General features: G+C 30.7%; 2 protein-coding genes across 2 annotated transcripts; both read left to right on the top strand.

Moving 5' to 3' along the window:
* Positions 1 to 41695: 41695 nt before the first annotated feature.
* On the top strand, positions 41696 to 47419 carry LOC132947340 (uncharacterized). Its single transcript, XM_061017605.1, has 6 exons — positions 41696 to 42164; positions 44447 to 44978; positions 45560 to 45637; positions 46286 to 46375; positions 46756 to 46886; positions 47070 to 47419. The coding sequence occupies exons 1-5, from the start codon at positions 41704 to 41706 to the stop codon at positions 46864 to 46866; spliced, it is 1272 nt and encodes a 423-aa protein (XP_060873588.1). The 5' UTR covers positions 41696 to 41703; the 3' UTR covers positions 46867 to 46886; positions 47070 to 47419.
* A 4899-nt stretch (positions 47420 to 52318) lies between these two features.
* Positions 52319 to 56504, top strand: LOC132947920 (uncharacterized). Its single transcript, XM_061018179.1, has 4 exons — positions 52319 to 52405; positions 53722 to 54247; positions 55250 to 55757; positions 56391 to 56504. Exons 2-4 carry the CDS (start codon positions 53760 to 53762, stop codon positions 56502 to 56504), a joined length of 1110 nt encoding a protein of 369 aa, XP_060874162.1. The 5' UTR covers positions 52319 to 52405; positions 53722 to 53759.
* Positions 56505 to 72089: the final 15585 nt, after the last annotated feature.

Genomic DNA, 72089 nt, shown 5'->3' with positions numbered 1-72089 from the left:
CTAATAGAAGATTAATGCTACTGAAATCACCATAATATATATAAATAATTGTTTTAATTGTATTTCTCCCCCGTTATTTTCTTCTATGTTTTCATTTTCGTAATATTTCCGCCCCATTTGTAATGTTTAAAAAGTGTCTAGATATAGGTCTATCTTCTGTGGTTACTTCATATTTTCTGTTATAATTTTGTTGCTTAAACTGTTTTTAAGAGTTTGACACTTTAAGTCACATAGTTTAAACTTTAAAATTAATGTGGTTAGTTTATATTATGATAGTAATATTATATTGTTAGATATTACAATATTGATACCTATACCTAGATACAATCAATTTAAGAAAAAATATAATATTCAAATTTAAAAATTTAAATCTTGACAAAATACTGAAAAATTAGAAAAATTTAAAAATTATCTGGAGTTGAGAATTCATAAAAAATTTTATGAGCGTTTGAAGTTCATGTTTTTACAAGATTTGATTTTTCTATACATGATACAATTTTCAAAATATTTTGTTTTGTTTTGAACTGTTTAGGGACATTTTCAGTTTTAAATTTTTTAAATTTTTTTTTCTATAATAAATATTCAACAACATTTTATTTGTTGGGTAAAAAAGCGTACAAATTTAATACAAGGTTCCTGATATATTGTTACAATATCAGTTGAAAAATATTAATAATACATAGGCACAATATTATATAGGGTGGGGGATGGTGACACTTCTCTCCGGGCACCGTGACTTGACCGAAGAAAAATGCCGTTCGAGGCCGAAGTTTTGAAACGCCGTCTGTGCGCGTCGCAACCGACCCCTTAGTCCGCTCGGCCACTCCGTCCCCCATAATATTGTTATATATTCCAGGTACCTGGTAGGCATACAAAATAATTAACTCTAATTTTCACATATTTACCGTACTTCTGATATTAATAATAAAATAACAGTTACAATATTGACACCTAACTAAATTAATCTATAATTTTAGGACCCACGAATTTTTATTTACCCTTTAACTCAGGACGACCCTGGCTATAAATTATAATGTATGTGTAGGTAGGTACATAGCATTAATTATTATTATTGAGTGTTGGCTACAAACATAATTTAAAACGTTTGAAAACATTTTATTCTTATGTTATAATAAATACTATGCTGGCCAAATAATATGTCTGGTAACCAACCAATTTTCACTGTTTGTTTATTATTAATATTTATATTGTTTCAATTTTGTTCAATAACCTATTAAATTATATATTATTAAGTACATCATTTTTTACTTTCACGAATTATATTTATACTTTTCCGATTGCTGTTTTATTTTGTAATTTTTTAGTATTCACTGTTCCAAATTCTTTTTAACTTTCTTTTAGTTTGTAAAGTATTAATTATTCATTTTATTTTCAATATAAAACCATTACCTACATAGTTTTAAATTTAAAGATCTACAAATCAACAATGAACGCAGCTTTCCATGATCAAATGCCTTTTTTTATCAGAACACGGATCCGAAATAGTTGTATGTACAGGTAATGACTTTTGATCAATAATATCGAAAAGTTTTTGGACGGATTTAGAGATTTTGACACCCGGGGAGACAACATTTATCAAATTAAAAGTTTACGAATTCTTTAGTAGTTAAAAATGTATAAAATATTCAACATTTATAGCTAAGGATTGAAAATTTAAAACTAGGATTCTCATAAATAGTTCATATTGTAACCGAAAAATCAAAAAAGTATAAACCTAGTTGTTTTTTACGGACATCTTAAATTAAATTTTAGTATTTTTAGTACCTATTATATAAGTTCAAATTTTGGACGAAATTACATTTTAAAACCAAGAATTACGATTTTAGTTGTACCTAAATGAAAAATGTTATTCGTGAACACAATGACATTTTCAAATGTGATTTTTTTGCCAAAAATGAATTTAACCTACAGTTGAACTAATGCCTTATACCTAGTAAAATAAATTAGGTACAATAATATCATCAAATACACGCTTAATAATATTATTGGCTGACAGTCTGTCTTCGCTCAGAATCGTTTTTCGTATTGGATAGGTACATTGATTTTATATCATACCCCGTCGTATTTACTTATAAAACTAATAAGGTTGTTGAACAGAATAATGACCATGAAACATGCTTGTTTAATTTTTTGACTTGCAACATTGAAATGTCTTATCTCCTAGACAGTTTCTCCTGGGTGTTAACACTTGGATTGCTTCACTTCAAATGATTACTGGGATACAGCCCAGCGATTAATATTATTATTATTTTGCAGTTTGTAGTATTTGTACTCATATACCTGTATTATAATATAGATAGTATAGGTACTGTGGTAATATTATATTTGATTTAAAATATGACTGGACGAGTTATGATCATTTGATCATTGAAAAAAATACAAGTGCATCACACAATTATTCTGGATATTTTTGTAGATTTCCATAATTTAAATCTTTGATACCAATTACAAACTAGTTTATTTTTTAATCTATATATATATAAGATATATGTTATTAATTTGTATCTAGATATCATTCAACACTGGACGTAAGTCATGGACAGCTCAGCCAAGGTTAACTACTAGCTAGGTACCTAAACCAAGTAAGTAAGATAATATTATATAGATTTTGTATATATATTATATTATTTGCACACACCTGTTTAATAAACATAAAGTATTTTTAGTATTTATTGAAATAGTATACAGGGCCGCATTTAGTCATTTAGGGGGGGAGCGCAATAGAGACAACTATTGCCTCAGGCACTAAAATTTTATAGTTGAAAATTTACTCGCTTTTTAATTATTTTAAAAATATTTACTATATTAATAAATAATGATATACCTAGTATGCTGATTGAAATTTGAACAACAAATTTAAAGATATCAACGAGCGAGAATTATTATTACACCTAATAGTATTTCCTTTTCCGAAATTCGTTGTCCTTCAATACACATAGGTTCTTTTAAAAATGCTCTTAACTTTGCACTATAAACCATTTCAATATTATCATTTTAACTTAACTTATTGAAAGGTATGCTAACAACGTAGTAGGCTAATTTATATTGTACTTGCTGAGTATAGAGTTATTACACAAAATGTATTTTCTCGATACGCTCGATAATTAGAGTCTTTATATTTTCCATCAATCTAATATTTTATGCATATTATATTATACCTAATAGTACTAAGCTAATACTTAAATTATTTAAATTTAAATTTAAATATTTATAGACATTATTGTATCTAAAAACATTGTATATAAAACAAATCCTAAAAGCATCAGTCATTACATAAAATATTTAATATAACCAAAACACTTTTATATTTCATTTAAATAATGCATTATTAATAATATCAGATCACCATGATAGTGGCCGACACTTATAAGACCAATTTAAAAAAAAAAAGATTTGTTTTTTCCCGGCACAGAAAAATTATATAGTCAGGCCGAAATGCAATCTTGATACATTTTAGGTACCTATGCATAAGCATACCCTGCAATATATTAAAAAAACTTTTCGCGGCTCATCATCTTCGTATTATTCTTGATTTTTTTCTTCTTTCATAAGTTTTTTTTGCGTTGAACTTTGGACCGTATATATTTCTCAGTACCTTCCTTTCGAAAGTCATTTGGCGTTTTCTGTCTCCTTTGGTCAGTGATTATGTTTCGCTCGTATATGTGATTATTGGTCGTATTTGGCTATGATACAGTAGTGTCTTTGAGTTATGTGACTCTGTGAAAGTAATTTTGATTTAAGAAGTATCATTATCCTATAGTAACACCGATTGCCGCATGCTATTCGATCGTTGATTTCTTCGTGTCTAACCTTGTTGCTATTTATGCTTAGGTACTTAAATACTTCCACTTTCTTGAAACTATAAGCATTTACTGTTATATGGTCTATGTTTGGGCTTCTTCTTGCTACCATTAAATGTTGCCTTTTTTTTCCCATTTACACTTAGCCCCATAGTTGTACTTTCTAATAGTCTGGACAAGTATTTTTGACTTCTATATCGCTCGTCTCCTCCATTACCACAATGTCATCTGCGTACGCCAATATTACTCGTTCCCAACATATTTCCATTTTTCGATAATCCCATACTTTTCTTATTTAATTTTTCTAATGGTTGATTAGTAGAGTGGGTGATAAAGCATTAACTTTTTAGTAGGCCTGATTTTACCTCTTAAGGTTTCAGACATTTCCTGCAGGAGACGAACGATGCATACATTTTTTTTGTTACGTCCTTTTATAAGACGCATGTACTTGTTGTGATTGCCTAGTACTTTCAGTGCTTCTCATAGTTATTCAATGCAGTCATAAGCTTGTTTATAGTCTATTTATAGTCTATAAAGATGAGGTGCCGTTCTTTATAAAATTTAGCCATTATCTGTCTCAGTGTAAAAATATCAATATGGTCCAATGTCGATTTACCTTTTCTAAAACCGCTTTTCCATTTCCCGGCTATTTAATTTATATATTTTCCATAAGTGGTTTGATGTTCCATAGAATAGCATAAATTTTCCACAAAATCTTCGATAATTTCCATATAAAGATTGGGGTCGTGCCGATGGCATCCTAGCAGTCGTGATGTGCGGTTTGTTAACGAAGTGCGGTTCTTTGACGTACGTGTAGTTTGTTTACAACGTGCACGTTGTTGACGTACGTGCGGTTCGCTGACGACGTGCGGGTCGCTGCCGTAACGGGCGGTTCGCTGACGACGTGCGGTTTGCTGACGACGTGCGGTGCGCTGACGACGTGTGGTTCGCTGACGACGTGCGGTTCGCTGACGTAACGTGCGGTTTGCTTACGACGCACGGTGCGCTGCAGCCGACGACGTGCGGTTCGCTGACGACATACGGTTCGCTGCGTAACTGGCGGTTCGCTGACGACGCGCGGATCGCTGACGACGTGCCGTTGCGCTGAGGACGTTCGGTTCGCTGACGACGTATGGTGCCTTGACGACGTGTGGTCGAATGACGACGCTCGGCGCGCTAAAGAAGTGTGGTTCGTTGACGAAATGTGATTCGCACGATAATTCATACATTTTCCATTAGAGGCTATATATTTCCCATTAGGTGCTTAATATTTCACAGACAAGCATACATTTATTATAAAATCATTGATGTCATCCATTATACTGTAAAAGACCTTCTTACAATGTGGACTATGCCTACCGGGGACACCACAATAAAAAAAACGCGCCATGTGTAATACCTCTTGCGTTTGAACAACATGGACGATGTAATGTCTTACGTTTAACAAGCAAATGGTGGTGAGGAAACTTACACATATTTGTCATCATGAATCGTGTTGTACTAATTGTTTCAATAAATAATTACAGAGATTTATTACATATAAAAGTGACCTTAGTTTAAAGTAATTGGGATTTAAAGTTAATATGGGTTTTCAGGAAGTAATTTCACACTTTTCTAACTTTGTGAAGTGCTAGACAAAGAAAATAGATGATAATTCAGTGATTAGAGAGTATTGGTGATTTGGTTGTAGATGGAGATGAAAATTGTTCGCGGTGCATCGTCTCTGTATTATTCAAGTCATGTACATTTATTATAAATATTATAATATTATTTTACTTAAGAATTTCGTTAATTTCTCATTTATTCCATATTTTTTTCTACTTGAGGCTAGATATTTCCCAGAAAAGCATAAATTTCCCATTAGGTGCAAAATAGGGGAAAGTACGAGTGCCCCCATAAGTCGCAGGCATGTAATTAGACTTTTTAGTTGTTCCGTTGTAATTTGAAAATATTATTAGTCGGTATATGAAACTTTTAGAGTATATTATTATTTATTATTATATACACAGTGACATTTTCAAATGTGATTTTGTTGTCGAAAAAAATTTAACCTACTGTTGTACTTATTCCTCACCGACTTCCGGAAAGCTCTTGATAAGGTGGACCATACGACTCTAGATAAAATTCTCGTGTCTAATAATATTCACGCTGGTTCACGATTGATGTTTTTATTATTTAAACTAAAATTAAAATCGTATATATTTCGTTAAGATGAATTAATACCTTAAAAATCTTTACAATAACAAACGTTGAGTAAAAAAAAAAAACGAATTCCGTACCTATACTAGCAGTTTATTGTTGAAATGTATATGAAACCGTTTATGTGCTTTTTCAATGTGTTGTGTTAAATTAACTTATGGTTTTAGTCAAACAGCATTGAGCGTATAATTTAACAGTGTATAAGACGTAATTATAAAGTAATTCTAATATTGAAATTTCGTTTACAATAAAATGCCAAACTGAAGCCAACTTTTTTAAAAAACAAATTATGTTGTATGAAGAAGGCTGGCGTTCAATCATTTTCTGGATAATTCGAAGGAAAAGCGGCAGTGGTATATTTTAAATTAAGAAATATTAATGGGTACATCAATACTTTAAATGTAGTATAAACTCTAATAGAAGATTAATGCTACTGAAATCACCATAATATATATAAATAATTGTTTTAATTGTATTTCTCCCCCGTTATTTTCTTCTATGTTTTCATTTTCGTAATATTTCCGCCCCATTTGTAATGTTTAAAAAAGTGTCTAGATATAGGTCTATCTTCTGTGGTTACTTCATATTTTCTGTTATAATTTTGTTGCTTAAACTGTTTTTAAGAGTTTGACACTTTAAGTCACATAGTTTAAACTTTAAAATTAATGTGGTTAGTTTATATTATGATAGTAATATTATATTGTTAGATATTACAATATTGATACCTATACCTAGATACAATCAATTTAAGAAAAAATATAATATTCAAATTTAAAAATTTAAATCTTGACAAAATACTGAAAAATTAGAAAAATTTAAAAATTATCTGGAGTTGAGAATTCATAAAAAATTTTATGAGCGTTTGAAGTTCATGTTTTTACAAGATTTGATTTTTCTATACATGATACAATTTTCAAAATATTTTGTTTTGTTTTGAACTGTTTAGGGACATTTTCAGTTTTAAATTTTTTAAATTTTTTTTTCTATAATAAATATTCAACAACATTTTATTTGTTGGGTAAAAAAGCGTACAAATTTAATACAAGGTTCCTGATATATTGTTACAATATCAGTTGAAAAATATTAATAATACATAGGCACAATATTATATAGGGTGGGGGATGGTGACACTTCTCTCCGGGCACCGTGACTTGACCGAAGAAAAATGCCGTTCGAGGCCGAAGTTTTGAAACGCCGTCTGTGCGCGTCGCAACCGACCCCTTAGTCCGCTCGGCCACTCCGTCCCCCATAATATTGTTATATATTCCAGGTACCTGGTAGGCATACAAAATAATTAACTCTAATTTTCACATATTTACCGTACTTCTGATATTAATAATAAAATAACAGTTACAATATTGACACCTAACTAAATTAATCTATAATTTTAGGACCCACGAATTTTTATTTACCCTTTAACTCAGGACGACCCTGGCTATAAATTATAATGTATGTGTAGGTAGGTACATAGCATTAATTATTATTATTGAGTGTTGGCTACAAACATAATTTAAAACGTTTGAAAACATTTTATTCTTATGTTATAATAAATACTATGCTGGCCAAATAATATGTCTGGTAACCAACCAATTTTCACTGTTTGTTTATTATTAATATTTATATTGTTTCAATTTTGTTCAATAACCTATTAAATTATATATTATTAAGTACATCATTTTTTACTTTCACGAATTATATTTATACTTTTCCGATTGCTGTTTTATTTTGTAATTTTTTAGTATTCACTGTTCCAAATTCTTTTTAACTTTCTTTTAGTTTGTAAAGTATTAATTATTCATTTTATTTTCAATATAAAACCATTACCTACATAGTTTTAAATTTAAAGATCTACAAATCAACAATGAACGCAGCTTTCCATGATCAAATGCCTTTTTTTATCAGAACACGGATCCGAAATAGTTGTATGTACAGGTAATGACTTTTGATCAATAATATCGAAAAGTTTTTGGACGGATTTAGAGATTTTGACACCCGGGGAGACAACATTTATCAAATTAAAAGTTTACGAATTCTTTAGTAGTTAAAAATGTATAAAATATTCAACATTTATAGCTAAGGATTGAAAATTTAAAACTAGGATTCTCATAAATAGTTCATATTGTAACCGAAAAATCAAAAAAGTATAAACCTAGTTGTTTTTTACGGACATCTTAAATTAAATTTTAGTATTTTTAGTACCTATTATATAAGTTCAAATTTTGGACGAAATTACATTTTAAAACCAAGAATTACGATTTTAGTTGTACCTAAATGAAAAATGTTATTCGTGAACACAATGACATTTTCAAATGTGATTTTTTTGCCAAAAATGAATTTAACCTACAGTTGAACTAATGCCTTATACCTAGTAAAATAAATTAGGTACAATAATATCATCAAATACACGCTTAATAATATTATTGGCTGACAGTCTGTCTTCGCTCAGAATCGTTTTTCGTATTGGATAGGTACATTGATTTTATATCATACCCCGTCGTATTTACTTATAAAACTAATAAGGTTGTTGAACAGAATAATGACCATGAAACATGCTTGTTTAATTTTTTGACTTGCAACATTGAAATGTCTTATCTCCTAGACAGTTTCTCCTGGGTGTTAACACTTGGATTGCTTCACTTCAAATGATTACTGGGATACAGCCCAGCGATTAATATTATTATTATTTTGCAGTTTGTAGTATTTGTACTCATATACCTGTATTATAATATAGATAGTATAGGTACTGTGGTAATATTATATTTGATTTAAAATATGACTGGACGAGTTATGATCATTTGATCATTGAAAAAAATACAAGTGCATCACACAATTATTCTGGATATTTTTGTAGATTTCCATAATTTAAATCTTTGATACCAATTACAAACTAGTTTATTTTTTAATCTATATATATATAAGATATATGTTATTAATTTGTATCTAGATATCATTCAACACTGGACGTAAGTCATGGACAGCTCAGCCAAGGTTAACTACTAGCTAGGTACCTAAACCAAGTAAGTAAGATAATATTATATAGATTTTGTATATATATTATATTATTTGCACACACCTGTTTAATAAACATAAAGTATTTTTAGTATTTATTGAAATAGTATACAGGGCCGCATTTAGTCATTTAGGGGGGGAGCGCAATAGAGACAACTATTGCCTCAGGCACTAAAATTTTATAGTTGAAAATTTACTCGCTTTTTAATTATTTTAAAAATATTTACTATATTAATAAATAATGATATACCTAGTATGCTGATTGAAATTTGAACAACAAATTTAAAGATATCAACGAGCGAGAATTATTATTACACCTAATAGTATTTCCTTTTCCGAAATTCGTTGTCCTTCAATACACATAGGTTCTTTTAAAAATGCTCTTAACTTTGCACTATAAACCATTTCAATATTATCATTTTAACTTAACTTATTGAAAGGTATGCTAACAACGTAGTAGGCTAATTTATATTGTACTTGCTGAGTATAGAGTTATTACACAAAATGTATTTTCTCGATACGCTCGATAATTAGAGTCTTTATATTTTCCATCAATCTAATATTTTATGCATATTATATTATACCTAATAGTACTAAGCTAATACTTAAATTATTTAAATTTAAATTTAAATATTTATAGACATTATTGTATCTAAAAACATTGTATATAAAACAAATCCTAAAAGCATCAGTCATTACATAAAATATTTAATATAACCAAAACACTTTTATATTTCATTTAAATAATGCATTATTAATAATATCAGATCACCATGATAGTGGCCGACACTTATAAGACCAATTTAAAAAAAAAAAGATTTGTTTTTTCCCGGCACAGAAAAATTATATAGTCAGGCCGAAATGCAATCTTGATACATTTTAGGTACCTATGCATAAGCATACCCTGCAATATATTAAAAAAACTTTTCGCGGCTCATCATCTTCGTATTATTCTTGATTTTTTTCTTCTTTCATAAGTTTTTTTTGCGTTGAACTTTGGACCGTATATATTTCTCAGTACCTTCCTTTCGAAAGTCATTTGGCGTTTTCTGTCTCCTTTGGTCAGTGATTATGTTTCGCTCGTATATGTGATTATTGGTCGTATTTGGCTATGATACAGTAGTGTCTTTGAGTTATGTGACTCTGTGAAAGTAATTTTGATTTAAGAAGTATCATTATCCTATAGTAACACCGATTGCCGCATGCTATTCGATCGTTGATTTCTTCGTGTCTAACCTTGTTGCTATTTATGCTTAGGTACTTAAATACTTCCACTTTCTTGAAACTATAAGCATTTACTGTTATATGGTCTATGTTTGGGCTTCTTCTTGCTACCATTAAATGTTACCTTTTTTTTCCCATTTACACTTAGCCCCATAGTTGTACTTTCTAATAGTCTGGACAAGTATTTTTGACTTCTATATCGCTCGTCTCCTCCATTACCACAATGTCATCTGCGTACGCCAATATTACTCGTTCCCAACATATTTCCATTTTTCGATAATCCCATACTTTTCTTATTTAATTTTTCTAATGGTTGATTAGTAGAGTGGGTGATAAAGCATTAACTTTTTAGTAGGCCTGATTTTACCTCTTAAGGTTTCAGACATTTCCTGCAGGAGACGAACGATGCATACATTTTTTTTGTTACGTCCTTTTATAAGACGCATGTACTTGTTGTGATTGCCTAGTACTTTCAGTGCTTCTCATAGTTATTCAATGCAGTCATAAGCTTGTTTATAGTCTATTTATAGTCTATAAAGATGAGGTGCCGTTCTTTATAAAATTTAGCCATTATCTGTCTCAGTGTAAAAATATCAATATGGTCCAATGTCGATTTACCTTTTCTAAAACCGCTTTTCCATTTCCCGGCTATTTAATTTATATATTTTCCATAAGTGGTTTGATGTTCCATAGAATAGCATAAATTTTCCACAAAATCTTCGATAATTTCCATATAAAGATTGGGGTCGTGCCGATGGCATCCTAGCAGTCGTGATGTGCGGTTTGTTAACGAAGTGCGGTTCTTTGACGTACGTGTAGTTTGTTTACAACGTGCACGTTGTTGACGTACGTGCGGTTCGCTGACGACGTGCGGGTCGCTGCCGTAACGGGCGGTTCGCTGACGACGTGCGGTTTGCTGACGACGTGCGGTGCGCTGACGACGTGTGGTTCGCTGACGACGTGCGGTTCGCTGACGTAACGTGCGGTTTGCTTACGACGCACGGTGCGCTGCAGCCGACGACGTGCGGTTCGCTGACGACATACGGTTCGCTGCGTAACTGGCGGTTCGCTGACGACGCGCGGATCGCTGACGACGTGCCGTTGCGCTGAGGACGTTCGGTTCGCTGACGACGTATGGTGCCTTGACGACGTGTGGTTGAATGACGACGCTCGGCGCGCTAAAGAAGTGTGGTTCGTTGACGAAATGTGATTCGCACGATAATTCATACATTTTCCATTAGAGGCTATATATTTCCCATTAGGTGCTTAATATTTCACAGACAAGCATACATTTATTATAAAATCATTGATGTCATCCATTATACTGTAAAAGACCTTCTTACAATGTGGACTATGCCTACCGGGGACACCACAATAAAAAAAACGCGCCATGTGTAATACCTCTTGCGTTTGAACAACATGGACGATGTAATGTCTTACGTTTAACAAGCAAATGGTGGTGAGGAAACTTACACATATTTGTCATCATGAATCGTGTTGTACTAATTGTTTCAATAAATAATTACAGAGATTTATTACATATAAAAGTGACCTTAGTTTAAAGTAATTGGGATTTAAAGTTAATATGGGTTTTCAGGAAGTAATTTCACACTTTTCTAACTTTGTGAAGTGCTAGACAAAGAAAATAGATGATAATTCAGTGATTAGAGAGTATTGGTGATTTGGTTGTAGATGGAGATGAAAATTGTTCGCGGTGCATCGTCTCTGTATTATTCAAGTCATGTACATTTATTATAAATATTATAATATTATTTTACTTAAGAATTTCGTTAATTTCTCATTTATTCCATATTTTTTTCTACTTGAGGCTAGATATTTCCCAGAAAAGCATACATTTCCCATTAGGTGCAAAATAGGGGAAAGTACGAGTGCCCCCATAAGTCGCAGGCATGTAATTAGACTTTTTAGTTGTTCCGTTGTAATTTGAAAATATTATTAGTCGGTATATGAAACTTTTAGAGTATATTATTATTTATTATTATATACACAGTGACATTTTCAAATGTGATTTTGTTGTCGAAAAAAATTTAACCTACTGTTGTACTTATTCCTCACCGACTTCCGGAAAGCTCTTGATAAGGTGGACCATACGACTCTAGATAAAATTCTCGTGTCTAATAATATTCACGCTGGTTCACGATTGATGTTTTTATTATTTAAACTAAAATTAAAATCGTATATATTTCGTTAAGATGAATTGATACCTTAAAAATCTTTACAATAACAAACGTTGAGTAAAAAAAAAAAAACGAATTCCGTACCTATACTAGCAGTTTATTGTTGAAATGTATATGAAACCGTTTATGTGCTTTACAAATTTAATACAAGGTTCCTGATATATTGTTACAATATCAGTTGAAAAATATTAATAATACATAGGCACAATATTATATAGGGTGGGGGATGGTGACACTTCTCTCCGGGCACCGTGACTTGACCGAAGAAAAATGCCGTTCGAGGCCGAAGTTTTGAAACGCCGTCTGTGCGCGTCGCAACCGACCCCTTAGTCCGCTCGGCCACTCCGTCCCCCATAATATTGTTATATAGTCCAGGTACCTGGTAGGCATACAAAATAATTAACTCTAATTTTCACATATTTACCGTACTTCTGATATTAATAATAAAATAACAGTTACAATATTGACACCTAACTAAATTAATCTATAATTTTAGGACCCACGAATTTTTATTTACCCTTTAACTCAGGACGACCCTGGCTATAAATTATAATGTATGTGTAGGTAGGTACATAGCATTAATTATTATTATTGAGTGTTGGCTACAAACATAATTTAAAACATTTGAAAACATTTTATTCTTATGTTATAATATTATAATAAATACTATGCTGGCCAAATAATATGTCTGGTAACCAACCAATTTTCACTGTTTGTTTATTATTAATATTTATATTGTTTCAATTTTGTTCAATAACCTATTAAATTATATATTATTAAGTACATCATTTTTTACTTTCACGAATTATATTTATACTTTTCCGATTGCTGTTTTATTTTGTAATTTTTTAGTATTCACTGTTCCAAATTCTTTTTAACTTTCTTTTAGTTTGTAAAGTATTAATTATTCATTTTATTTTCAATATAAAACCATTACCTACATAGTTTTAAATTTAAAGATCTACAAATCAACAATGAACGCAGCTTTCCATGATCAAATGCCTTTTTTTATCAGAACACGGATCCGAAATAGTTGTATGTACAGGTAATGACTTTTGATCAATAATATCGAAAAGTTTTTGGACGGATTTAGAGATTTTGACACCCGGGGAGACAACATTTATCAAATTAAAAGTTTACGAATTCTTTAGTAGTTAAAAATGTATAAAATATTCAACATTTATAGCTAAGGATTGAAAATTTAAAACTAGGATTCTCATAAATAGTTCATATTGTAACCGAAAAATCAAAAAAGTATAAACCTAGTTGTTTTTTACGGACATCTTAAATTAAATTTTAGTATTTTTAGTACCTATTATATAAGTTCAAATTTTGGACGAAATTACATTTTAAAACCAAGAATTACGATTTTAGTTGTACCTAAATGAAAAATGTTATTCGTGAACACAATGACATTTTCAAATGTGATTTTTTTGCCAAAAATGAATTTAACCTACAGTTGAACTAATGCCTTATACCTAGTAAAATAAATTAGGTACAATAATATCATCAAATACACGCTTAATAATATTATTGGCTGACAGTCTGTCTTCGCTCAGAATCGTTTTTCGTATTGGATAGGTACATTGATTTTATATCATACCCCGTCGTATTTACTTATAAAACTAATAAGGTTGTTGAACAGAATAATGACCATGAAACATGCTTGTTTAATTTTTTGACTTGCAACATTGAAATGTCTTATCTCCTAGACAGTTTCTCCTGGGTGTTAACACTTGGATTGCTTCACTTCAAATGATTACTGGGATACAGCCCAGCGATTAATATTATTATTATTTTGCAGTTTGTAGTATTTGTACTCATATACCTGTATTATAATATAGATAGTATAGGTACTGTGGTAATATTATATTTGATTTAAAATATGACTGGACGAGTTATGATCATTTGATCATTGAAAAAAATACAAGTGCATCACACAATTATTCTGGATATTTTTGTAGATTTCCATAATTTAAATCTTTGATACCAATTACAAACTAGTTTATTTTTTAATCTATATATATATAAGATATATGTTATTAATTTGTATCTAGATATCATTCAACACTGGACGTAAGTCATGGACAGCTCAGCCAAGGTTAACTACTAGCTAGGTACCTAAACCAAGTAAGTAAGATAATATTATATAGATTTTGTATATATATTATATTATTTGCACACACCTGTTTAATAAACATAAAGTATTTTTAGTATTTATTGAAATAGTATACAGGGCCGCATTTAGTCATTTAGGGGGGGAGCGCAATAGAGACAACTATTGCCTCAGGCACTAAAATTTTATAGTTGAAAATTTACTCGCTTTTTAATTATTTTAAAAATATTTACTATATTAATAAATAATGATATACCTAGTATGCTGATTGAAATTTGAACAACAAATTTAAAGATATCAACGAGCGAGAATTATTATTACACCTAATAGTATTTCCTTTTCCGAAATTCGTTGTCCTTCAATACACATAGGTTCTTTTAAAAATGCTCTTAACTTTGCACTATAAACCATTTCAATATTATCATTTTAACTTAACTTATTGAAAGGTATGCTAACAACGTAGTAGGCTAATTTATATTGTACTTGCTGAGTATAGAGTTATTACACAAAATGTATTTTCTCGATACGCTCGATAATTAGAGTCTTTATATTTTCCATCAATCTAATATTTTATGCATATTATATTATACCTAATAGTACTAAGCTAATACTTAAATTATTTAAATTTAAATTTAAATATTTATAGACATTATTGTATCTAAAAACATTGTATATAAAACAAATCCTAAAAGCATCAGTCATTACATAAAATATTTAATATAACCAAAACACTTTTATATTTCATTTAAATAATGCATTATTAATAATATCAGATCACCATGATAGTGGCCGACACTTATAAGACCAATTTAAAAAAAAAAAAGATTTGTTTTTTCCCGGCACAGAAAAATTATATAGTCAGGCCGAAATGCAATCTTGATACATTTTAGGTACCTATGCATAAGCATACCCTGCAATATATTAAAAAAACTTTTCGCGGCTCATCATCTTCGTATTATTCTTGATTTTTTTCTTCTTTCATAAGTTTTTTTTGCGTTGAACTTTGGACCGTATATATTTCTCAGTACCTTCCTTTCGAAAGTCATTTGGCGTTTTCTGTCTCCTTTGGTCAGTGATTATGTTTCGCTCGTATATGTGATTATTGGTCGTATTTGGCTATGATACAGTAGTGTCTTTGAGTTATGTGACTCTGTGAAAGTAATTTTGATTTAAGAAGTATCATTATCCTATAGTAACACCGATTGCCGCATGCTATTCGATCGTTGATTTCTTCGTGTCTAACCTTGTTGCTATTTATGCTTAGGTACTTAAATACTTCCACTTTCTTGAAACTATGGCATTTTATTGTAAACGAAATTTCAATATTAGAATTACTTTATAATTACGTCTTATACACTGTTAAATTATACGCTCAATGCTGTTTGACTAAAACCATAAGTTAATTTAACACAACACATTGAAAAAGCACATAAACGGTTTCATATACATTTCAACAATAAACTGCTAGTATAGGTACGGAATTCGTTTTTTTTTTTTTTACTCAACGTTTGTTATTGTAAAGATTTTTAAGGTATTAATTCATCTTAACGAAATATATACGATTTTAATTTTAGTTTAAATAATAAAAACATCAATCGTGAACCAGCGTGAATATTATTAGACACGAGAATTTTATCTAGAGTCGTATGGTCCACCTTATCAAGAGCTTTCCGGAAGTCGGTGAGGAATAAGTACAACAGTAGGTTAAATTTTTTTCGACAACAAAATCACATTTGAAAATGTCACTGTGTATATAATAATAAATAATAATATACTCTAAAAGTTTCATATACCGACTAATAATATTTTCAAATTACAACGGAACAACTAAAAAGTCTAATTACATGCCTGCGACTTATGGGGGCACTCGTACTTTCCCCTATTTTGCACCTAATGGGAAATTTATGCTTTTCTGGGAAATATCTAGCCTCAAGTAGAAAAAAATATGGAATAAATGAGAAATTAACGAAATTCTTAAGTAAAATAATATTATAATATTTATAATAAATGTACATGACTTGAATAATACAGAGACGATGCACCGCGAACAATTTTCATCTCCATCTACAACCAAATCACCAATACTCTCTAATCACTGAATTATCATCTATTTTCTTTGTCTAGCACTTCACAAAGTTAGAAAAGTGTGAAATTACTTCCTGAAAACCCATATTAACTTTAAATCCCAATTACTTTAAACTAAGGTCACTTTTATATGTAATAAATCTCTGTAATTATTTATTGAAACAATTAGTACAACACGATTCATGATGACAAATATGTGTAAGTTTCCTCACCACCATTTGCTTGTTAAACGTAAGACATTACATCGTCCATGTTGTTCAAACGCAAGAGGTATTACACATGGCGCGTTTTTTTTATTGTGGTGTCCCCGGTAGGCATAGTCCACATTGTAAGAAGGTCTTTTACAGTATAATGGATGACATCAATGATTTTATAATAAATGTATGCTTGTCTGTGAAATATTAAGCACCTAATGGGAAATATATAGCCTCTAATGGAAAATGTATGAATTATCGTGCGAATCACATTTCGTCAACGAACCACACTTCTTTAGCGCGCCGAGCGTCGTCATTCAACCACACGTCGTCAAGGCACCATACGTCGTCAGCGAACCGAACGTCCTCAGCGCAACGGCACGTCGTCAGCGATCCGCGCGTCGTCAGCGAACCGCCAGTTACGCAGCGAACCGTATGTCGTCAGCGAACCGCACGTCGTCGGCTGCAGCGCACCGTGCGTCGTAAGCAAACCGCACGTTACGTCAGCGAACCGCACGTCGTCAGCGAACCACACGTCGTCAGCGCACCGCACGTCGTCAGCAAACCGCACGTCGTCAGCGAACCGCCCGTTACGGCAGCGACCCGCACGTCGTCAGCGAACCGCACGTACGTCAACAACGTGCACGTTGTAAACAAACTACACGTACGTCAAAGAACCGCACTTCGTTAACAAACCGCACATCACGACTGCTAGGATGCCATCGGCACGACCCCAATCTTTATATGGAAATTATCGAAGATTTTGTGGAAAATTTATGCTATTCTATGGAACATCAAACCACTTATGGAAAATATATAAATTAAATAGCCGGGAAATGGAAAAGCGGTTTTAGAAAAGGTAAATCGACATTGGACCATATTGATATTTTTACACTGAGACAGATAATGGCTAAATTTTATAAAGAACGGCACCTCATCTTTATAGACTATAAATAGACTATAAACAAGCTTATGACTGCATTGAATAACTATGAGAAGCACTGAAAGTACTAGGCAATCACAACAAGTACATGCGTCTTATAAAAGGACGTAACAAAAAAAATGTATGCATCGTTCGTCTCCTGCAGGAAATGTCTGAAACCTTAAGAGGTAAAATCAGGCCTACTAAAAAGTTAATGCTTTATCACCCACTCTACTAATCAACCATTAGAAAAATTAAATAAGAAAAGTATGGGATTATCGAAAAATGGAAATATGTTGGGAACGAGTAATATTGGCGTACGCAGATGACATTGTGGTAATGGAGGAGACGAGCGATATAGAAGTCAAAAATACTTGTCCAGACTATTAGAAAGTACAACTATGGGGCTAAGTGTAAATGGGAAAAAAAAGGCAACATTTAATGGTAGCAAGAAGAAGCCCAAACATAGACCATATAACAGTAAATGCTTATAGTTTCAAGAAAGTGGAAGTATTTAAGTACCTAAGCATAAATAGCAACAAGGTTAGACACGAAGAAATCAACGATCGAATAGCATGCGGCAATCGGTGTTACTATAGGATAATGATACTTCTTAAATCAAAATTACTTTCACAGAGTCACATAACTCAAAGACACTACTGTATCATAGCCAAATACGACCAATAATCACATATACGAGCGAAACATAATCACTGACCAAAGGAGACAGAAAACGCCAAATGACTTTCGAAAGGAAGGTACTGAGAAATATATACGGTCCAAAGTTCAACGCAAAAAAAACTTATGAAAGAAGAAAAAAATCAAGAATAATACGAAGATGATGAGCCGCGAAAAGTTTTTTTAATATATTGCAGGGTATGCTTATGCATAGGTACCTAAAATGTATCAAGATTGCATTTCGGCCTGACTATATAATTTTTCTGTGCCGGGAAAAAACAAATCTTTTTTTTTTTAAATTGGTCTTATAAGTGTCGGCCACTATCATGGTGATCTGATATTATTAATAATGCATTATTTAAATGAAATATAAAAGTGTTTTGGTTATATTAAATATTTTATGTAATGACTGATGCTTTTAGGATTTGTTTTATATACAATGTTTTTAGATACAATAATGTCTATAAATATTTAAATTTAAATTTAAATAATTTAAGTATTAGCTTAGTACTATTAGGTATAATATAATATGCATAAAATATTAGATTGATGGAAAATATAAAGACTCTAATTATCGAGCGTATCGAGAAAATACATTTTGTGTAATAACTCTATACTCAGCAAGTACAATATAAATTAGCCTACTACGTTGTTAGCATACCTTTCAATAAGTTAAGTTAAAATGATAATATTGAAATGGTTTATAGTGCAAAGTTAAGAGCATTTTTAAAAGAACCTATGTGTATTGAAGGACAACGAATTTCGGAAAAGGAAATACTATTAGGTGTAATAATAATTCTCGCTCGTTGATATCTTTAAATTTGTTGTTCAAATTTCAATCAGCATACTAGGTATATCATTATTTATTAATATAGTAAATATTTTTAAAATAATTAAAAAGCGAGTAAATTTTCAACTATAAAATTTTAGTGCCTGAGGCAATAGTTGTCTCTATTGCGCTCCCCCCCTAAATGACTAAATGCGGCCCTGTATACTATTTCAATAAATACTAAAAATACTTTATGTTTATTAAACAGGTGTGTGCAAATAATATAATATATATACAAAATCTATATAATATTATCTTACTTACTTGGTTTAGGTACCTAGCTAGTAGTTAACCTTGGCTGAGCTGTCCATGACTTACGTCCAGTGTTGAATGATATCTAGATACAAATTAATAACATATATCTTATATATATATAGATTAAAAAATAAACTAGTTTGTAATTGGTATCAAAGATTTAAATTATGGAAATCTACAAAAATATCCAGAATAATTGTGTGATGCACTTGTATTTTTTTCAATGATCAAATGATCATAACTCGTCCAGTCATATTTTAAATCAAATATAATATTACCACAGTACCTATACTATCTATATTATAATACAGGTATATGAGTACAAATACTACAAACTGCAAAATAATAATAATATTAATCGCTGGGCTGTATCCCAGTAATCATTTGAAGTGAAGCAATCCAAGTGTTAACACCCAGGAGAAACTGTCTAGGAGATAAGACATTTCAATGTTGCAAGTCAAAAAATTAAACAAGCATGTTTCATGGTCATTATTCTGTTCAACAACCTTATTAGTTTTATAAGTAAATACGACGGGGTATGATATAAAATCAATGTACCTATCCAATACGAAAAACGATTCTGAGCGAAGACAGACTGTCAGCCAATAATATTATTAAGCGTGTATTTGATGATATTATTGTACCTAATTTATTTTACTAGGTATAAGGCATTAGTTCAACTGTAGGTTAAATTCATTTTTGGCAAAAAAATCACATTTGAAAATGTCATTGTGTTCACGAATAACATTTTTCATTTAGGTACAACTAAAATCGTAATTCTTGGTTTTAAAATGTAATTTCGTCCAAAATTTGAACTTATATAATAGGTACTAAAAATACTAAAATTTAATTTAAGATGTCCGTAAAAAACAACTAGGTTTATACTTTTTTGATTTTTCGGTTACAATATGAACTATTTATGAGAATCCTAGTTTTAAATTTTCAATCCTTAGCTATAAATGTTGAATATTTTATACATTTTTAACTACTAAAGAATTCGTAAACTTTTAATTTGATAAATGTTGTCTCCCCGGGTGTCAAAATCTCTAAATCCGTCCAAAAACTTTTCGATATTATTGATCAAAAGTCATTACCTGTACATACAACTATTTCGGATCCGTGTTCTGATAAAAAAAGGCATTTGATCATGGAAAGCTGCGTTCATTGTTGATTTGTAGATCTTTAAATTTAAAACTATGTAGGTAATGGTTTTATATTGAAAATAAAATGAATAATTAATACTTTACAAACTAAAAGAAAGTTAAAAAGAATTTGGAACAGTGAATACTAAAAAATTACAAAATAAAACAGCAATCGGAAAAGTATAAATATAATTCGTGAAAGTAAAAAATGATGTACTTAATAATATATAATTTAATAGGTTATTGAACAAAATTGAAACAATATAAATATTAATAATAAACAAACAGTGAAAATTGGTTGGTTACCAGACATATTATTTGGCCAGCATAGTATTTATTATAACATAAGAATAAAATGTTTTCAAACGTTTTAAATTATGTTTGTAGCCAACACTCAATAATAATAATTAATGCTATGTACCTACCTACACATACATTATAATTTATAGCCAGGGTCGTCCTGAGTTAAAGGGTAAATAAAAATTCGTGGGTCCTAAAATTATAGATTAATTTAGTTAGGTGTCAATATTGTAACTGTTATTTTATTATTAATATCAGAAGTACGGTAAATATGTGAAAATTAGAGTTAATTATTTTGTATGCCTACCAGGTACCTGGAATATATAACAATATTATGGGGGACGGAGTGGCCGAGCGGACTAAGGGGTCGGTTGCGACGCGCACAGACGGCGTTTCAAAACTTCGGCCTCGAACGGCATTTTTCTTCGGTCAAGTCACGGTGCCCGGAGAGAAGTGTCACCATCCCCCACCCTATATAATATTGTGCCTATGTATTATTAATATTTTTCAACTGATATTGTAACAATATATCAGGAACCTTGTATTAAATTTGTACGCTTTTTTACCCAACAAATAAAATGTTGTTGAATATTTATTATAGAAAAAAAAATTTAAAAAATTTAAAACTGAAAATGTCCCTAAACAGTTCAAAACAAAACAAAATATTTTGAAAATTGTATCATGTATAGAAAAATCAAATCTTGTAAAAACATGAACTTCAAACGCTCATAAAATTTTTTATGAATTCTCAACTCCAGATAATTTTTAAATTTTTCTAATTTTTCAGTATTTTGTCAAGATTTAAATTTTTAAATTTGAATATTATATTTTTTCTTAAATTGATTGTATCTAGGTATAGGTATCAATATTGTAATATCTAACAATATAATATTACTATCATAATATAAACTAACCACATTAATTTTAAAGTTTAAACTATGTGACTTAAAGTGTCAAACTCTTAAAAACAGTTTAAGCAACAAAATTATAACAGAAAATATGAAGTAACCACAGAAGATAGACCTATATCTAGACACTTTTTTAAACATTACAAATGGGGCGGAAATATTACGAAAATGAAAACATAGAAGAAAATAACGGGGGAGAAATACAATTAAAACAATTATTTATATATATTATGGTGATTTCAGTAGCATTAATCTTCTATTAGAGTTTATACTACATTTAAAGTATTGATGTACCCATTAATATTTCTTAATTTAAAATATACCACTGCCGCTTTTCCTTCGAATTATCCAGAAAATGATTGAACGCCAGCCTTCTTCATACAACATAATTTGTTTTTTAAAAAAGTTGGCTTCAGTTTGGCATTTCATTGTAAACGAAATTTCAATATTAGAATTACTTTATAATTACGTCTTATACACTGTTAAATTATACGCTCAATGCTGTTTGACTAAAACCATAAGTTAATTTAACACAACACATTGAAAAAGCACATAAACGGTTTCATATACATTTCAACAATAAACTGCTAGTATAGGTACGGAATTCGTTTTTTTTTTTTACTTAACGTTTGTTATTGTAAAGATTTTTAAGGTATCAATTCATCTTAACGAAATATATACGATTTTAATTTTAGTTTAAATAATAAAAACAAAACATCAATCGTGAACCAGCGTGAATATTATTAGACACGAGAATTTTATCTAGAGTCGTATGGTCCACCTTATCAAGAGCTTTCCGGAAGTCGGTGAGGAATAAGTACAACAGTAGGTTAAATTTTTTTCGACAACAAAATCACATTTGAAAATGTCACTGTGTATATAATAATAAATAATAATATACTCTAAAAGTTTCATATACCGACTAATAATATTTTCAAATTACAACGGAACAACTAAAAAGTCTAATTACATGCCTGCGACTTATGGGGGCACTCGTACTTTCCCCTATTTTGCACCTAATGGGAAATGTATGCTTTTCTGGGAAATATCTAGCCTCAAGTAGAAAAAAAATATGGAATAAATGAGAAATTAACGAAATTCTTAAGTAAAATAATATTATAATATTTATAATAAATGTACATGACTTGAATAATACAGAGACGATGCACCGCGAACAATTTTCATCTCCATCTACAACCAAATCACCAATACTCTCTAATCACTGAATTATCATCTATTTTCTTTGTCTAGCACTTCACAAAGTTAGAAAAGTGTGAAATTACTTCCTGAAAACCCATATTAACTTTAAATCCCAATTACTTTAAACTAAGGTCACTTTTATATGTAATAAATCTCTGTAATTATTTATTGAAACAATTAGTACAACACGATTCATGATGACAAATATGTGTAAGTTTCCTCACCACCATTTGCTTGTTAAACGTAAGACATTACATCGTCCATGTTGTTCAAACGCAAGAGGTATTACACATGGCGCGTTTTTTTTATTGTGGTGTCCCCGGTAGGCATAGTCCACATTGTAAGAAGGTCTTTTACAGTATAATGGATGACATCAATGATTTTATAATAAATGTATGCTTGTCTGTGAAATATTAAGCACCTAATGGGAAATATATAGCCTCTAATGGAAAATGTATGAATTATCGTGCGAATCACATTTCGTCAACGAACCACACTTCTTTAGCGCGCCGAGCGTCGTCATTCGACCACACGTCGTCAAGGCACCATACGTCGTCAGCGAACCGAACGTCCTCAGCGCAACGGCACGTCGTCAGCGATCCGCGCGTCGTCAGCGAACCGCCAGTTACGCAGCGAACCGTATGTCGTCAGCGAACCGCACGTCGTCGGCTGCAGCGCACCGTGCGTCGTAAGCAAACCGCACGTTACGTCAGCGAACCGCACGTCGTCAGCGAACCACACGTCGTCAGCGCACCGCACGTCGTCAGCAAAACCGCACGTCGTCAGCGAACCGCCCGTTACGGCAGCGACCCGCACGTCGTCAGCGAACCGCACGTACGTCAACAACGTGCACGTTGTAAACAAACTACACGTACGTCAAAGAACCGCACTTCGTTAACAAACCGCACATCACGACTGCTAGGATGCCATCGGCACGACCCCAATCTTTATATGGAAATTATCGAAGATTTTGTGGAAAATTTATGCTATTCTATGGAACATCAAACCACTTATGGAAAATATATAAATTAAATAGCCGGGAAATGGAAAAGCGGTTTTAGAAAAGGTAAATCGACATTGGACCATATTGATATTTTTACACTGAGACAGATAATGGCTAAATTTTATAAAGAACGGCACCTCATCTTTATAGACTATAAATAGACTATAAACAAGCTTATGACTGCATTGAATAACTATGAGAAGCACTGAAAGTACTAGGCAATCACAACAAGTACATGCGTCTTATAAAAGGACGTAACAAAAAAAATGTATGCATCGTTCGTCTCCTGCAGGAAATGTCTGAAACCTTAAGAGGTAAAATCAGGCCTACTAAAAAGTTAATGCTTTATCACCCACTCTACTAATCAACCATTAGAAAAATTAAATAAGAAAAGTATGGGATTATCGAAAAATGGAAATATGTTGGGAACGAGTAATATTGGCGTACGCAGATGACATTGTGGTAATGGAGGAGACGAGCGATATAGAAGTCAAAAATACTTGTCCAGACTATTAGAAAGTACAACTATGGGGCTAAGTGTAAATGGGAAAAAAAAGGCAACATTTAATGGTAGCAAGAAGAAGCCCAAACATAGACCATATAACAGTAAATGCTTATAGTTTCAAGAAAGTGGAAGTATTTAAGTACCTAAGCATAAATAGCAACAAGGTTAGACACGAAGAAATCAACGATCGAATAGCATGCGGCAATCGGTGTTACTATAGGATAATGATACTTCTTAAATCAAAATTACTTTCACAGAGTCACATAACTCAAAGACACTACTGTATCATAGCCAAATACGACCAATAATCACATATACGAGCGAAACATAATCACTGACCAAAGGAGACAGAAAACGCCAAATGACTTTCGAAAGGAAGGTACTGAGAAATATATACGGTCCAAAGTTCAACGCAAAAAAAACTTATGAAAGAAGAAAAAAATCAAGAATAATACGAAGATGATGAGCCGCGAAAAGTTTTTTTAATATATTGCAGGGTATGCTTATGCATAGGTACCTAAAATGTATCAAGATTGCATTTCGGCCTGACTATATAATTTTTCTGTGCCGGGAAAAAACAAATCTTTTTTTTTTTAAATTGGTCTTATAAGTGTCGGCCACTATCATGGTGATCTGATATTATTAATAATGCATTATTTAAATGAAATATAAAAGTGTTTTGGTTATATTAAATATTTTATGTAATGACTGATGCTTTTAGGATTTGTTTTATATACAATGTTTTTAGATACAATAATGTCTATAAATATTTAAATTTAAATTTAAATAATTTAAGTATTAGCTTAGTACTATTAGGTATAATATAATATGCATAAAATATTAGATTGATGGAAAATATAAAGACTCTAATTATCGAGCGTATCGAGAAAATACATTTTGTGTAATAACTCTATACTCAGCAAGTACAATATAAATTAGCCTACTACGTTGTTAGCATACCTTTCAATAAGTTAAGTTAAAATGATAATATTGAAATGGTTTATAGTGCAAAGTTAAGAGCATTTTTAAAAGAACCTATGTGTATTGAAGGACAACGAATTTCGGAAAAGGAAATACTATTAGGTGTAATAATAATTCTCGCTCGTTGATATCTTTAAATTTGTTGTTCAAATTTCAATCAGCATACTAGGTATATCATTATTTATTAATATAGTAAATATTTTTAAAATAATTAAAAAGCGAGTAAATTTTCAACTATAAAATTTTAGTGCCTGAGGCAATAGTTGTCTCTATTGCGCTCCCCCCCTAAATGACTAAATGCGGCCCTGTATACTATTTCAATAAATACTAAAAATACTTTATGTTTATTAAACAGGTGTGTGCAAATAATATAATATATATACAAAATCTATATAATATTATCTTACTTACTTGGTTTAGGTACCTAGCTAGTAGTTAACCTTGGCTGAGCTGTCCATGACTTACGTCCAGTGTTGAATGATATCTAGATACAAATTAATAACATATATCTTATATATATATAGATTAAAAAATAAACTAGTTTGTAATTGGTATCAAAGATTTAAATTATGGAAATCTACAAAAATATCCAGAATAATTGTGTGATGCACTTGTATTTTTTTCAATGATCAAATGATCATAACTCGTCCAGTCATATTTTAAATCAAATATAATATTACCACAGTACCTATACTATCTATATTATAATACAGGTATATGAGTACAAATACTACAAACTGCAAAATAATAATAATATTAATCGCTGGGCTGTATCCCAGTAATCATTTGAAGTGAAGCAATCCAAGTGTTAACACCCAGGAGAAACTGTCTAGGAGATAAGACATTTCAATGTTGCAAGTCAAAAAATTAAACAAGCATGTTTCATGGTCATTATTCTGTTCAACAACCTTATTAGTTTTATAAGTAAATACGACGGGGTATGATATAAAATCAATGTACCTATCCAATACGAAAAACGATTCTGAGCGAAGACAGACTGTCAGCCAATAATATTATTAAGCGTGTATTTGATGATATTATTGTACCTAATTTATTTTACTAGGTATAAGGCATTAGTTCAACTGTAGGTTAAATTCATTTTTGGCAAAAAAATCACATTTGAAAATGTCATTGTGTTCACGAATAACATTTTTCATTTAGGTACAACTAAAATCGTAATTCTTGGTTTTAAAATGTAATTTCGTCCAAAATTTGAACTTATATAATAGGTACTAAAAATACTAAAATTTAATTTAAGATGTCCGTAAAAAACAACTAGGTTTATACTTTTTTGATTTTTCGGTTACAATATGAACTATTTATGAGAATCCTAGTTTTAAATTTTCAATCCTTAGCTATAAATGTTGAATATTTTATACATTTTTAACTACTAAAGAATTCGTAAACTTTTAATTTGATAAATGTTGTCTCCCCGGGTGTCAAAATCTCTAAATCCGTCCAAAAACTTTTCGATATTATTGATCAAAAGTCATTACCTGTACATACAACTATTTCGGATCCGTGTTCTGATAAAAAAAGGCATTTGATCATGGAAAGCTGCGTTCATTGTTGATTTGTAGATCTTTAAATTTAAAACTATGTAGGTAATGGTTTTATATTGAAAATAAAATGAATAATTAATACTTTACAAACTAAAAGAAAGTTAAAAAGAATTTGGAACAGTGAATACTAAAAAATTACAAAATAAAACAGCAATCGGAAAAGTATAAATATAATTCGTGAAAGTAAAAAATGATGTACTTAATAATATATAATTTAATAGGTTATTGAACAAAATTGAAACAATATAAATATTAATAATAAACAAACAGTGAAAATTGGTTGGTTACCAGACATATTATTTGGCCAGCATAGTATTTATTATAATATTATAACATAAGAATAAAATGTTTTCAAACGTTTTAAATTATGTTTGTAGCCAACACTCAATAATAATAATTAATGCTATGTACCTACCTACACATACATTATAATTTATAGCCAGGGTCGTCCTGAGTTAAAGGGTAAATAAAAATTCGTGGGTCCTAAAATTATAGATTAATTTAGTTAGGTGTCAATATTGTAACTGTTATTTTATTATTAATATCAGAAGTACGGTAAATATGTGAAAATTAGAGTTAATTATTTTGTATGCCTACCAGGTACCTGGAATATATAACAATATTATGGGGGACGGAGTGGCCGAGCGGACTAAGGGGTCGGTTGCGACGCGCACAGACGGCGTTTCAAAACTTCGGCCTCGAACGGCATTTTTCTTCGGTCAAGTCACGGTGCCCGGAGAGAAGTGTCACCATCCCCCACCCTATATAATATTGTGCCTATGTATTATTAATATTTTTCAACTGATATTGTAACAATATATCAGGAACCTTGTATTAAATTTGTACGCTTTTTTACCCAACAAATAAAATGTTGTTGAATATTTATTATAGAAAAAAAAATTTAAAAAATTTAAAACTGAAAATGTCCCTAAACAGTTCAAAACAAAACAAAATATTTTGAAAATTGTATCATGTATAGAAAAATCAAATCTTGTAAAAACATGAACTTCAAACGCTCATAAAATTTTTTATGAATTCTCAACTCCAGATAATTTTTAAATTTTTCTAATTTTTCAGTATTTTGTCAAGATTTAAATTTTTAAATTTGAATATTATATTTTTTCTTAAATTGATTGTATCTAGGTATAGGTATCAATATTGTAATATCTAACAATATAATATTACTATCATAATATAAACTAACCACATTAATTTTAAAGTTTAAACTATGTGACTTAAAGTGTCAAACTCTTAAAAACAGTTTAAGCAACAAAATTATAACAGAAAATATGAAGTAACCACAGAAGATAGACCTATATCTAGACACTTTTTTAAACATTACAAATGGGGCGGAAATATTACGAAAATGAAAACATAGAAGAAAATAACGGGGGAGAAATACAATTAAAACAATTATTTATATATATTATGGTGATTTCAGTAGCATTAATCTTCTATTAGAGTTTATACTACATTTAAAGTATTGATGTACCCATTAATATTTCTTAATTTAAAATATACCACTGCCGCTTTTCCTTCGAATTATCCAGAAAATGATTGAACGCCAGCCTTCTTCATACAACATAATTTGTTTTTTAAAAAAGTTGGCTTCAGTTTGGCATTTTATTGTAAACGAAATTTCAATATTAGAATTACTTTATAATTACGTCTTATACACTGTTAAATTATACGCTCAATGCTGTTTGACTAAAACCATAAGTTAATTTAACACAACACATTGAAAAAGCACATAAACGGTTTCATATACATTTCAACAATAAACTGCTAGTATAGGTACGGAATTCGTTTTTTTTTTTACTCAACGTTTGTTATTGTAAAGATTTTTAAGGTATTAATTCATCTTAACGAAATATATACGATTTTAATTTTAGTTTAAATAATAAAAACATCAATCGTGAACCAGCGTGAATATTTTTTTCGACAACAAAATCACATTTGAAAATGTCACTGTGTATATAATAATAAATAATAATATACTCTAAAAGTTTCATATACCGACTAATAATATTTTCAAATTACAACGGAACAACTAAAAAGTCTAATTACATGCCTGCGACTTATGGGGGCACTCGTACTTTCCCCTATTTTGCACCTAATGGGAAATTTATGCTTTTCTGGGAAATATCTAGCCTCAAGTAGAAAAAAATATGGAATAAATGAGAAATTAACGAAATTCTTAAGTAAAATAATATTATAATATTTATAATAAATGTACATGACTTGAATAATACAGAGACGATGCACCGCGAACAATTTTCATCTCCATCTACAACCAAATCACCAATACTCTCTAATCACTGAATTATCATCTATTTTCTTTGTCTAGCACTTCACAAAGTTAGAAAAGTGTGAAATTACTTCCTGAAAACCCATATTAACTTTAAATCCCAATTACTTTAAACTAAGGTCACTTTTATATGTAATAAATCTCTGTAATTATTTATTGAAACAATTAGTACAACACGATTCATGATGACAAATATGTGTAAGTTTCCTCACCACCATTTGCTTGTTAAACGTAAGACATTACATCGTCCATGTTGTTCAAACGCAAGAGGTATTACACATGGCGCGTTTTTTTTATTGTGGTGTCCCCGGTAGGCATAGTCCACATTGTAAGAAGGTCTTTTACAGTATAATGGATGACATCAATGATTTTATAATAAATGTATGCTTGTCTGTGAAATATTAAGCACCTAATGGGAAATATATAGCCTCTAATGGAAAATGTATGAATTATCGTGCGAATCACATTTCGTCAACGAACCACACTTCTTTAGCGCGCCGAGCGTCGTCATTCAACCACACGTCGTCAAGGCACCATACGTCGTCAGCGAACCGAACGTCCTCAGCGCAACGGCACGTCGTCAGCGATCCGCGCGTCGTCAGCGAACCGCCAGTTACGCAGCGAACCGTATGTCGTCAGCGAACCGCACGTCGTCGGCTGCAGCGCACCGTGCGTCGTAAGCAAACCGCACGTTACGTCAGCGAACCGCACGTCGTCAGCGAACCACACGTCGTCAGCGCACCGCACGTCGTCAGCAAACCGCACGTCGTCAGCGAACCGCCCGTTACGGCAGCGACCCGCACGTCGTCAGCGAACCGCACGTACGTCAACAACGTGCACGTTGTAAACAAACTACACGTACGTCAAAGAACCGCACTTCGTTAACAAACCGCACATCACGACTGCTAGGATGCCATCGGCACGACCCCAATCTTTATATGGAAATTATCGAAGATTTTGTGGAAAATTTATGCTATTCTATGGAACATCAAACCACTTATGGAAAATATATAAATTAAATAGCCGGGAAATGGAAAAGCGGTTTTAGAAAAGGTAAATCGACATTGGACCATATTGATATTTTTACACTGAGACAGATAATGGCTAAATTTTATAAAGAACGGCACCTCATCTTTATAGACTATAAATAGACTATAAACAAGCTTATGACTGCATTGAAAAACTATGAGAAGCACTGAAAGTACAAGGCAATCACAACAAGTACATGCGTCTTATAAAAGGACGTAACAACAAAAATGTATGCATCGTTCGTCTCCTGCAGGAAATGTCTGAAACCTTAAGAGGTAAAATCAGGCCTACTAAAATGTTAATGCTTTATCACCCACTCTACTAATCAACCATTAGAAAAATTAAATAAGAAAAGTATGGGATTATCGAAAAATGGAAATATGTTGGGAACGAGTAATATTGGCGTACGCAGATGACATTGTGGTAATGGAGGAGACGAGCGATATAGAAGTCAAAAATACTTGTCCAGACTATTAGAAAGTACAACTATGGGGCTAAGTGTAAATGGGAAAAAAAAGGTAACATTTAATGGTAGCAAGAAGAAGCCCAAACATAGACCATATAACAGTAAATGCTTATAGTTTAAGTTAGACTTTAAGTCACATAGTTTAAACTTTAAAATTAATGTGGTTAGTTTATATTATGATAGTAATATTATATTGTTAGATATTACAATATTGATACCTATACCTAGATACAATCAATTTAAGAAAAAATATAATATTAAAATTTAAAAATTTAAATCTTGACAAAATACTGAAAAATTAGAAAAATTTAAAAATTATCTGGAGTTGAGAATTCATAAAAAATTTTATGAGCGTTTGAAGTTCATGTTTTTACAAGATTGGATTTTTCTATACATGATACAATTTTCAAAATATTTTGTTTTGTTTTGAACTGTTTAGGGACATTTTCAGTTTTAAATTTTTAAATTTTTTTTTCTATAATAAATATTCAACAACATTTTATTTGTTGGGTAAAAAAGCGTACAAATTTAATACAAGGTTCCTGATATATTGTTACAATATCAGTTGAAAAATATTAATAATACATAGGCACAATATTATATAGGGTGGGGGATGGTGACACTTCTCTCCGGGCACCGTGACTTGACCGAAGAAAAATGCCGTTCGAGGCCGAAGTTTTGAAACGCCGTCTGTGCGCGTCGCAACCGACCCCTTAGTCCGCTCGGCCACTCCGTCCCCCATAATATTGTTATATAGTCCAGGTACCTGGTAGGCATACAAAATAATTAACTCTAATTTTCACATATTTACCGTACTTCTGATATTAATAATAAAATAACAGTTACAATATTGACACCTAACTAAATTAATCTATAATTTTAGGACCCACGAATTTTTATTTACCCTTTAACTCAGGACGACCCTGGCTATAAATTATAATGTATGTGTAGGTAGGTACATAGCATTAATTATTATTATTGAGTGTTGGCTACAAACATAATTTAAAACATTTGAAAACATTTTATTCTTATGTTATAATATTATAATAAATACTATGCTGGCCAAATAATATGTCTGGTAACCAACCAATTTTCACTGTTTGTTTATTATTAATATTTATATTGTTTCAATTTTGTTCAATAACCTATTAAATTATATATTATTAAGTACATCATTTTTTACTTTCACGAATTATATTTATACTTTTCCGATTGCTGTTTTATTTTGTAATTTTTTAGTATTCACTGTTCCAAATTCTTTTTAACTTTCTTTTAGTTTGTAAAGTATTAATTATTCATTTTATTTTCAATATAAAACCATTACCTACATAGTTTTAAATTTAAAGATCTACAAATCAACAATGAACGCAGCTTTCCATGATCAAATGCCTTTTTTTATCAGAACACGGATCCGAAATAGTTGTATGTACAGGTAATGACTTTTGATCAATAATATCGAAAAGTTTTTGGACGGATTTAGAGATTTTGACACCCGGGGAGACAACATTTATCAAATTAAAAGTTTACGAATTCTTTAGTAGTTAAAAATGTATAAAATATTCAACATTTATAGCTAAGGATTGAAAATTTAAAACTAGGATTCTCATAAATAGTTCATATTGTAACCGAAAAATCAAAAAAGTATAAACCTAGTTGTTTTTTACGGACATCTTAAATTAAATTTTAGTATTTTTAGTACCTATTATATAAGTTCAAATTTTGGACGAAATTACATTTTAAAACCAAGAATTACGATTTTAGTTGTACCTAAATGAAAAATGTTATTCGTGAACACAATGACATTTTCAAATGTGATTTTTTTGCCAAAAATGAATTTAACCTACAGTTGAACTAATGCCTTATACCTAGTAAAATAAATTAGGTACAATAATATCATCAAATACACGCTTAATAATATTATTGGCTGACAGTCTGTCTTCGCTCAGAATCGTTTTTCGTATTGGATAGGTACATTGATTTTATATCATACCCCGTCGTATTTACTTATAAAACTAATAAGGTTGTTGAACAGAATAATGACCATGAAACATGCTTGTTTAATTTTTTGACTTGCAACATTGAAATGTCTTATCTCCTAGACAGTTTCTCCTGGGTGTTAACACTTGGATTGCTTCACTTCAAATGATTACTGGGATACAGCCCAGCGATTAATATTATTATTATTTTGCAGTTTGTAGTATTTGTACTCATATACCTGTATTATAATATAGATAGTATAGGTACTGTGGTAATATTATATTTGATTTAAAATATGACTGGACGAGTTATGATCATTTGATCATTGAAAAAAATACAAGTGCATCACACAATTATTCTGGATATTTTTGTAGATTTCCATAATTTAAATCTTTGATACCAATTACAAACTAGTTTATTTTTTAATCTATATATATATAAGATATATGTTATTAATTTGTATCTAGATATCATTCAACACTGGACGTAAGTCATGGACAGCTCAGCCAAGGTTAACTACTAGCTAGGTACCTAAACCAAGTAAGTAAGATAATATTATATAGATTTTGTATATATATTATATTATTTGCACACACCTGTTTAATAAACATAAAGTATTTTTAGTATTTATTGAAATAGTATACAGGGCCGCATTTAGTCATTTAGGGGGGGAGCGCAATAGAGACAACTATTGCCTCAGGCACTAAAATTTTATAGTTGAAAATTTACTCGCTTTTTAATTATTTTAAAAATATTTACTATATTAATAAATAATGATATAACTAGTATGCTGATTGAAATTTGAACAACAAATTTAAAGATATCAACGAGCGAGAATTATTATTACACCTAATAGTATTTCCTTTTCCGAAATTCGTTATCCTTCAATACACATAGGTTCTTTAAAAAATGCTCTTAACTTTGCACTATAAACCATTTCAATATTATCATTTTAACTTAACTTATTGAAAGGTATGCTAACAACGTAGTAGGCTAATTTATATTGTACTTGCTGAGTATAGAGTTATTACACAAAATGTATTTTCTCGATACGCTCGATAATTAGAGTCTTTATATTTTCCATCAATCTAATATTTTATGCATATTATATTATACCTAATAGTACTAAGCTAATACTTAAATTATTTAAATTTAAATTTAAATATTTATAGACATTATTGTATCTAAAAACATTGTATATAAAACAAATCCTAAAAGCATCAGTCATTACATAAAATATTTAATATAACCAAAACACTTTTATATTTCATTTAAATAATGCATTATTAATAATATCAGATCACCATGATAGTGGCCGACACTTATAAGACCAATTTAAAAAAAAAAAGATTTGTTTTTTCCCGGCACAGAAAAATTATATAGTCAGGCCGAAATGCAATCTTGATACATTTTAGGTACCTATGCATAAGCATACCCTGCAATATATTAAAAAAACTTTTCGCGGCTCATCATCTTCGTATTATTCTTGATTTTTTTCTTCTTTCATAAGTTTTTTTTGCGTTGAACTTTGGACCGTATATATTTCTCAGTACCTTCCTTTCGAAAGTCATTTGGCGTTTTCTGTCTCCTTTGGTCAGTGATTATGTTTCGCTCGTATATGTGATTATTGGTCGTATTTGGCTATGATACAGTAGTGTCTTTGAGTTATGTGACTCTGTGAAAGTAATTTTGATTTAAGAAGTATCATTATCCTATAGTAACACCGATTGCCGCATGCTATTCGATCGTTGATTTCTTCGTGTCTAACCTTGTTGCTATTTATGCTTAGGTACTTAAATACTTCCACTTTCTTGAAACTATAAGCATTTACTGTTATATGGTCTATGTTTGGGCTTCTTCTTGCTACCATTAAATGTTACCTTTTTTTTCCCATTTACACTTAGCCCCATAGTTGTACTTTCTAATAGTCTGGACAAGTATTTTTGACTTCTATATCGCTCGTCTTCTCCATTACCACAATGTCATCTGCGTACGCCAATATTACTCGTTCCCAACATATTTCCATTTTTCGATAATCCCATACTTTTCTTATTTAATTTTTCTAATGGTTGATTAGTAGAGTGGGTGATAAAGCATTAACTTTTTAGTAGGCCTGATTTTACCTCTTAAGGTTTCAGACATTTCCTGCAGGAGACGAACGATGCATACATTTTTTTTGTTACGTCCTTTTATAAGACGCATGTACTTGTTGTGATTGCCTAGTACTTTCAGTGCTTCTCATAGTTATTCAATGCAGTCATAAGCTTGTTTATAGTCTATTTATAGTCTATAAAGATGAGGTGCCGTTCTTTATAAAATTTAGCCATTATCTGTCTCAGTGTAAAAATATCAATATGGTCCAATGTCGATTTACCTTTTCTAAAACCGCTTTTCCATTTCCCGGCTATTTAATTTATATATTTTCCATAAGTGGTTTGATGTTCCATAGAATAGCATAAATTTTCCACAAAATCTTCGATAATTTCCATATAAAGATTGGGGTCGTGCCGATGGCATCCTAGCAGTCGTGATGTGCGGTTTGTTAACGAAGTGCGGTTCTTTGACGTACGTGTAGTTTGTTTACAACGTGCACGTTGTTGACGTACGTGCGGTTCGCTGACGACGTGCGGGTCGCTGCCGTAACGGGCGGTTCGCTGACGACGTGCGGTTTGCTGACGACGTGCGGTGCGCTGACGACGTGCGGTGCGCTGACGACGTGTGGTTCGCTGACGACGTGCGGTTCGCTGACGTAACGTGCGGTTTGCTTACGACGCACGGTGCGCTGCAGCCGACGACGTGCGGTTCGCTGACGACATACGGTTCGCTGCGTAACTGGCGGTTCGCTGACGACGCGCGGATCGCTGACGACGTGCCGTTGCGCTGAGGACGTTCGGTTCGCTGACGACGTATGGTGCCTTGACGACGTGTGGTTGAATGACGACGCTCGGCGCGCTAAAGAAGTGTGGTTCGTTGACGAAATGTGATTCGCACGATAATTCATACATTTTCCATTAGAGGCTATATATTTCCCATTAGGTGCTTAATATTTCACAGACAAGCATACATTTATTATAAAATCATTGATGTCATCCATTATACTGTAAAAGACCTTCTTACAATGTGGACTATGCCTACCGGGGACACCACAATAAAAAAAACGCGCCATGTGTAATACCTCTTGCGTTTGAACAACATGGACGATGTAATGTCTTACGTTTAACAAGCAAATGGTGGTGAGGAAACTTACACATATTTGTCATCATGAATCGTGTTGTACTAATTGTTTCAATAAATAATTACAGAGATTTATTACATATAAAAGTGACCTTAGTTTAAAATAATCGGGATTTAAAGTTAATATGGGTTTTCAGGAAGTAATTTCACACTTTTCTAACTTTGTGAAGTGCTAGACAAAGAAAATAGATGATAATTCAGTGATTAGAGAGTATTGGTGATTTGGTTGTAGATGGAGATGAAAATTGTTCACGGTGCAAACATAAGTGTCTTATTATTATTTTCAGAAAAAAAATAAAATTTAAAAAAAAATAGATATTAATTTCAATATTCACATACCTGTCGTATAGTATCCATTTCATTAATGGCATCTTTAAGTGCAGACTTGAAAATGATGTTTAAATTGAAATTCCTATTTTTTTTAAAAACTGTAATGTATTTATTTGTTTGGTTTTCTATTGAGGCTCTAACAGCCTATGCCTATCTGACTTGAAGATTTTTCTCAAATTTTAACTATAATATAATATACTATTTTATATTATAATTAATTTAACGATGCCTGCTATTTACAGTAATGCAGAGTATTCTGATATGTTGGCTATTTTTTATGAATGTGGTAAAAGTACCCTAAATGCTTCTCGTAAATATTTACAAAAATATCCAGAACGAAGACAACCTTCACGAGCTATATTTACCAATGTAGCAAATTCATTGCAACAAACATGTAGAATAATAATAATATTTTAATAATTAACATTAATATAAATGTTTCATAAGTTATATTAGTACCTACATACAATCTATTATAAATATTAAATAAAGCGCAGCTTGACATTTTGAAAATACATTAAAATAATTTAACTATTTTTTTCAAAAATAAATATTATGTTATTATTGTTATTGTTATTATTGCTACTATGTAAACAATTTTATAATAAATAATTAACTATTAAAATTAAATTATTTCATTATAAAATGTAAAGAATAATTAATGTGGCTGATTTTGAATCTGGATTATTGATCCGCTATCACTGTTTATTATTTAAAAATGATAATTGATATCATGGTCTTAGATAGATACTTTGATCCAATTGATAAAACATAATAATAATTGATAATGATAATAAAATTTTATATTCAATATAATCTTTATCAATAATATGGGTTATTTTTATAATATAGCTGTTATGACATGTTTTTCCAGTAATTTAGAAAACGAGTACCACAGAATTGATATCTATCCAATTAGTACCATTGACAATAAACTATTGTGCACACAATCTATGGCCTATCTTCAGATAAAAGAACAATATTTAACTACTGGATTTTAATAAATACAACTACCGCGATTAAGCTAACGCAATACCGTAGCGTATCTTATTATTTGAAATAACCGTATTCTGCCAACGGATTATTTAAAATGAAAAGTATAAACGCTAAAATTAATTGTAAAAATAGTATTATACATTTCTGGTAATAAGCACGTCATGAATTATTTATTCAATAATTGCGGGTATCATTGTATTAATATAGTTTATACACCAGTACACAACTTATTATTATAATAAATACAATAAAAAAAATAGTTAGATTTTAACATGCACCTATTTCAAAATGTTCATATAAAATAATTTCAAATTGATTTATATTTTTTGAAATTATAATGTTTCTAACATAAACTAGATCGTATATTACTTAACAAGAATATTGATATTTAAAAAAATGATAAAAAATCAGCCACTTGCCTTAAATAAATGTTTTTACGATATAAATTTTTCTGAAAATCAGATTTACTAATTGGCTATTTTGGATATTTTGGAAATTTTTTTTATCAGTTTTTAAGTTTTTATTTTCAGTATTAAAAAATACAAAATAAAAAATGTATACTAAAAATGTAGCGCAATAGTCTATGAATTATATTTAAAAGAACTTTTTTAAAAATATTAATTAGAACAAAAGTTATTTCATTTGTCAGATCTCAGTGGGACACCCTGTATACACTATCCATATACATGACATATTATTTATATAATATTATACGAGTTTGCGTATAATATGTATTGTTATTTGTTGCAATTCGTTTACATCGAGTACTATGGATATGGACCGAAAAAACTTATCTTTTCGAATTGCTAGTCCAAAGGAAAACGATATAAAAACATTGCTTGCGGCGTACTATACAGCTATAGGCGTTTTGATTGCGGGGCGGGTTCGTTTTTATTATTTGTCGCAGAAAAAAGTATATACCCGGCGCGGGATTCGATTCATACAGAACATCAACAATATAATAACAATAATAATAGTAATAATATGGAATGAGTTACAAATTGTAACTTACAATACAACAACAGCAACAACACCATACGATGACTACGAAAAAAAACGACGTTTTTAGGTCACGTTAAAAGCCTGACCATTGTAGTGCACACGTCGAAAACTAGTTGGTATAGAAATTATATATAGGTAGGTAGGTACTATTTTAATATTATTTATTACGATGCATATTTTGTACTTTGCAAATTATTTGGTATTACTGAGTGTCAAGTGATTCGTTTAAAACTGGGTTACAGACTACAGTTGTACTTTATTTAATAAAATAAAATATAAAATTATTATGTTGTTTTTACCTAGTTTGAACTCTGAAATACCATTTGGTACAATACTCTACCACATTGTATTATAGTTTATTTCTTAGTTTAGGACCTATATCCGTATTGTTTCTGATCATAGCGAGTTTTAGGTTAGATTCTGAGCGAAGCGATGAATGTATTAATTTTACAATGATGTGTGTTTTATTTTGCGTCTGTCATCACCTTTTAGGACAGTAAAAGTGATTGGATTTTCAACAACAGTAACTTTTCTGATATGAAAGTGAATCTAATTTGGAGCTTTGGGGGGTCAAAAGTAAAAATTTCTCAGTGGTTTTCAAACGCGACGTGAAAAACAAAAGAAAAATTAAGGAAAAACGGGAATTAGTACGCAAAATCTGTTTTTGAGAAAATCGATTTTGGTTTTTGGTGCAACTTTAAAACAAATGACCGTAGTAGGTACATGACATTTTGACTGAATGTTTATATTAGCATTTTCTATACACCACAACATTTTCCAAATATTTTGACTTATTTTGAGCTGTTTACGGACATTTTCAGTTTCCATTTTTTTTAGTTTTTTATTCTATAAATTTCAATAAAATTTTATTTGTTGGTTAAAAAAGCTTGAACATTTAATAGAAGGTTATTGTTTCAATGGCAGATGAAAAAAATTAAAAATCCTTAGTCACAGTTTTTATTTATAACTTTATAAGGTTCAAATCTTGACAAAATACGGAAAAATCACGAAAATTAGCAAATTATTTTGAGTTGAGAATTCAAAAAATTTTTTATTTTTTAATCTAAGATTTGAAAATGTGATACAAGATTATCCATAAGTTTGTCTACCTTTATCAAAAAAAAAAAAATATCTAAACAAATTTCAAACAATTCATAATTTTACGACATTTGATATTCACTCGATTTCTCATGTAACGATTTTCTTATTTTGTTGTAATTAAAAAACGTATGACTGTATATAGGTACTTGAAAATTTCACTGAATGTTTATATTAGCATTTTCTATACACGATAAAATTTTGAAAATAATTTGACTCTTTTTCAGCTGTTTACGGACATTGTCAGTTCTCAATTTTCTTAGTTTTTTTTCCTATAAATATCAATTAAATTTTATTTGTTGGGTAAAAAAGCATGAAAATTTAATATAAGGCTCCTGATATATCGTTCTAATAGCAGTTGAAAAATATTAAAAATACATAGGCACAATTTTTTTTATAAGCATTTAAAGTTCAAATTTTGACAAAATGTATCAAATTTATAATTTAATAATTATTTTGTAGTTAAAAATTTATAAAATTTTCAACTTTAGATAGCTAAGGATTGAAAATTGAAAACAAGGCTCTTAGACTCCATGTAAATAGGTTATATATAAATTACTTTATTCACAATAATAACATCAAATATACTTGGTAATATCATAGGCTGACTGACCGTTTTCGCACAGAATCGTTTTTCTTATACAATGATATTATATCATTGAATTCAAATTTAACACCATCTATTACAGTGACCCACTTGTAACCTACTGTACAGCAGAGCGATATCCACTTACCCATCTTTTTAAAATTATAATCAGTGACATGCTCAGGAATTTTAAATTGTGGTGAAAGTACCAAATACACAAACAAGGGGACAATGGGGAGACCGCCTACCCCACGACACGTCATTTATTACAATTGATGCATGTTTTTTATTTTACTATAGGGAAACAAAACCCATTTTTAAAATCGTTGATGTATAAAATAATATATCAAATATAGAACAAATATATTATCAAGGTATTTTTTTTTGTTTTTTATCAACATTAATTTAAGTATAAATAAATATGTTTTCAAATAGTCGTTTATACTTGCGGGATATTCTTTGGATTTTATTTCAGTCATCTAAACGTTAAATCCATATTAATAAAATAAAACACGATACCTATACAACAGCTAAAAATACTCTGAACCTGCGTGCTATACAACAACATTTTTAAATCTGTTTTCGATTGGAAGATGCTAAAATTAAACCTTGAATGTTGCAATTATTAAAAATATAACAAATATAAGCTTAATAGCTAGATTCTTTATTTGTAAAATACAGCCGTACTTATATTATTAAATTAAATATAGGGGGACGGAGTGGCCGAGTGGACTAAGGCGTCGGCTGCGACGCAGCCGACCCGAGTTCGATACCTTGGCCGCGGGCGGCATTTTTCTTCAGGCAAGTCACGGTGTCCGGAGAACAAGTGCCGCCATCCCCCCACCCGGGGCACGGCAGAAACCTACGGGTGCCCCATTAGAAATTCTTCCAAAACACAACACACACGTGTACCAACCTACCCAATTTAAAAACCTACAGTGCCTTCCTCCACACCCAATGGCCTATGTTGCCGCGGGTTACCCAATAAAAAAAAAAAAAATTAAATATAGTAAGCGAGAACATTTTTTACGATTATTAAAAATCATAAAAATTATGGGGGGTGTTGAACCCTTAACCCCTCCACACATATTCTATTATATTTATGTTATTGTGATTATTTTTTATTACATAGAAGTCATAACCTATATACTATACAATTCGCACTTGTAATATAACTTACTATTTTAATTAATAAATATGCTTATATGCTGGGTTGCATGAACAATCACTAAACATTTAATGAATCAATAGTGCGAGCTATAATATTATGATCCTTTCAGCACGATTTAGGGGTCTATGATTGGTCCATTACATTTTAGTGAACCATTAAATTAATACATTTTTTATGCGACCTGGTACTATTATACGGCGTTTATTGTGTCGGTTTTTTTGTGTCTTATGATATGCGCACGCGCATTCTGACCACACACACACACACACACACAACATTCCGTACCCTCGGACGTTCTCTACGTGCGCGCAATTGACTCGACACACTTAATGCTATTCACCCACTCGCGACGGCCGGACGACTTGAGCGTGCACCATGAAACTCCACCGGCCGCTGCACGTCTGCGCGTACCTGTTCGGCGTGTTTCCGGCGGCGCGGACTCCGGGCCCGCCACCCCGACGTTTCCGCGTCCACTGGCCGGGCGTGGCGCTCAAGGCGTTCCACACGGCGCTCTACTGGCTGGTGTCGCTGGTCGTCAGCGTCGTGTCCATCCGGAACCTGAAGAACTACCAGAAGATGGCCAAGAAGCTGCTGGCCACCCGGGTGCTGGACATCGAAGAGCTGTTCGTGTACATGATGTTCGCCGGGATCGCGGCCACCGCCGCGTGCCAGGCCCACATGCTGTGGCCATCCGTCGTCCGTGCCACCAACGAGTGCTTCTTCGACCTGTGTCAGCTGAACCACGTCACCGGTGTCTGGCAGCACTTCTCTGCGTACGCCGTCGTGCTATTCGTCGCCTACGAGTTCGCCATGTACTTCGTCTTAATCACGTACAAGTCAGTGCCCAGTGATTGTCGTCGGCCCGCACACGTCTCACGAACACAGGGTCTTCCAGGAAAACGGGAAAATTAAAAATAATTTTGGCAGAACTACGTATATAGACCCGGTTATATTATAGGTTGGCCACGGTAAAATTTTGTCAACACAATTCAGGGCCTAAAATACATCTGATTTCAGGGGGACACTTATTAATTTAACTGTTACCTTTGGGCTTTTACAGATTTCTAAAGTAAAAAAAACCTGTGGTGGTTGTAATACCCAAAATCCCCAACTTTTTTATATACCACTTACCTTACACATTAATATTGTCATTCAGAGGACACACTAATGATTTTCAAGGAACACAAAGTATGTCAGGGGACACAGTATTTTAGCCCCTGCACAATTATATCTGCCATTTAGTAATCATGGACCAGCGGGGTATAGGTTCACAACGTGTAGTTGCTGTCAAGGGATTTACAAATACGGTTACGTTAAGTCAATATATACGTATGAATGGACACAATCATACGGACATTAATTTCAAAACATGTGATTTTTATCCCTTGGACTCTTAGTGGCGTATAATTTAGTTTCCGTTCTCGAAAAAAAATTTTTTAAATACATTTATTTACTTCTTTGTTAGGTTATTTCATATTTTTCCGGTTTTTTTTTTTTTTTTTGTTGGAAGACCCGGTATTAAGAGGATGGAAGCGTAATACCTATATGTTTTCTCTCCCTAAATCCACTCACAACATAGCGAATTTGCGTTCAGTAGAACCAACCATGTATTGTTAGCAGTTAGCTTTATAGTATTGAGTGAATTGGCCTAATTTCAAACTTAAATTTAAGAACGTTATCTCTGTTCTTATGTTGGATTTTTTACGATATTTCAATTTTTATACGAATTTTGAGTATGTAATATGTTACAACTTGAACAATGATTATTATTTAAGCTTAGTTAAGCTAACAATACAAACAGATTGGATTTGATGAACGCAAATTGTCTATGTTACTTGTGGGTCAGAGGGATACAACATATAGTGCGCTGACTTATTTTTAATAAAACTATTAATATTAAAATAATATAAGTACATAATATATAATATATATATTAACGGTCGGGGCTGCGAATCTAATGTTTATTTGAGTATCGACTAATTCATTTCTGAATTTAAGATAAGTCAGATACAATATATACGATTCAGTACATTTACAGTTCTGAATCAGAATTTTTTTGTTGTATATATTGGCACGTTATAGCAGAAAAGCAATTTTCTTATATTTTAGTGCACTAAATTCACAGTGCGTGATAGGAATTATTATGTTACCTTTGAGTATTGAGTTCGTATTTTGACAATATTTGATTTAAATTTACCTATGTACATTGTACACTCAAAAGAGCTAGTAAGACCTGTAATGCATATACTTCAATACACTTGGTCTGATGAGTTTCGTAAATATTTTTAAAAATCTTTTCATGTTAGAAAATGTGCGTTCTGGTGTGAAGTCAAAACTGGTGATGTAGCTATTGAAATAACATTTAGTGTATCCTTCAAAAGCTGAATTCGGGTAAAAAGTAAAAACGGCAATACGGGTATAGTATTCAAAGTTAGTTATCGTCATCCCTCAATAAAATATAGTTTTTGACATATTTATGCATAGCAAAGTAAATGCCAACAAAATTCGTATTCCCTTGATTATCAATGGTATAAACTATAAGGTATAACAATACAAACATAGTATACAGCCTAGGTATTATTAGGGAAACATGGTAAATTATTACAGTATTCATTTGGTTTCATAAATTAAATTCATTAACTATATAAGAAAAATTTGGGGGAGGGAGATATATTATAATCATTATTTGTAGAATGAATTGCGGTGTAGTTCTTCCCACACTAATATTATATATAAATAAAAAAAAAGGTCATGGGGATCCATCCACCATATCCCTCCACGTGAATATTCCTATGGATGTCACTGAGCACCCTGCAGTAAGGATGACGTGGATTGCCAATATAGAACTGACTTTTTCTTTTTTTATAAAATTATATACATATACTCGGATATGCTATCATGTAAAATTTCTATTATTTGTAATTATTAATATTTTAAAACCTTGTTTATGTTAATATGTAAAATGGTATTATTATAATGTAACACTTATGTTATACTATAAAGTCCATACTTATAATAAAATATATAAATAAATTATAATAATTTCCAGTTCGTTATCGTTATTATTGTGTGGTTGCTATATAATATTATCGTTGTATTTGTTTGTGATATGCTGCAGGTTCCCGTTCCCTTTGGCCAAACTGATCTGTTTGTTCCCGCCGCTGTCCAACATCACGTGCGTCGTCGTCGAGCAGTTCTTTTACTTGATGTGTGTGTCGCTGTATCTTCGGCTACGTGCACTGCATAACGACATCGAGACGCTAGTGCGCAAGGCCGAGCACCCGCGATGGAGATGCTGGGCGTCTGTGGCCACGGGTGGCGGCGGTGGAAGACCCGCGGCCGGCCGGATGGGGATACCAGCGTTCAGCGCGTCCGATATACGCGACCTGCGGGCCGTGCACCGCGCGTGCATGGAACTGTTCGCCCGCATCAACCGTCTGTTCCAGTTGCCGCTGTCACTATGCATGTTCGACTGTGTGTTCCGCATCATCGTATATATGTACGGCATCGCGTTCGACGTGACCATCGTCATATGGGAGAAGAAGAAGCACGTAAACTACGCGAACACCGCCATGTGGTCGGGTTACTGCGTCATTCGGATCATCCGGCTATGGTACCTGTACCTGTGCGAACATTACGTGACCAAAAAGGTATGTTTGGTAGGGTGGCTACTGGCAAGTGGCTACTAGTGGCGTCCCGCGGTAAAAATGTTTTCTGAATTCGGAGCAACATGTTTTAGCACTTTTAGGGTACATGATGGTACATACTCTTATAACTATAATAAACTACTTGTCTGAAATTTGATTTTTGCAAACTGAAATACTCTGAATAATATTCTTCTTTGGAATATGAAATTAAAACTGTGTGAATGTGTGATGTCACTCAAATGAGTAAAAAAACCACCCGGCCCTATGGGGATTCCCACTTAACCGCCCGCTGAACGGGAAAAAGTCGATTTCCGACGCTTAAACCGTTTATTATCGTTAATTATCGTCTATAAATCTGTCTATAATCGACAACTAAACTTTCGGTGACAAAAAGTAATTTCGTTATAGTATATTTGTAATTTGCGTTACGTTACTACCCAACACTGACTACAATAATATGCATACATACACTTTCCAGTTTACTGCAATATTAGTATGGTTTAATATATAATAGTATTATATTATAGTATTTACTATTTGATACAGCATGCAATTAATATGATTTTTTATCTTGCTTTGTTTAGATTTTACCAATTCGTTTGTCACTTAGCTGGCTTTCGTTGGTTCTAAATCCCGTTACAAGCCGGAGACTGATGCCCGAGGTAAAGAAAACACATTTAAACGTCGTGTAAAATAAAAAAGTATGTCTTACAAAATTATGATAGTACTTATATAAAGTAAAGTTTACTTTCAAAAATAATAGTAAAAATGTTTGTGTATAAATTTAATTTGAAACTAAGTGCTTACTCAAAATAATACTTTTAAATTAGATACCTAGACATAAAGTAATATTTATTTAAATATTGTATACCCATATTAATAATTAATTCGTTGAAAAAAAATAGCTTTAATATAATTTGAGGAGAGATGATACTAAGCAACTTGAACAATATTGTAGTTGTGGGTATGCGTACTAATTAAACTCGAGAGAAGAAGAAAAAGTTTCCTATTGAATATTGTCAGATGGCACTGATACGATGATTGTATTTAGAGGTTTCTTGAAAAACTTTAATTATTATATTTAATCAGCCAACGGCATTGAGGCGGATAAACTTATTTTAAGTAAAAGTATACGTGTATTACTGTATTAGATTTATAATAAGTGAACAAATTATAAGTGCGAATGGAAAATTCAATAAAATCATAAATTTAACAAACTCGCATAAATTGTTTTCATTCACTTAGCTTGAATCCGCAATTTATGATGTTAATAATAAATTGATGTTTTTTAAATAAAAATATAATTTCAGATAATTCTATTTCAACATCAACTTGATACCATCAAGTCCAAGTTTGAATTATTTGGCATTTTAAACATCAATATGACGTTATTTTATGCTGTAAGTACTTATGCGTTCATGGGTGCGCGCAGATAGTTTATCGGGGAGGGGCATAATGAAATCAAACACCAAAAAGTCAATTAAAAAAGTTTAGTTAACATTTTCAACATTATATTTGAATTCCAGGGGGGTAAATACCCCGTCTTACTCCCCCCCCCCCCCGGCGCCATGCCAATGATGCGTTTTTGATTGTTGATTATGTTTATCCACTAAATTATATACATATTATACCATTGATTATGAATACTATACATTTCTCACTGCGGTACAAAATACGCTACTCTAAATTTACTGGCGTATATTGTACCGCAGTGACCGATCTATAGTATTCATAATCAATGATTATACATATTAATATTACGATCACGTTTGTTCTGCAGGGATTTGGCACTACATTGGCGTATTTAGCGCTTTTACTGCAGTTTTTCGCGTTTAATCAGATTTCAATGGCATCTATTACCACAAACAATGCAACAAACGCTGACCAATAATTTATTATTATTGATCTGTGGTAACTATACGTTTAAAATCCATACATTTACGTAACTACGTAAAGATTTACATTCAGATTAAGTCTGATTTAATCATGCTTTTCATACAGCACAAATATTTTAAACGAAACACGTGCATAATAATAATATATCATTATTTATCAAACTGCACTTGCGAATAATGTACAAATATTTTTGAATAGGTTCACGACAAAAGGAGAAAATAATGGCAACTCTAGATTAACTAAACAAAAAACAGCTTCAATGGATCATCGTTATAATATTGCATAGTATGATGTACAAATAGAGGGACGCAATTATTTATTAAGCTACCAGCTACTGAATAATACTAAATTGATTGATAATAATATGAAATTTAAACTAATGATAGGAAAAAATATAATATATGAGATGATACAATTAGTTTATCATTATAATTATTACAATTGTTAACAGTTAAGTACAGAAAATGAATGCAAAATAATTATTGTATTAATCAACTATTGTAGTAAATAGTTAGACTCGGAATCATTATTCATATCACAAGATTACAGCGAATAGGTACATGATATAATATAGGTATATAAATTTGTAAGCTTACAATTAAACATATATTAAAAGTTTAATTATTTATTATACAATTTTATAAAGTTGAAATAAATAAATAATTATAATAATTTAATGCTTAAGTATCTATAAATCGGTAAATATAATATGTTATAGGCCTTTTCAATAAAATTATTTTTACATGTTAATATGTTATATACAAGACATATTATTATTTAATTATAGTTTATAAATATTAATTAATATTATTAACAATACAATATGTTAAACTATTGAAACTGGTATCTCCTACTTAAACTATATTGTATAACTTACATCTTTTCAAGTAGGTACCTAAATATCAGTTATCACAATAAAATTGTGAATTGTGTATACAAATTATACCAGTGTAATATTATTTTATAATGATTTTAAGCATATATATATATATATGAATTAAAAATGATTATGAATATGTACAGAATATGTACTTTGTGAGTTATAAAGAATATTAAAATAACTGCTGTTGATTTTATCCAAAAATATAATATTATACCTACTAATTTAATTTTATATTGTATAATATACGTACAGACATACATATTCCAAAAACTGTGCAAAAAAATGTATACCAAAGTTGGGTGTGCTAATTGAAGAAGCTGTCTACTAACTAATATTTCATAGCTATGACAAATCGTTATATTTGAAAACGATTTCGAGTAGAACTTGATTTCTCGACAAATGGTAGATTTTTTTTAAAAAACCTCCATCGCTGATATATAATATATATATATTTTATCGTCATTTCGACATTTTCACAATGCTCAATCGAAATACTGAAAAATTCTTAGCATGACCTACAGAGATTGTATACTAGTTGTGTTCAATTTCCAATGAATTTATGTGCTGCATAAAACATTTTGTGATTTCTTACCACCAGAAAAAAATAAAAAGTATCATTGTAGTATAATAGTATATAATATTATATTACTAACAATTTCTTCGCTTCGTTCTGAATTCAAAAGTATATATTATAATGTATATTGTATAGAAATTTAAACAACAATCTGACGTCTTTCGAAAAATGAAATACAATTTATTTCAGTACTGGTCACGTATATAATATGTGTTTAAAATATATTTGCAATGACAGTCCCCACAATTATAATATAATACCTATTGGCTATTACTTATATATTTAGACTATAAACTTCATCCAACACATAAATAATAGGTTGATTATATAACTTATTCAAAAAGAAATATTGTATTCTGATAAAAATATATCTTAGCTAAATAATGTTTCATCGCACAATTTTTTTTTATCGACGTTGAGTTATGTCGAATAAAAAATTACACTCAATTAAGATAAAATTGATGAATGTTTCATAACATACCTACCTAATATTTATTTAATGTGGATTCTTAAAAATAATTAGATACCATAACCTACTAGTTTTCATAAAATCCGTGTATATTATTGTAACCTAATTATTATGAATAAATAATAAAAACACATGTTAGGTATGCATTATTAAAATATTTAACTGAAAATAACATTTATTAACAGATATATAGTAGATACTGATGCTAGAAAATTAAGAATAATAATTTACAGCAAAAAATTGTGATCTTAATGGTCATAACATTATATTATATTTTGATCGAAATCAAATACATATTAATTTAATAGGTAGCTAATTTATTATTAATTTGTTTTTTGAAATCGTTTTGTTATTATTTAATGCACGAAAGTATAATGCATCTACCTACTATGTACGCTTATGTTGTAAAATATGAGGTACATTGTATCGATCCCAAAATAGTGATGGCGTAATAATAAGTTAATAGGTTTTCTTAACAGATTTAATAAATTACGAACAGGGAAATTATCAAAAAGTACGTATAACAGTCTTATAATACGGTATGTATGTCGTGTATTGCAGTATTACATGTTCTATTATATAGTTTTCTCGTATTATGTGACGTGTAAAAAGTTTGAAACAATAAACTTATCATTAAATATTGCTCATAACAATTCACTTATCCACATAATAGGTACATATATAATATAGCAGACGGTGTCTTATTTATTAATCCATTGTGTTGTGTTTTCATGTTTTAGCGGGTGTATTGCAATTTCCATAGCAACCACGAAAAGTCCTAAATCCAAGGATTAGGTATAATAATACATATATATATATATATATATTATATATAATACCTCTATTATCTATTGTATCCTAGCCTGATTGTATTGCAAATATTAAAATTTACAATACGAAAAAATCGATTTAATTTTTTTAACGTATAGTTTACAACGGAATGCGTATGTAACTGATGTACATAAAAACAAATAAATGAAAACACGTTAGAAATTAATATTAAAGTATTCTCAAATAAAATTGTAAAGTGTTATAGACAATGGTAAATGTGACAATAATTGTAACATCTATTGTATCAATAGTTTCTTTCAACTACACACAATATATTATAATGTATACCTAGCACTTTTTTTGAAAGTAGTTACCGACATATTTTATTTATTTAACAACTTAAAAACGTTTACAGTATGACGTCTGATACAATATATCCTTTGACAGTTGACACATTTTATTTTATTTTAAATATTAAAACGTAAAAGAATGCCGTATATATGATTGTGTCAATTCTTGTCATGTTATTACTTATTATTCACAATTTTTATTCATCGGTTTATGCTTAAAAGCGTTTTTAATCTTGTAGAGTGCATAATATTATTGTTGACGTGTTCCAACGTTCTGCACCTATAATATTACAATAATTTATGTGTGCGACTATATTATTATAATGTATTGAAATGTGAGCATTGTGCAACAATCAATAACAACGAATTACGTCGCATTCCGGAGATCATAATATTATAAAATATATTACATATACTGTACCTTAGGGACAAACATATATATATATATTTTTTTTTTTTATTAGGGTTAAGGCTTCAACTGCTAGGGCATTAGCCTGTGGTACTGTAGGGAGGGTACTGTAGTTTTGTTTTATACGTGATTTGTTTTTGGCAGAATTTTCAATTTGGGCACCCGTAGGTATCTGCCATGCCCGGGTGGGGGATGGCGGCACTTGTTCTCCGGACACCATGACTTGCCCGAAGAAAAATGCCGCCCGCGGCCAAGGAATCGAACTAGGGTCGGCTGCGTCGCAGCCGACACCTTAGTCCACTCGGCCACTCCGTCCCCCAAAACATAAATTCTTTTATGGTTTTTGGTACCTATTTATTAAACTTTTTTGTTTAAATTTGGTACTTTATCATATGTTGGTGTAAATGTTTGAGTCCTGTCACTCCTGTCCAGTGTTGGGAAGTATCTAGATAAGATTTTTTGAAATAAATTATCTTTTAAAGTATCTAGATAATTATGTTACAATTTATCTAATGTTTAGCTTAGATAAAAAATGGGCTTATCTAGATAAATATTATAGTGCCACTAAAAAATTATAAAACCAATGTTACTAAAATTCTAATATAATATGAATTATTCATAAAATTAGAAGAATATATTTCTTGTTATTATTGCCAACGACAATATTATGATAATACGAGAACCTGCATGCGGGCTTGCACTATACATCGTTCTCTACTATAAAAAAATAGCCATAATAATTAATAAGCATATTAAAATTAATTAGGTATAGGTTTATTTCCCCATTCATTTTAAAAATAAATTAAAACTAACTTCGTAGAACTGTATTTCAAAGGCTCAATTCGTTGTTATAATAAATATTATGTCATTATACTGATATAAATATAATATTACAAAAATACTAAAAAAACAATAAAAATAAGTGTAAAAAAATTATATTTATCTAGATATTTATATAGATAAATGTATTGTTGTATTTATCTTTATCTAGGTAAATTACATTTATGTTATCTTTATTTTTATCTAGATAATATTATTTTGTTAAAATTATCTTATCTTATATAGATAATTTTTTAGTTATCTATTCCCAACACTGCTCCTGTCGGACAATACGAAAACTTATCTTTGGCCACAGGTTCACTGTACATTTCAAAAGGGCTATAAGGGCTATAATATTATTGTGCAAAAATAATTATATGGGTAGAAAACCATGAAACTATTATCGAGGCACTTACGGTGTGTATTTTTATAAAAAGAAAAACTAATGAGTTGTCATCGTGTAGTAGGTATAATTCATTAAAATGATAATATCCATTTTAAAATAGCACGACATGGTTGTTTTTTTTTCTTTTCAAATGTGCAAAATGTTGGACAATAGTGGACATCATTGATTATTCAGCGTATAATTATCCGTCCAAATAGCATGATATAATCCATTACGGGTATAGTGTACCTATACAATTATTACTAATGCACTCTAATGAAATAACACTTCGCAACGTATAATTTAACATCCTCAACGCGAAATCGGCGATGACAATATTATATTATTACGACCGCATTCTATAATGTCATTATAGATTCAAGTCATTATTATATTATATAATATTATGTTTGAAAACGTCCCCAAAATTAAGCAAACGAAATATTATTGTCCAGTTTGATGATCACCGCCGTCGTGCCGTGTCTGGACGACGCAGGCCGATCATTTTATAATATAGCCATATAGGTAACGCGTCTTATATGAGTGATATTGCACGTGGTAAACTATATATATAATATTATAATGTATTATCATCACGTAGAGTTTAATGAAAAGCGCACAAAAGAATTCGTTCACTTCCATCACAATGAAACCTTTTGCGGAAAATCGCGCGTTATTTATTCTTTCGCCAGAGATATGACAGGGTTGTGCGATTTTATATTATAGCAATTTTTTACTTTTCACGTTTTGTTGGACATTTTACAGAACTGGTATAATTATACACGTCGACGGGTGTGGCAAGTCAGGCGTTATCCGATTGGGTCTCATTTCGCCTTTTATACCTGTCGGTGTTTCAATTGCGTCCCTAAATCAGGTAAATTAAAAATAAGTCCATAATTTGTATCGGGCCGGGATTAACATATTTGGCATGTGTGACGTGGATATCTATTTAAACACGACCAGTCAAAATTGAATACCTTTAAAACTCTGAGAAATCCATATAAAAATACAGCAATTTATTGATAAACAAATAAGCCATTGAAAAAATTAAATTGTATCCCCTTTCCAATAATATTTTGAAATTATTTCACTTAAACCTATTCTTTTTTTGAAATAAATAAGCACCTTGACCAAATATCTGATAGCTATTATACCAATATTTTAATATTAAATATTATAATGGTTTTTTTGATCATTATTTTTTAACAACACTGGCACAAACAAACTATGTATTTTTAAGTGTATAATTATATATTTGACTGATTTGTCTTCATAGGTACACATTTTTCAATCATAAAATATTCGACTGGTTGTACCTACAATATAATAATATTATGATATATTGTGTAGTGTGTACAATTGTTGGCTTAATTAATTTTAATAATCTCATATCAATATAATTGTATATACTACACAGTCCTTCATAGCTTCATAGTATTTTAATTAGTGTAATTTAACGTTTTCCTTCTTTACAATAGAACGCAATCAGAACATAAAAAAGGGGAAAACAATTTCGTTCATTTGATTTTGAGACGGAATCGACGGTCTCCGGGCAATTCACTCATTTGGTTCTCGTGGTCCAAGTAATTATATGTATAATACCTATAGCACATTATATATAACTCTATATATTATGATATTTCATTGTTATTATTTTTAATATAATTCGATGGTTGGAAGGCCAAGTGATTTAAGCCACAATGTATCCTACAATAATTGTAATATACAATTAACATATCCCACTGTTGAAAATATCAATCCAGGTACAAATTATAACCCTCAACTTTTTTCAACCCGCACCTATTAGTTACATTGTACTTACCATCTCATGGTAAGATACTAAGATATGTCAGAGTAAAGCCGTAGAGGTGCCAAATAAAAAAAAAAAGAAGTGGAAAGATTTTCATTTGATTTAAATAGGTATACCTATCGCGCATTGTATATATTTGATTTAAAAAATGTAACTATTAAATAGTTTTATTCTGGATTTTGTCCGATGGACGAGTCAAAGTCAAGGTTGAGTAAGTCCTGATTGAACCTTGGACACTCGGTTTGGATATGTCTTATTGATAACCGCGTAGGTCTCACACAGGGGTTCTCACGTGAATGTGTCCTAGTCGGAAGTGCTATTCTTGTATTTTTCAACATTGAAACCCACGCTCTAATAGTGATAACCGCAATACATTGCAGGGCCGGGTCATATCATCGTGCCGGGTTATCGTCACCCGATGACCGCCACTGCACCGCTTTATGGGCCACTGCGGGCGTGCGGCTACGCGTTGGGCGTGTTCCCCTACACGGTATCGCGGTCCGCACCGCACAGATTTCGCCTGCACTGGTTCGGCGCGGCGCTGAAGGCCGTGCACGTGATGCTGTTCTGGTCGGCCGCCGCAATCGTTGTCGCGGAGCTGTGCCGGATGTACCCGAGCGGCGCGGACAACCGGAACCGACAGGCGCTCGACAAGAAGCTGGCCACCACGTCGCCGGTGAAGGTCTACGAGCTGTACGTGTACATGACGTTCACCACGTCCGCGACGGCCGCCCTGTGCCAAGTGCACATGTCGCAGCCGTCCGTCGTGGCGCTGGTCGGCGAATGTCTGCTCCGGCCGCGCGTCCACTGTGACGCCGGCCGCGTCTGGCCACCGTTCAAGGCTTTCACCATAGTCGTGTTCGTCGTCTACGAGTTTGGCATTTACCTCGTTCTGTCCACGTCGAGGTAGGAGTCCATTGGTCAGCATATAATATTATGGTTATTATATTGCTATTAGAGCTACGGGAAACGGGATCTATATGTATTAGGATTAAGAATATCATTTTGTTCCTTTAGTCCCGCGAGTACATAATTGGTTATCAGCAGAGTAGGGCATTATTCGAATATATTTTTATTTAAAAAACCATCAAAAAACGATTTTGAAGATTGACCAAATTTCAAAGCGAAGGTGTGACAATCTGTTAAACGTTTTCTAGTGAAGTTTTTAGAATAATTTAAATAATTTACTAATATAGACTATAGTGTAAAAACAAAAAAAACTTTTAACTAATGTTGCCACCTTCGGTAAGTAGAGTACCTACATTACTGCTTACTAGGGCTCCAAATATGTTTCATTCGAATGGGGTTTTTTGGTTTATAAGATTTATTGTTGATATGTTACACCTCACACGTTAGTTTCTTAAAACAGCGTAGATTATAATATATTATACAACATCAACAGTTTTTCATCCCTCTAAATTAATCAATCTCGTAGATATTATTTAAATGTTATATACTGTTAACTGTTAAGTAATAAATACTTTGTAATAGTTTCGTAAAAAACAGATAGCACAGTGCGTGAGTTGTAGACACGATTTGTAGACAATTCATAATAAACGAGATGATAATTTGATTTGTTTCTTATATCATTGTATTATATTATGTGTATATGATTTAAGATTGTTTTATCATTGTTATGTTAAATTATAACAGATATAAGTAAACATAGCCGACTTACAAAAAAAAAAATGTCGTTCGTATATTATATTATGAGTTGCATGCTACTCTAGATATTCTTCCACTGCAAGGACAATTAAGTAATTCATAGATAATATGTTTTCAGGTATAGTGCAGTGGAAAAATATGTAATACCTACCTAGCATATTATGTTACATTTCGTTAAGAATTCAGTTTAAATTTAAAAACTATAAACACATTTCGTTCTGAGTTTTCTCCCGACTGCTGCAGGTTCAATCACCGGTACTTGGTCTGCCTGTTCTCGTTCCTGTCCAGTATCGATTGCATCGTGGTCGAACAGTTTTTCTACGTCACGTGCCTTACGCTGTGCGTCCGGCTGAAACGGATCCACGAGGACGTACAGGACCTGGTCCACAAGGCCGAACACCCGCGGTGGAGGTGTTGGGCGAGCCCTACGGCCGGAAGTCTGACTCACTTGGGCATACCGGCGTTCGGCACATCGGACATCCGGCGGCTGAGGTCCGCACACCTGAGGGCCACGGAGACGTTTTCACGCGTCAACCGCGCGTTTCAACTGCCGCTGCTGCTGAACATGATCGACAGCGTGTGCCGCATCGTGTTCTACACGTCTGAGGTGACGTACCACTTGACCTACGTCATGTGGGACAAACGCACAACGATCACGTACTCGAGCACCGTCCTGTACTCGGGCTATTGGGGTATGCGAATCGTCCGGTTGTGGTACCTACACTCGTGCGAGTATTATATCACGAAAATGGTGAGGTTCGCGCACAACGCCAATATATTTCACTTTATAAAGCATACTAAATACCTACATAAAAAAATAAAAATCATAAATCTTGTATAACGTAAATATCGCCATATTGACTAAATAGATGAGTGTAACGGGACGATTTGATACAATGCTTAAATCCATGTAAATAAAAATGAGCTACGTAGTCGATTTTGCCTAAAAATGCTCGTTTTTCCTTAATTTTTATTTTATTTTGCCCGGCACTTTTGAAAACTACTGGAAAATTTTTACTTTTGACACCCCCCCCCCCCCCCCCCCCCCCCCACCAAAAGTACCTACTAGATTTACTTCCCTATCAGTTGTTGAAGAAAATCGAAGCATTTTTACTGTCCTAAAAGGTGATGACAGACACAACAATTTTTTTTAAAAAAACACACATCACTGTAAAATCAATACATTCATCGTATCCGCTATACCTATAGGTATATAATATTCTAAATCTCTGACGAGTTGACATATTTCAGATACGCCGAGTAACCTAATTACGTTAGAATTTTAGTTTGTACTAAATTTAATTAACTTTTACATATTACATTTATTAAAGATTAATGTGGTTAACCGTGATTTTTAAATATAATTATTTTAAATATTATATAGATTATACCTATACGGATTTCATTGAGCTGGCTTTCATTAACATTAAATCCAGTCACTAGCAGGAGATTAATGCCCGAGGTATTCACTTTTAAGTTTTTAAAGCAAAATAATTAAATTATAATTTATTTTTAAGTTTAATAAAAGTTTAATAAGTTAAACGCAATTACAAGTTCTTACATTATATAAAAATGGTATACATACTTAAAATTAATTACCTCTATTTTAAAGTTCATTCATTGATAATTTCCAAAAAAATTTTAACATGACTGTTGAAATTTTGATAATCGGATTATAATATCATGTAAATAATAATAACATTGAATCGTATGGTAATAATGTTGATGCAGAATTTCTGTATAATATTTTGTCGTTGACTACCTGTAAAAAAGGTACGGGGAAAATAAGACTATGAAATAATTACAAAAATGTATTTGTTAAAAAATTATTATATTATTATTATGATCAGCAATTATAATATATATTCATACGTTAATAATATAACTATACGATTATAATAAATTATATTATTCACACATTGTTTTTCTGTGAACGGATTCTTTTTCTTTTTTTAAATGTATACTCATTTAATCAAATAATCCAATAATTATACAAAACGTTTTTTAGTAATGTTTTTTGTTTATAATAGGAGACCTTTAAAAATATGTTGTTTATTGTGCAGGCATTAATTATTATCCCTTATAAAACAATAATATTTACAGTCAAACATTTATAACCATGTCTATATACGAGTAGTACCATATTTGATTTTCCTTTAAAATCTGATTAAATCAGTATATTTTCCGTAACAAATCAATAATAATAATCATTTTTACCACAAATGCATTACAGATCATTCTATTTCAAAATCAATTAGACGCAATAAGTTCAAAATTCCAAATATATGGAATGATAAATATCAATACAGCTTTCTTCTATGCAGTAAGTAACAAAATATTATAAATTAATAAAAAAATCTTTGATAAATTATTGTTTATATCCTTGTACAAATATAATCTCTATTCGATTGTATTAGTTCAAATTCCAGAATTAAACTGTATTCCTATATATTATTTACAACTATGCAAAAATGTCATAGTCTGTATGTAATAGGTATATATATAATATATATATATACGATACCTATAGGATATAATATTTAATAGTGTAACACTATATGTACTATATATATATATTATATATTTGACTGTTTTTTTTCATAGGGTTTTGGGATGCTGATGGCATATATCATCTTTTTACTGCAGTTTTTCGGGTCTTCTTTGCAGCCATCACTAATATTCAATAATTTCACAGGAACTCCGAGTATTATAGAAATCAAAAATAGTACCAACGTTTCATAAGTGGATAATTTATTGCTTAGTGGAAACTCAAATTTTCAAATGTATAAGAATAGTTCAGAAAAAATATTATTATATATTTATATTATTCATGTTACCATACCTATTTCTTATAATACCTATAGATATTATTGTTATATTTTATAGTTTAAATAATAAACAAAGCTATGAAAATGTAAAGACTTTTCTAGACACACATATTATGATAATTGACCTTCATGTTCACTATATAAATATATAATATACAAATACCTACCTAATAATTTATCAATTATTACAGAAGAAAAGCTGATCCCGTGCACTTTGTTGCCCATTAAAAATGCCAACTCTATATGAATATAAATATGTTTTAATTATATTATATACCAACAGCAATAGCAACCATTTCAAACTAATGGCAACCAATAATTATTATAATAGATTTAAAACCCGTAGCAACCATTTATAAACAACAATTTCCATCGGAAATCTCAAAATCCCTGTTTGAGCACTTCTCGGGGTTGGTCCTCGCTCTTTTTAAATTAGCCTATCTCCTACCCAGAGGTCTAATCTATCTCTGTACCAAATTTCATCAACATCGGTCCAGCCGTTTAGGAATACATAAAGGACACACATACACAGACAGACAGACAAACATTCATTTTTTTACTATATAGATGAAAATAGATCGAATATATTATTACCTACATGGCTACATATACACTATTATATTATTGTATCACCAAGGTCATATATTTGATAAACATGAATAAGATTAAACGATTGTCTTAACTACTGAACATAAAAATCCATATGAATCTTTGATAAGATTTTCAGTATACAAATACGCGTAGAAAGAGCACGGATTCCTTAATACATCAGTTCGTTCAGTCTTCAGTGCCCCGCGATACCTGTATAATCCATACATTTATTTGCACTAAAGGATAATATTATGGTGTGATGCAGAGTTAATATATTTCTACAAATATAAAATAACTTGTTCTGACTTACTGATTCATCATTGCCTGGCCGGAACTGCGAAGCTGTGATTATCAAATTTGGTCAGTAGTTTCGTTTTATTATGTATATAATAGAGAACCACTAAAAAACGATTTTCTGAAATTCGCTTTTTTAAGAGGTCCTCAGACATAAGCCTATCATAGTAGTACAGTTTTATAGTAACTACGAAGTAGCTAAAATTTAAAAATATTAGATTCGGGTAATCGTGTCAATGTTGTTATTTCGATTTCACGAAAAGTTACCTTTGTATGTTAAATAATTCAAAATATTCCATGAAGTGTAAAATAACAGTTTCCATATTTTCATGAAATGGATAAAATCTATGTTCACACGCCCAAGAAGGATACATGTAATATATTTTATGAAAGTATGAAAAATATAGAACAAGATAATTTATCTGAGATTCAAAGAGTTAAGTAGATCTATATGAATCATATTAAAAATTCTGAGACAAGTTTAATTAAATATCACTAACTATTTAATGTTAGATATTCTAATGAGGGATACAATAAGAATTAAATTGTATATAGGTAAGTCAATTTATTGTACTATCCATCGTTGTCTAAAAATATCCTAGAATGATTCATAGGTATTATCACATTGTAAGTAATGTAACTAATTATAAGTTCCCCAATTTGGACTGACATAAAGATATATCAACATGATATACATAGTATTTGGTTGGGTAAGTATGGCATTGCTTTATGAATATACCTACTAGTTTAGTATCTAAAAAACAAAAATTAAACTGGCCAACACGCGCCAGTGTTGCCACCGGTGGAGCTTACACTACATATATCTGGGTTAGAACCTCAATATATATATTTTAGTGCTCCCTTATTACAGGTTACATGAATTGGCCTATTAACCGACGTATTATTATCTATTCAATGAATGGGACACTGTTAAAATGTGGTGCGAAGTCTGGCGACATAACTTCAGCACGCCGCTCTCAATGCGAAGCGAACAGCCAGAGGGCAGGAGTTATTTCGGCGTTACAACACGATAACTGCTACCCATGTTATCGACCCACAGTTCATTATTATACTGAGTTGGAATTTATTTTGACAATTTGGCTCCGTTGTTCGCGAACGAAAAGTGATCTTCATTATTTTGTTAATATTTGATTTAAATTATTTTTTAATATTATTTTATTCAATTATCTGTTCATATATATCACCATAAGCAAAATCTATTTTGCGGGAGACAACTATACTCCATCTGTATTTATAGTGTAATAATATCCAAAATCCCACAGCTGTTAGGGAATAACTCTAGAACTTAGAATTAATAAATTACAAATTACAAAATATAAAATAGTTTCAAGATTTAATTCATTACCTAGTCCTTAATTCAAAGTTTGTGCTAAAGAAGCTATGCGTCATTGCAGTACAAATATATTATTAAATATAAATCACCGGTCGATTTATGGACTTCAAACAAATAGAATTGAAGGACATATTATAGTTACTAAATACTATAATTTTCTACTGTTTAATTCCATGTTTTTTATGATTCAAGGAAATGCAATGTTTTAATTATTAATTGTATGCATCTTTTAATACTATCGATTTTTCATGTGCTCGTGGGGGGGGGGGGGGGGGTGAATAATATAATAGTAGACAGTAGTGTAATAGTATAAGAGGTATAATAGTTGGCATACAATAAGTAATAAGTAATAACAGAAGACACATTTTCGGATGTAATTTTCACCAGTTGTATTTTATTTAGTTTTATTTTATTTGTATTTATTACCACACAAAAACGACCCAATACCTGATAATCTTTTTACAACATAATATAGCATAGTAGGGTGGTGCTTAAAATTAAGCTTTTAAAATATAATTATGGCACCTTGCCAATTTGTTCTATATGATATAAATGAGCTGTAGGAAAAGTTTCAGGAGTAATAATTAAGTTTTAAAGGTCGCTACCAGCAGATAAAATAATGCTACAATTTCGCCAAAAATAGGTATAGTCGATAATTTCTATAGACCTATAAAGATAACGAGAAACACATTATTTCGATAATATGGGCACAATATTATAATCGATAATTTCTATAGACTCATAAAGATAGGAAGAAACATATTTCACTACGGGTGTCTTGGTCACAAATTCATAATTAGTTTACATTGTCATCGTATTCGTGTTTAATGTTTGAAATTGTTATAGCTTTTTATACTTATTTTGTGCTCAATTTATTTTTTTTAACGTTAATCTCGCAGTTACTATAGTTTATTAAACACGTCTATTAAGGCAACTAATATTAATACAGTGGTTTTGACGAGACAAACGACTGAAGTATGGTTGATCGGTCAGATGTCACAAAATTTAATTGAAACTAAATTACCTTCAAAAAAAGAGGTAGAACTAGAGGAGTTTCAACCAAGAGATGATTATAAAGAATTATTGAACCTATGTATTATTATAGGTTATATCTACTGTATAAATAAAATAAAATATATATCAAAATATTATATAGTATTCAATCACAATATGAAAATGTATCAAAGTAATGAAGTAAATCAGTCAAATAATGAAGATGTTTTATAAAAATAGCTCTATAAAACGAGCGGTACATTAATACAAACAATATAATAGTATCAAACAAAATTGTTTTTTTATACTTCCGGGCAGTGCCGTATCTACGTGATGGGGGGGGGGGGGGGGGGGGGGGGGGGGGGGGGGGTGTAACCACATACAACATATATATAATAATATGAATATATTATGTGTATACTAAATATATCTATTAAAATCTTTATCGCCCCCCCCCCCCCCCCAGTGAAAAAAATCCTAGATACGCTACTGGCAATGTATGTCAACCAGGACAACGACGAATAATCGAGTGGGCACTTGCAATCGAATACTCGATAATCAAATATAAAGACACTTATTTTGGTGCAAATTAAACACTATTTTCGGCTATCTGCATTGGTGCAAATTACATAATCCCGATCTAGGGCACCTACAAAGTTTATATTGATATTTTATTTTAGATTCTGAGCGAAGCGAAGAATGTATTGATTTTACAATGATGTGTGTTTTTTTTTTTTGTGTCTGTCATCACCTTTTGGGACAGTAAAAATGATTAGATTTTCTTCAACAGTATCTTTTCTGATAGGAAAGTGAATCTAGTTGATACTTTAGGGGGTCAAAAGTAAAAATATCCCAGTAGTTTTCAAAAACAAAAAAAAAATTAAGAAAAACCGGAAATTTTTACGCAAAATCTGTATTCGAGAAAATCGATTTTGGTTTTTGGTGTAACTCTAAAACAAATGAACGTATATACATGAAATTTTCACTGGTTGTTCATATTTGCATTTCCTATACACAATACAATTTTAAAAATATTTTGATTTGTTTTGAACTGTTTAGGAACATTTTCAGTTTCCAATTTCATTAGTGTTAGTATCACTATATTGTTATAATGATATTTGAAAAATATTAAAAAACCTTAGTTACAGTTTTTATTTATAAGCATTATAGTTTAAATCTTGACAAAATACGGAAAATTTACGAAAATTAGCAAAATATTTTGAGTTGAGAATTCATAAAAATTTTTCTTTTTAAATCTAAGATTGGAAAATGTAATAAAAGAAACCCATATTAAATTTTTATGAGCGTTTGAAACTCATATTTTTACAACATTTGATATTTACTCGATTTTTCATGTAACGATTTTCTTATTTTGTTGTAATTAAAAAACGTATGACTGTAGATACTTGAAAATTTCACTGAATGTTTATACTAGGATTTTCTATACACTATAAAATGTTGAAAATAATTTGACTCTTTTTGAGCTGTTTACGGACATTGTCAGTTTTCAATCTTTTTAGTTTTTTTTCTATAAATATCAATAAAATTTTATTTGTTGGGTAAAAAAGCGTGAAAATTCAATGCAAGGCTCCTGATATATTGTTAAAGAAAAATATTAAAAATACATATGTACAATTTTTTTATATAAGCATTTACAACATCAAATATACTTGGTAATATCATAGGTTGACTGACCGTTTTCGCTCAGAATCGTTTTTCTTATACAATGATATTATATAATTCAAATTTAACACCATACATTACAGTGACCCACTTGTAACCTACTGTACAGCAGAGCGACATTCACTTACCCACCTTTTTTTTTTTTTAAATTAGTTATAACCATAGTTGTGTAAAATATATTTTCAATTTTAAAATGATCATAACACATTTTAAAATGTAAAATTGCACCAGCCAAGTATACTTATAGGTGTAAAACTTAACATGGTTTGTTACTTTTATTATTTATAATTGTATTATTCATCCAGTACTATACAGAATATTGAAATATTTTCTTATCAAATATTATTTATTAATTATAATGTTATACGTATTCTAAATAGACACCTCCAACTACAATATTACATGGTTCTGTCAAAGTGTTTCACGCTATTTCTGGATTCTATATTAGTTATTAAAATAATGTATGATACTAGTAAAAAAGGATTTGGTGTAATATTATTATAATGTTTATATTGTATATTGTATAGTAATAAGTTATAACTTATAATTAGTAATAAGTAATCATTTATAATAATACAATAATTGCATATTCACAGAATACAATATAATACATATAAATAATGGATATTAAACAGAACAGTTACAGATGTTAGTTTTTGTTGAATTTCATCACTGTTTACAGTGAACAATTAGTAAAAAGCACTTGTAAAATCAATTTTAATATAAATTTTTTTTTTTAATGCAAGGCCTATATTATATTAGGTATTTACTATGTTAATCGTTAAGCTTTAAAATAAGTACAAATCTAAATTTTACATGAAGAAACTAAAAAAGTATCTAATTTTTAACTATAAGTTATATTACTTTTTATTTTTAATTAATTTGTATAAGTTACAATATTTTTTTTCGTTATTAAAAATTAGTACCCAGGGTAATTTACTTACCTAATGAATAAATGAAGCTATACTTTACTGTCATCTTACATTATAGTCAACATTATCAATTATGATTGGTGCATATTATACAGTGATACTATTATACAATTCACACACATTAGATAAATAGTAAATTTTTATGTGTGCTGGTGTGACGGAACTTGCGTTGTAGTGCATATATTATTTATTAATCTTGGATCGATGAAAAGTGTTTGTATAAAAGGAATTTTCAATTAGATACTATAGGTTAGGTATTTTTTTTATTACAAATCAAATAATGATAATAATATGTTAAGTTCTCTTGCTAAATGCATATTTCAGTATTTCAACCATTAATAATATGAATTTTTTAATGCTATTGACTTTTCATGTAAGTCTAGGGGGGCGTTAAAAAATACTAACTTCTATAAAAGAATGAATACACCCATCACACGTCGTTGTTTATATATTCAGTGCAAGGGATTAACACAGTATCAGCCGACGACTACCAGTAAGCGTTCCTTAAATAGTCAGATATACTACTCAAACCTCAACAGGTAATAACTAATATAATATTATGTTCGATAGTAAAAACAATTTAAGACTTAACTTTAATTTAACACTTAATTTACATAAATATTACTAGAAATCGCGTATCTTACTTTAGCTTACACGTCATGCAATTTAGATTATAAGAGTATTGATGAATATATTGGTTCTAGGATGGGATGCGCACTTGAGATAGTCAAAAATCGTAAATAAACTAAAAATATAATGAGAAAAACCGGAATAATCTACTCAAAATCTGCAGTTTTTGAAAAATCTGATTTTTTTGATCTCCTGTGAATTTTCCATTTTTACCTGTCTAATGTAACAACTAGATTCACTTTGCCAGCAGAAAATATATTGAAGTTGAAAATCAAAGCATTATTTCGACTTCTTGTCGTGTGTATGTTACTGTGAATGTCCGGAATTGGCGAGTGCTGATAATCATGTAGTGAATGTTGAACAATTGAAATAATATAGACATGTACTAGTATATGTTGACTTTTACATCAGGATTTTGGTAAATATTGACATTTACAAAACGGTTTTGATTAATGTTGACATAGGTACGAATTCGCACATAATATTATAATAGTATAGTACTATAATAAACAATAATATAAAATAGAAACAGTATGTTTAGTTATAAATATATTTATAATTAATAAAATTAATTATAATTATAGTATTCATAATAGTTATTAATTATTATTAACAAATATTATACTTGTATTACTAATTTTAATTATGACTATTTTTCCATACAAAAATTATTATTTAAAAAAAAAACTGGGAAAGTTATTCTGCTTATTTCTACATGACAAACTGCCATGACATTTTGTACTATAGAAAATGCCAACATTTCTACAACCAAACTTTTTTGTGGTGCACTTTGTCTTGCAATTACATATCCCACCAGTTGATAAATTTGATGCAGAAGCTTGCCGTAAGAAAATTTGTTGATCCATCAGTGATTGATATTAATTTTTTTTACATACAGAAAACTGGTTTCTGGTGTATAATTGATTTATAATACCATTTTTGGTAGCTAATTTATAAAAATCATTAACTACTAAGTACATCTAATACAGCTAAATTATTTTTGGGATCTATTTTACTACGATTAACATCTGTAAATCGAATACGGACAGTTACCCCTACGTTAGGCGTAAGAAACTTTTGTTTTGAAGATCGCAACATTTTTACGGCTTGTACTTGAAGATTTGTAATTGCTACTTCTCTATTCAAAATTATTTTTTCTTTTCTACTGTCAATTGGTTTATCTACAAATTAAATGAATTGAGTAAATTAACTATTAAGTTTCGCTTATTAATTTATTTATTAAGTTCATACGTAATTGATATTTATTTTTTTCCTGTTGTTCATCATCAATCAACATTTCACTTTCTTGATCAACTTTTTCGGGATCTGTTTATCATTTTCAAATATTTATATGGCGTGGTTTGCAATGTACTATTTTCACACCTTCCCACATTAAACACAGTTCTGTGATGATTTCATTCACAAATTCCCTTCTGTTATCAGAATGTAAAATATTTGGTGCTCCAAAAGTGAAGAATATATGTAACAAATTATGGGCAACCTCTTCCGCAGTTGAATACTAGTACAGTTTGAATCTGTGTTTGTTGAATAATATCAAATTAATTAATTATTAAATTTATTATAAAATACTCCACGTATGTTTTTATAAAAAAAAATATATATTATTTATGGTGCAAATCAATTGTATGCAATAAAATATAGGTTAGGTCTATAGGCTATAACTACGTCGAATGATAATAATATCATACTAAATGTTATCGAGGCATTGCATGGTGGTTATCCAGATATAATACGTTGCAGGTAATAAAACATTTTATCAAAATTATCAACTTGCTCAATACCTTTACTGTATTTAGATTAAATAATATCGGCATTACCAACATTTACCAATATCATTATATAAATGTCGACATTCACTAGTGAATATTTACCAACAGGACAAATTTAATCAATATGCCAACATTCACCAATGATTTTGGTGTACGACGACATTAACCAGTTTTGTCAGCACTCACCAATTTCAGACATCCACAGTAACATAATTTACAGTATACACAAACACAAAAAAACACACATTACCATTGTAAAACATACATTCATCGCTCCGATCAGAATCCATAAGTATAATACCACAATGTTAATTTTATCATTTATAATAACAAAAAGTAATTTCATTGTATTATATGGCTAGATATACTAGGTTTAGATATATTACCTACAATTAAGAACATTTCTTATTCAATAAGAAAATATATAACGGCCAACGGGCAATTGCCATATAAACTGAATATTATTTTTTATTTGTTATGATTTATAAATGAGCTACATCATGTGTGTACAGCATTTTTATCTCCTTGCCGGTGTCGGCCTGGCACACCTTTGGATAAGTTTTTTTGGGGGGGACCCATAATAAACGGTCTTAGGCCGAAAAATTGCACCTAACAATTACGTACGGTTAAATAGTTTTACAAATACTTTGTAAAGTCCATACTCCCTATATAGACCAGGAACACATGAAGCAAATAAAAAAAGTACGAGACGTTCAAAAGATAAAAGAACGGAAAGGTACTCTTACGAGAATGGCTGATGCCACGGGTGGGTTTATCATCATATGATTTTTCTTCTTCACAATAAGATTAACGACGTTTATTTTGTCCATATACTGCAGCGTTTGTGTTACATTTTTCATTCAAATACACCATAAAATATAATAATATTGATGTTCAAGACTAATCTGATAATCGTACATTAAAATATCACAAGATACAAAACAATCCATGTCTTATTTTTTAGTTTTTATTTGTGTAACTGATTTCTATAATATATGATATACTGAACAAAGTGTGTTATAGGTACACATATATGTTTAATCCTGTCAACGGTCCAACATTTCCAGTACAATAATTGAATATACTTTCATTATATTTCATAGATTATTTGACAACAACACATTCGATGAATACGTTTAAAGATCAAGACGTAGCCATTAACTTGAAACTTTTGAAGCAATGTCATTTCTACCAGATATTTGATTCTAGTAATAGAAAGGTTTTCGGATGGAACGTTCACCAGATATGTTTTGTTATGTTCGCCGTGGTCGTCCAGTGTTTTTTCTGTTATGGAAATGCAGGATCAGTTTTCGAGAAGAACGACGACGTTACCAACACCAATTATTTTCTCATCTTCTACACTAATATACATAATTATCTGTCATTGTGGAAATTTATCGTATACTTGTACAACGCAAAAAAAATTTTGAATGTGTTTAACGTTACGCGAATCAATTTTTTGACGAGTGAAACGTGTTGTAATTACAGTGAAATTCTGCACAAATATCGCGATAAGACAATACGATTTACAAATTGGTATATAATTTTCTCCATTGTGGTTATAATACAATGGTTGATTTATCCACTCGGGATAAACAAGTTCATAATTTCGGGAGATTCAAATGTTCGTTACAAGAATATTATTAACCTACGTTATGCCGTGTCTACACACACATATAATCAGTATATTATTATATTTGTCTTGATGGAAACAACGACACTATCGTTTGCAATGTACTTTATGGTCATGACAGATTTGATGTTAATATCATTTTGTTCAGCTATAATTACTCAACAGGAAGTACTCATTCATGCGTTCAAAAACATCGGGCACGAAGAAAAATCTCAAATAGGTAAGAGATAAAACAATAATTTTAAATATTATCAAAAACACATAGGTATTAAGAACAATAATATAATATAGGTAGTACTCTCATTAGTGTTTTAATTACTTTCAATATTATAATATACTTTTTACTTGATGTACAAGAATTAGTAGAACTAAATTCAGAATAGAGTTTGAGAACCAATTATATATTATAATTATAAGAAAATATTATATTAATAATAAATGTTCAATGAGTATTATGATATTGTATGACAAGATACCTACATATCTAGGAAAATTAAAACTAAATAAAAAAAGGTGGGCAAGTGAATGTCGCTCTACTGTACAGTAGGTTACAAGTGGGTCACTGTAAAAGATGATGTTAAATTTGAGTTCAATGATATAATAATATTATATTGTTGATCTTTATTGTTTTTTTTATATAACCAATTTTTTATTGATTTTTTAATAAACAGAATTTTTATTAAAATTTAGATTTAATTTAGATTTTTTATAAAATATGAATTTTTTATCAATCTGATTTTTTATAAGTATTTTAATTCAATTTCGATTTTTGTGCTTGTTTTGGATCATCTGTGTGGGAGGGCTGCGTGAACTTGGCCCCCTTATAAGTATTTAGAATTAAGATAGAATTAGGCCCTTTAGAATTACGGGCCCTACGATGAATTGTACATTTTTTGGAGAGACATGCAATTAATCGTATAAAAATTACCAGTTTGAAGTCTGTGGGACCATTTGGGGGGGGGGGGGGGACTTCGCAGACGTGCTCTGCTTAGAATTTAAAATGTATATTATTAGTTATTAATAACCAATTAAATAATTGTATTTTATTATTACAGAATATTATGAACAATTAAAATCAATTTTACATGATCACCAGCACCTTAATTTGTAAGTATGTTTTCTATCTTGCAATAAATATTTATTTTGATTTAACTATACTAAATATAGCGTATTTATCAATTATCATGGGTTTATAATGTATCAAGCTCAAATTTAGGCCGAGAAATAATAATTACCAGGCCACTCTCACCTTATTAAAAATGTTCTATAATAATACAAAATGTAAGTTGTTTCACTTTTAATTCAGGTTTTACAAACAAATAAATGTTTGACAATTTATCAAAAACGTAATATACATTTTTTCAGGTAGATTGTAAGATAGTTTAAAAATTAATACAACAAATATTAAAATATGTAAAATTATAACAATAACATTTAATAATTATAAACAAAAAACATAAAAAACATAATATTATGTATATTAAAATGTATAATAATACTAATATAGATTATAGATAACAACTTAAGTTTTTTCACCAACTAAAATATGTATAATGCATTACGGCACGTGGAACTGCACTTAAACGTTGTCCAAGGCATTGTATAATGGCCTTGCGATTGGTATGGATAAAAATGGATTACTAGAAAGTTAAAGTTTAAAATATGCACCCCTAAAACTCACTTTCGTGCGTGTAACCAGAATTTAGTAGTTACATATTTATTTATTAACTTATATTAAAAACTTATTTTACTAATAAGTAAATATTTGAAATTGTAATAATTAAATAATACCCACCAAAAAGCAAACTAGGTAGTTAAATTAAAACTTCTACCATGATATAGTAACCCCCCTCAATGTTCATGATTGGAGTAAATCTCCTGCTCCACAACACGACGTTTAACACAACATTCACAAAATTTATATTTTATATTGTTAAATATAGAAATAGTTGCTTAAAAATATTGTAAAAATAAATGAATCCTAACGAGTAACGATTATAATTATACATTTTTATTTTTCAGGAAAACTCAATCGTTTTATTCGGCTATGAAACCCATTGTTTTGCTGGCAGTTGCTATTAATTCGACCTTTATCATAATGTTGACTTACTTGTTAATTTTGGTATGATATTTATTTAAGTTTATATTATATAATATAGAGGTAAGTGGTAACGGTTGGATGTATAATTTTAAAAACCGTATCTTAGTATTATACAGACAAATTGTAATAAAACAATTATTGAAATTTGTTTGTTTCCTTAGGTAGTAGGAATATTTTTGATGTCCCCAGTAAATTAAAATTATTTTAAATATTCTACAATATAAAACACCTTACACTATACTAACAGAGTATAACTACGAAATCAATATTGAGTGAGATACTTCATATTTAACATAACTCATCACTTTTATTGTTATCAAAATTTATTTTACTTACATATTATGGAGTTGGGAGTTCTAACTTATAATGTTACGATTTTAGTTTAAGAAATAAAAAAGGTTTAGTTTTAAATCAGTATTAATACTATCATTCTACACAACTTCGTCGATTTTTTAGAGAGCATAATATAAGTTTAAATTTGTTATTCGTTTTACTATTTAGTAAAAAGACACAAGTAGATACATGGCGTAACATACCTAACCTATTGAGCTTTAAGGTTCATGATGTAGATTGGGATGACTACCATTTGTTTCACATTATTAAACAAGTAGGTACCTACTTAATTTAAAGAGGAATATACAGTGACACTTTTAAATATCGTACATTCTGGGGTGCGGAAATATTGTACACTATTTGTAAGTGTCCGCTATTTAGATATGTACGTTAGAGGAGATTTCACTGCATCCATTGTAATTACAATATGTAATTAAATGGGTTCGTTAGCGTGAACTTGAAGCATTATGTTTAACATAAACATAGTCCATACACAATATTATATTATGTCTACATATTTTTAGTCATTCAATTAATTGTCTTGATAGGTATGCTTGACAACGGAATCGGATACAAGTGATACAACCCTCACCTTGATCAAACTCGGGTCTTCAGCTGTCTATATTTCTTTACAATTATTTCTTTATTGTTATCTATTTGAAAATATGAACATACAAGTATATAATAATAGTATTATTAATGACGCAATTTGTTTGATTATATCATTTATATGAATTATGTATGATTTACGTTATGCAGAGAGAACTTGTTAACTTGAGCCTATACTCTTGTGATTGGACGAAAATTAATTTAAAATTTAAGAAGCTGTTGTTATTGTCAATGCAGATGAATAATGCTAATCAAATGCTGATAAAAGTTTCACCTAAAAAAATCATCAACTTACAATTATTTGCAAGCGTACATATTTATTAAATTTTTTTCAAAATAATAATTCTAATTCCAAATATACCAATTAAATATAGTAATGTAACTAAATACTATTTGATTTCAGATAATTTCGATGTCTTACAACATCGTATCCGTTATTTTGAAAACCACTAAATCCAAAAATTCAAGATAATTTTAAGTTCAAATTGTATTCATCTTATAAATATTATGTACCTATGTCATATACACTGTCCAGAACTTGTTAGTTTCAGCCAAAGAGTCAAAAGGCCTTTACAATCCAAGATCCTTTTCTACGTATTCGGGATTGTTAAGTGTTAACCTTACCTAACCTTAACCACTCATCTACTCTCACAATTCTACAGGTTCGACCACTTTCTCCTTACACCTTCATATGAAATGTACACTTTTTATCCATCTTTTCATCCCTCTCTACACCCTCTCACCACCATAATTGTACTTCTATAATTTACCCCACTTTCACTACCACTCAACATTGTATAATGACCGAACCCTATATCGACCTATTCTCTCTCATTAAATATTAATAATCCAATTATATACTCCCTTGTTCCTTACACGCGCACACACACACACACCTTAACATTCTCATATCTGCTACACTCACATTTTGTTATTTTTTTAGTGTACACTTAAATACCACAACTTATTAGTTATTGCTATGTGTGTTCTTTTCCATTATGATATTATTTTACAATACTCCCATTGTGAACTCCGCGACGAAGACTTTAACGCCAGACGGATGCCAGACGTCTAATCGTTATTATTTTTAAAACGCTAAAACCATGATATAATATAATTCACGTTCAATTTTCCGATGAACCGCAATCCGGTCAAATCATTTTTTCTGTTTCGTTTCTCATACACCCGATACGTTTTCTTCCGATTATTCGAAATTGATGAGTATTGTATTGGTCTAATTTATGTGTAACGGAGTAGCCGTCACCACATAAAACGGTCCTTTTCAGGACCACCAATCAGCGGACAGTATGAC

Source organism: Metopolophium dirhodum, chromosome 6 (assembly GCF_019925205.1).
Source record: "Metopolophium dirhodum isolate CAU chromosome 6, ASM1992520v1, whole genome shotgun sequence".
Lineage (NCBI taxonomy): Eukaryota > Metazoa > Arthropoda > Insecta > Hemiptera > Aphididae > Metopolophium > Metopolophium dirhodum.
The sequence above is the reverse complement of the archived record's forward strand: the minus strand, read 5'-3'. Positions and strand labels throughout refer to the sequence as shown.

Bases quoted from the DNA above. Each gene is read 5' to 3' on its own strand.
- LOC132947340 (XM_061017605.1), top strand. From the start codon at position 41,704: ATGAAACTCCACCGGCCGCTGCACGTCTGCGCGTACCTGTTCGGCGTG. The intron at 42,165-44,446 runs GTCAGTGCCCAG...GATATGCTGCAG, and splicing joins TTCGTCTTAATCACGTACAA to GTTCCCGTTCCCTTTGGCCA. The intron at 46,376-46,755 runs GTAAGTACTTAT...TTTGTTCTGCAG, and splicing joins ATATGACGTTATTTTATGCT to GGATTTGGCACTACATTGGC.
- LOC132947920 (XM_061018179.1), top strand. From the start codon at position 53,760: ATGACCGCCACTGCACCGCTTTATGGGCCACTGCGGGCGTGCGGCTAC. The intron at 54,248-55,249 runs GTAGGAGTCCAT...CGACTGCTGCAG, and splicing joins CTCGTTCTGTCCACGTCGAG to GTTCAATCACCGGTACTTGG. The intron at 55,758-56,390 runs GTGAGGTTCGCG...AATATTATATAG, and splicing joins AGTATTATATCACGAAAATG to ATTATACCTATACGGATTTC.